The sequence below is a fragment of the Dama dama genome, chromosome 5, assembly GCF_033118175.1.
Source record: "Dama dama isolate Ldn47 chromosome 5, ASM3311817v1, whole genome shotgun sequence".
NCBI classification, from domain to species: Eukaryota; Metazoa; Chordata; class Mammalia; order Artiodactyla; family Cervidae; genus Dama; species Dama dama.
The window spans coordinates 47925000-47997088 of NC_083685.1; the positions used below are offsets into that span (position 1 = coordinate 47925000).

Genomic DNA, 72089 nt, shown 5'->3' on the forward strand with positions numbered 1-72089 from the left:
GTATTTGTGAAGTAAACAAATTTCCTTACAATTTCAGAAGACTGATTCTTTGTTCATTGTCATACTGAAAGAAGAGTGACAAGTGCTAACACATCAAAGAATTTATCTACCTGTTAAGTTTTTCAGTTAATTTAATGTCCTAAGACTTCATACAGGGATGTTGGCAGTGGTTTGACATTAATATGTATTTCAAGTGCCTACGTAAGATGCAGCAACATTACCTTGAATTATAGTGCAAGGAGAACACTGTATTGGTAACATTTTAGTGTCCTACATGAAGAAAATTCATGAGTACTTTTCATAAAATTAGCTTTATTTCTCCATTCTAGAATAAATGATAGAACATTCTAAAGAATATGTCCTAAATCAATAGCAATCTGTCCCTCCTAAATCTCAATAACTGTCTAGGGTAATCTTTGACAGCTTGTGCTATTAGGATTTGTTCTAATGGTGACAATGTGGAATTCGCTAACACAGGGCTTATTGCCACTTATCCAGCAGGGGCATGAAATGAGGTGACATGGTAATGAGTTGATACAGATGACTTTTGTAACTTTCACACTGTTACCAGGCTAAGGCAGGCAATCAGAGGGAAACTATTGTCTGCCTTTTGTGAAGGTTTTAATGTGTCCCATTTGATTTAATACTGCTAGTAGGCAAAATGTGAAAGGAAAGTAGGTCACTGCCTCTTTGCTTTGCTCAGATAACAGGATACTACTTACCTGGTTTATCCTAAGAAATATATTTACTTTCACTGATGAGAAAGAGATATAGTTTGAGCTAGGACTTCAGCCTTTTTGTGTAAAAATAGTATATATTTACACTATATTTGTGTAAATATAGTATCAAATACTATTGAGAGTAATTATGAAGCAATAAAAGAAAAAAATCTCATTTAAAGATTATACATATTTATTAAAGTAAAATTTAGCTACTTCCATACTCATACAGAATCAAGGCTGTCATATGAAGAATCAGCATTTCAATTTAGGAATTTCTTAGGTTATGAGACATAATTTGTGAATATATGTAACAGTCATCCTTTTTACAAGTGCATATTATCACAGAAAAACATCTAAATTAGAAAATTTGGTAAGTTTGAACATAGCATTTGCTAAGTTTTACTGCAAAAACTAAAAAAGGACTTGTTTTTTAAAATAGTTTTCCATTTTCTTTTAATTGTCCTTTTAAAAAAGACTTACTGGTTTAGACAGTAAAGAATCGGCCCACAGTGCAGGAGACCTGGTTTCAATCCCTGGATCAGAAAGATACCCCGGAGGAGGAAATGGCTACCTACTCCAGTAATCTTACCTAGAGAATCCCATGGACTGTGCAGCCTGGCAGGCTACAGTTCATAGGGTTGCAAAGACTTGGACAGGACTGAGCAACTAACACTTTCACTTTCTCTTTAATGAAAACTTAGAAGCGTTAAACAGGCAAATGTATAAAATGCTGACCACATTATTAAAATATGTTACATTTGTTGACCTCATTCTTTCTGTTTGCAGAGCTCTTATTGAATTTTATTATAAATGTCATTTTATATTAAAGTAAGTGAAGAATTAAAAATCAATATAGAGGTTTAGATATTTCTATATGGGCAAATAGTGTATGATGAAAAAGGAATGCTTATACTTTGCAACAATGCCATAGTATTTTCATAAGTTTCATTTATCAAAGAAACTTGATGAATTTCAGGAAAACAGCTAAAAAGCAGCTTCCATAAGTAATTTTGATGTGTACAATCTTAATTTATATATGTGTCATTTAAATGACAACTTTTTTACACTTCCTTCCTACCTAGCACAGAAAGGCAGATCTTTGTGAAATTAGTTAGAAGCTACATGGTCCTTCGTGGAGGAAAAACCACATCTTGCCATAGGCATTAGATGTTGCGGGGAGCGGCAAGCTTGCCTCTGAATTTATGCCCTCCAAGAGAGGCGGCAAGTCAAAGGAAGCACAGCCTGGGACAAATTGGGGGCAGAAGCACTGAGGCTGCCCAGCAACTTCTCTGACCCATTGCTCTCCTGGGGAGGAATTATTTTTTCTTTAAAAAGAGCTTTAGCTATTCACCTTCCATTGGCAGCTTCTCGGTCAGGGACAGCCAGGCTTTATGCAGTCACCATAATGAGAAAGACTTTTGTTTGATATAACAGCCTGGCTGGAGACTGAAGAGACGGGATAGAGGCAGGGGAGTTCAATCCTGTTCACTTTTGTGTGAAGGACAATTGAAGCACCTTTTTTAGGATGAAAAAGGTAATTTCCTATATAGTAAAATTCAGGAAAAGAATTTGTTTCTGAGAGTCTATAGAGCATGTAAGTGAAAAGCAATATATAAAATACTGAAGATGCTAGAATGAATGTTATGCAAACAAAAACTCTAAAGTCAAGCTTCAAAAGTCAAAAGAAAACTCTGTTCTAAAAAATCTCTCAAGAATTTCAAATTAACCTCATGCCTTTTGGGGAGCTTAAGCATTGTTGGAGAGATTGTCCACAAAATTTGAAGGTATAGTAGTGATAATTTGATTTAAAAAACAGGGTACACGGTATACTCAACTTGCATTTGTAGACGGGGAGCTTTGAGTGACATGCTAGATCTCATATAATGCCCTCTAGAGAAAAGTTTCACAAAACGCCACGTGCATCCTGCTAGTGAATGATGAATTTTAATGATTCAGAGCCAACAATTGCAAAAATATTAAAATATAAAAAAGAAAATAATGTTATAGTAGATAAATGAGAACTAGTCTATTAAAAAGAAAAAATGAAAGTGCATCTGAGAGAGCAAAGTTAATTGTACTTACTGAACTTCTGCTTCAGTTGTGTGTGTGAGAGAGATGTTTGTCACAATTAAAATACGTTATTTTCTTTCTGTGGATTTTGGTGAAAACATTTGAAAAATCTTTGCTCTAAAGTAGCAGTAGATGGAAGATAACAAATAAAATGTTTGCTGATGACTAGGGTCTTTATGCATGTGTTATGATGCCAAGGATAGAGAATTTAAGCCAAATCCTGGCTTAGATTTGTACCCCAAAGTGAGTCACAGGTTTCTGAATAGGCAGGCTTGACCCTGCGTTCCAGTTGCTACTTCAACAATAGATCCACTCAGTGAGCTGAGAAGTATGTAACTGTAGGGAGCCACTCATCTTACCAGGGATAATAATTCCCCTGGGCAATACACAGGAAACTAGCAAGGATGAAGTACAGTTTTACTTTTTTTCCTTAATACAATGTATATTTATAAAACACTGCTCTAGGCTCGGGGCTTCAGTTGGAGGCAGTGATAGAATAAATATTATGTATTAATCATTTTTCAGTACCTTAAGAATGTATAATATGTAAGGGTAGATATGTATTGAACACTAGAATTTTAAAGCCATATATTAAGATAGGCTTACAGTTTCAAAGAGGTCATGATGTGTAGATAAATATAAATCAACTATTAAATAAATCATGATGCAATTTTTTAAGTATAAATATAGCATGTCTAAAAGAAAGTACAAAGAATAAATCAAAGAAGATTTATAAAGCATCATTTGAAATAAATATTATAGAATTATTAGAATATGAATGATAAAATAAAAGAAAATTGTAATAACTGGAAGTGGTAAAGGCACTGAAGTATAACTGTATCAGGGGAGCTTTGTAAGTTACCTAGTTCAAACAATAAATACACATGTGAATATATGAACATTATTTATACTAAGTCATGTCCAATTCCGCGACCCCATGGACTGTAACCCACCAGGCTCCTCGGTACATGGGGTTTCCCAGGCAAGAATACTGGAGTAGGTTGCCATTTCCTTCTGCAGGAGATCTTCCTAGACCAGGGATCAAACCCAGGTCTCCTGCATCCCCTGCATTGACAGGTGGATTCTTTACCACTGAGCCACCAGGGAAGCCCATATTCATTGTACTATGTATTATTAGTATTATAAATTATGGACTCTAAAATACTACAGTTAAATACCAATAAAGCATGTCCAAAATTATGATTTTCAATTAATTTACTGAGCAGTTTCTTATCATGTGCCAAGTATTTGCAGATATTAATCCTCCACAGTATCATCCCCATTTCATCTGATAAAACTGGGACCAGAGAATGGATCTAACCTGCACAAAGCCACAGAGTTAATAAACGGGAAGTCTAGCTGGAGTATGTAATCGGAGTCAATCTACTATTTTGTCCTTGTTCATGATCTGGTACATTTATCTTTATCATATATTTTTTATCCTTTAATTTTGTGCCTAAATACACTTGCAATTTACTGTATACATTTAGGCAGTAGTAACACACACTTCCATTGACTTAAAAAATAGGTATGTATCCAAATGTATCCAAGGAGCCATCCAAATCCATGAAATTCCAAATAAGTCTACTATTACAAAACTTTCACAGTGAAAGGTTGGATGGAGACTAAATTTGATTTTGCATCAGGCTAGCAGATACAACATTTCAGATGATGAAACAATTTAATAACCGATACATATACTGAACTCTCTAAAAGGTAGTTTATTTTTTTATTCATAGCTATCAACTACCAAAGTCCACAAACAAAATAATAAATTCAAAAGAATGTTAAAAATTAGACCTTAATAGAGGACTAGACAAATATTTGCAAGACTAATAATGTTATTAAATTCCTGTAGAATGTACATTATAAAAACAATTGTCCTAAATATAACAGCATTTTTAAAACTTATGAACAATTCTTTGGGCATACTGATACAAGTAACCCAGCTCATGATTATTTACCTAATGTTTCTGATTTCTTATTGTTGTTGTCATTTTTCAATATTTGAACTTTCCTGATTCCCTCTTTTTACCCTATTCTACCCTAAGTACTTTCTTTTTCTCCTCTTGATCTTTTCTATGAATCTATCACTACTTTTCTCCCCCCATGTAAAAATGGAGTTTAATCATATTCGTACACTCTGTAAATGTGTATTGTGCTATTCATAATGTGCTACAACTCTTAGTTTTTCTAAGTTTCTACCTTTTTAGACACACAGTAAATATAAAGCATCTTCGCTTACGCTTATGTTTTTCCATTTAGATGCAGATACCAACTCTACTATGGTAGAAATCACATATGCTTTTTTTTTTTCACATATGCTTTTAATTGAGCAACTAAAACCCAAGTAAGATCAGTTCCTAAGGTGATAAGACTTTTTAAACAATCTCTGTAGAAACTTTTCAGCTCTTTTCTGAAATTGACAGCAGATTCTAAAAATATCCAGAATATTCCCAGAAAGTACCATAAATTTTGGAAGATTGTGTCACAACGTGAAACTTTAATTTATAAGATTTAAGCACAGAGTCTTGAACTTTCTATAATAAGTTCTGTTACTTTGCCAATAAAGGGGCCAGAATAGATGGGATACAGTTAAAGGTTAATGTTTGCAGGTCTCTCAAGTCACAAATAAATGTTTTATTTCTTTGGGAATCCTAACTTTCATTGCTATAAATAATTAATTGCAAGCACTAGATGATAGTTGTTAAAGGTCATAATGGAGACAGGATTTTAATGTTCCTGTTAGTACAGAATTGTGCAGAGGACTCAGAAATAGAGGTACTACTCAAGCATTGGTTCTATACCAACAATTAAACTGAAGAGTGGCTAGGATAGAAAAGTCTTTTTTGAATTCTTTGCTGGCATAAGTGTAATTCAGAAAACACTACATTAGGAGTTTCTTTGTAAATGTTTGGCTTCATATGTGTAATTTTTTAAAATTGATATTGCATTTTTACTGTATTTTACTGTATTTTTTCCCTGTGTTGCCTAGTTCAGTTTTCTTTACACCTTCTACTTTTTTAAATTTATTTTTTATCGAAGTATAGCTAATTTACAGCATTATGTTAGTTTCTGGTATACAACAATGTAATTCAGTTATATACATACAGATATATACATACATTTTCATATTCTTTTCCATTATGGTTTGTCACAGGGTATTGAATATAGTGCCCTGTGCTATACAATAGGACCTTGTTGTTTATCCATTTTATATATAATTGTTTGGGGTTACCAAACTTCCCTTCCATCCCTGCCCCATTCCCCTTTTGGCAACCACATGTCTGTCCTCTATGTCAGTGAGTCTGCTTCATAGATAAGTTCATTTGTGTCATGTAGATTCCACATATAAGTGATATCATATGGTATTTGTCTTTCTCTTTCTGACTTACTTCACTTGGTATGATGATCTCTAGGTCCAACCATGTTGCTGCAGATGGAATTATTTCATTCTTTTTTTACGGCTGAGTAATATTCCATCATATATATGTATATTTATCCATTCATCTGTCAGTGGTCATTTAGGTTGTCTGCATATCTTGGCTATATTGTAAATAATGCTACTATAAACAGAGGGTGCATATATCTTTTTGAATTATAGTTTTGTGTGGATATATGTCCAGAAGTAAGATTGCTGGATTGTGCTGTAACTCTATTTTTTGTTTTGTAAGGTGCTCCATACCGTTTTTTTAGTGACTACACCAGTTTACATTCCCATCAAAACCCCTGTTGACTCTTTATTTTAAAACTTATTTGATTAAGACATTTATTTAGTTATTTATTTTTAGCTGGAGGATAATCGCTTTACCATGCTGTGTAAAAACTTATTTTTATTGCTGCATAGTTGACTTTCAACTTGTGTTACTTTCTTCTGTACAGCAAAGTGATTCAGTTATATATATATTTACATGATTCTTTATATTATTTTCCATTATGGCTTACCACAGGATATTGAATACAGTTCCCTGTACTATATAATAGGACCTTGTTTTTTTACAACTTACTTTTGAAGTAGTCTTCCCACACCCATGGATCCTCTGTCTGCCTCCTGGGATGTAACACTGAAACCTCACAGGCCGCAAGAACTTCATTGCTCCTGTGTTTACCTAAACTCTACCCTGCCTCCAGAAGTTAATTTAATACTAAAATATTCACAGTAAGAGAGGATTATAAGGAAAAAAATGTGTTTTTTATTGTTTGCTCTTTGCAAATCAACTGTGGCTACTATGCAAATTATAATTGCTTTATGGAATACAATTCCATATTCTGTTTTACAAATCCAGAGGAGTGATAGGAATGTATAATTTTAGGCTAGTTATGAAAGGCTTAACTGTTTAGGTGACCAACATACTTGCTAAATCCCTTGGTTGATGGGCATAATTAAGGTCCTATTTCTTGGGGAGAAAAAACCTTTCATTTTTCCAGGCTTGTGTAGGGAGGTAGTTGTAGTATTACTTCATAGAGAAAATAGTGCTGACAAGAGCAGTCATTTTCAGAGAAATTTAATACCAGTTTAAGAACTTTCACAACAGCTAATTATTACTATTTTAAAGAGATCTGGACATTTTCAATGAGTAGACTTTAGGATATATTTTTATTTTGGGAGATGATGACTATGGTCAAGATTTTTAATGGAATTAAGGCAATAATTTTCTCCTAAGTTTAAAATCAAGAACTTCCAACAGGCACACAGTGTTTCTTTGCTTGATTTTTAATATTTATTTAACATGTACCTAAGTCTTAATTAATGTTTATTTTCGATATAAATAATAATGTTGTGCTAAATGTTTACATGGAGAAGGAGATGACAACCCACTCCAATATTCTTGCCTAGAGAATTCAATGGACAGAGGAGCTTGGCAGGCTACAGGCCATGGGGTCGCAAAGAGTCGGACACGACTGAAGCGACTTAGCACAAATGTTTACATATATAAAGCCTAGATGTATCTCTGATAGTTTACTTAAGTTAGACTATGAGCCATAACTCATAGAATTCTATATCTATAGAATCATAGATGTGATGGGAACTAAACAATTTTAAGATTCTTAAATACTCTGACAAAATTAACATCCAGAAATATTGTTAAATTATAAGTAAACCTGAATATTTTAGGATTGTAACATTTTTTTACAGTTGATTGACTGGGAGAAGGTAATATTGAAATACTCTTTGTAGTTTTAAATTGAGGAATAATAGAAAAAATTATATACTCTAGACTCCACAAAGTTTTGCATTTATCTAAAATCGTCTACTACTTGTGTGTGACCTTACAAAAAATGACTCAATTTTCTAAGCCCCACTTTATACATCAAAAAAATCAGATAATATTTTATCTTATTCAGTTTGGTGACTGTTAACTTTCAGAGTTTTTATATAAGCAATCACATCATCTGCAAATAATTACACTTACATCTTTTTTCTAGCATTAATATCATTTGATATTTTTTCTGATTATGACATTGATTCATCCAACCATTGGCAATCTTGCTCTTTCTCTCTGTTCAAAATCCATTTGCCATTTTACTGTCTCTCACCTGCATGTCAGCTACCATCTGCCAACCTACTGCCCCATCTTTCCTGGGGTATCATTGGTTCAGTTCAGTTCAGTAACTCAGTCATTTCAGACACTTTGTGACCCATGGGCAGCAGCATGCCAGGCTTTCCAGTCCATCACCAACTCCTGAAACTTGCTCAAACTCATGGCCATCAAGTCAGTGATGCCATCCAACCATCTCATTCTCTTGTTGTCCCCTTCTCCTCCTGCTTTCAATTTTCCCCAGAATCAGGGTCTTTTCCAATGGAGTCAGTTCTTCACATCAGGTGACCAAGTATTAGAGGTTAAGCTTCAGCATCGGTCCTTCCAATGAATATCCAGGACCTATATCCTTGAGGATTGACTGGTTTGATCTCCTTGCTGTCCAAGGGACTCTCAAGAGTGTTCTATAACACCACAGTTCAAAAGCATCAATTCTTCTGCGTTTAGCTTTCTTTATGGCCCAACTCTCACATCTATACATGACTACTGGGAAAACAGTGTATGCTTGCTAATATGCTGCCTAGGTTTGTCATAACTTTTCTGCCAAGGAGTAAGTATCTTTTAATTTCATGGCTGCAGTCACCACCTACGGTGATTTTCTAGCCCAAGAAATAAAGTCTTATCACTGTTTTCATTGTTTTACCATCTATTTTCCATGAAGTGATAGAACCTAGATATCATAGTGATCATTTACAGGTCACTACTACAGTTACTGCACTCCTAGAGTCTATTTTTCCCACAAAGACCAGAGTTCTCATTTTTATATTAGTTTTCTCAAATTTATGCAATAAATTTAAAATTTGTTAAATAATACAATGCCAACTGTTTGCACTAAACATTTTAAAGTATTCTCATTGCATCTAGAATAAGTTTCAGTGTATGTATTAATTGGGATATAGGTCATCCACTGTCAAGGAATTATCTTGACCAGACATTTTTCTATCTACCCTTCCTCTTTCTCACTCTGCTCCACTCACACTGATATCCTTCTTTGTTCTTAAATATTCTTTCTTCCCTTTGCCTATAGTGTTTTATTCCAGATATTAAAGTGACTCGCTTCCTGCTTTTTTCCTTGCCTCTTCTGAAATGTCACACCTCAGAGATGATTCCTTTCAGCACTCTATCTAAAATGATATCACCCTGTCACATACTGTCTCTCTCTACTTACCTTTTCTTTTTCCTTCTAACACTCACAGCTCCTTTTCTATCGCTGCTTCTGACATATATCTTCAATGGGGGAAGGAAAATTTCTTCAGTATTCACTGATGTACCTCCTGCAGTGCCTCAAACTGCACCCAGCATTGGTAGCTAGGCAATACATATTTGTTGAAGGAATAAACTAATGCATGAATGAATTGGGGAAAAAACTTACTGAACAAAATTGCGTGATGCCAATGATAGCTTTGTTTTTCAGTTATGCATTGCTGCGTAACAAAACCGATTGTCTCAAAATAACATCACACATTTAGAATTTGGGCAGGACCGAGCAAGGTTATCACTGCTTTTTACCTGGTGTTGGCTGAGAGAGCTTGAAGCCTGAAATAATTCACTCACTCTCACATGTCTGGAGGTTGATGCTGATTGTCAGCTTGGACATCATCTAGGATCTGGGGCACAGCACCTACATCTCACCATTCCATGTGACTGCTTGGCTTCCTTATGCTGTGGTAGATAGGTTCCCAGTAAAATAATCACAATGAAGAGAAGAGAAAGACAGGTTAAATGTATATTGCCTTTTATCATTTTGTCTGGGAAGACAAGCAATGGAACTTCTGCCCCATTCTGTTCATCAAAAAGCATGACTAGAGCTGGCCCATATTCAAGGTAAAAGATATTAGATTCTAGTTTCTAATGGAAGAAGTGTCAAATATTTTGCTGACATATTTTAAAGTTATTGTAGACCGTGTTGTTATTTTAGTTCCCATTTTAATGGAATTGCCTCTAGGGTTTTCCTATTATATATATATTTCCTGCTGAACAATAGCAAAGGCAAGATTGATAGGCCAGCTTATTACAAATGAATAAATGAGTACAATTTTGTAATATATTTTCCTGCTTCTTCAAAGAAAAGTTGCATCTAAATGGCTATCAATAAATATTAAATTGGTTAAAAAAAACTAGCAAGATATTTTTAATATTTTGAAACACAAGAGGTTTATTTAGCAAAATATACTAAGTATAATCTGTCCTTACTGGCTTTTTGCATGTATACATTCCCATCCCAATGACACTGGCTTCTCTTCATCTGCCATTTTTACTGTCAGCTTGACAGAATCCATGAATTTAGTGAACATTATTTAGTGAATTTAGTGAACTCAGAATGGTTTCAGTGTGATGGCAAAATTCATACCTGAAAACTTTTTTTCAGGGTATTCTTTGGTGCTTCTTTTCAAGAAGCCAACCTTCTCTCAGCAAAGTAAATCTGAATAAAGTTAAAGGTATTCACATTTCAGAAGTAAAAATGAATAATATTTTCTATCACTGAATATTGGGCTACTCACATTGACTATTTAGTTACAATGTTAATTTTTATGCACAATCTCTTCTTTCCTCTTCCAGTAGTGACTTCCATCTGGAAAAGAGCTACTGTCTCTTTTCACTTAGTTCAACAGTGCTGACATATATAGGTTTTTATATAGAAAGGCTGCCTATGTGATTGTACCTATATGTACTTTGTAAATGAAAAGAAAGCCCGAAATTATTTCTCCTCTTTAGGAATAAGCAGTTTCATTAAATAAGAAATATTATTATATCCAGTAGTATATCTTTTCATTAAAAAATATTCCCTGAAAAATAAAATGTAATTACAAAGTTAGACTAGTGAACAATTAAAATACAATTAAAGAGTCTTACCACAAGTCTGAGACAAATCCCAAAGTGTGGAGAAAATGCTGCCATCAATGTTTTGATAATTTTGAATATACATTTATTTTTTATAGTATACGTAATAGATGTTCTCAAAGAATACTGTAATATCTTTTCATGATATTTCCTTATTACATTCTCAAAAACAGGATAAAAGTTGGCATATTGGAAAGAAGGATTTGATTCTCTCAAACTGAAGAACACTTGTCTTTCTTTTGAGTGCATGTGTGTTCAGCTGGTCAATTGTGTCTAACTCTTTGTGACCCCATGGATGGTAGCCCACCAGGTTCTTCTGTCCATGGGATTTTTCAGGCAAGAATACTGAAGTGGGTTGCCATTTCCTCCTCCAAGGGATCTTCCTGACCCAGAAATTGAACCTGTAACTCCTGCATTGGGAGGTGGTTCTTTAACACTGAGCCACCAGGGAAGCCCTTCTTTTAAGTAGTTAAATGTAAACATAGATTATAAAAGAGAGATTTTTATCATTAAATTTTTAGCATACAAAGGATGTGTACAGCTCCAAAAAGCCAACATGATTTTAGCTTCAAATTCTTTTTCCTCCTCAAATATTAAAGGTATTTGCAGATCCTTAGGCCTGTTTGTCTACTTAGCCAAGTTAAATTAAAATGCAAGATGATAATCTATTGTTAGATTATTTTTCCAATATTGACAATCAGTTCCCTTTCATAATGAACTTTTCTCTATGCTATCTACTTCAAATCTTTTTATCCTGTACCCATAGGATTGAACATGATTATGAAAGATAAACCTTAGTAATAAAAGATGAAAAGAGGTTATGACATTCTTATTAAACAGAAAAGGCAACTTCTTTTGATTCTAATCTTATAGTTACCAGCATTATTAGAACATTATTAGAAGTAAAGGAAACAGGCATATTTATTCATAAGTCCTGCTCTCATAAATTATACTTTGTAAAGAATAGAACTTTTATAAAACTAGTGTATCATGACTCTCCTTTTTGTCTTATAAAATGTGTAATGTAAATTTTATTTTTCTATAGAGAAAATGTTAAAAATATGAATATATATTCATAAACAGACTAAAATATTATTGTAATTCACAAATATCTTCAAGAGGGTAATTAACAGAAAAGAAGAAAATTAATCATTCCAGATGATTTACTTTTATGTTTTCCTTTTATTATTTTGTCTTCCTGAGAATTTAAAGAAGGGGTCAAGTAACTTATTTGTAGGCAACAGATTCCAAGCTAGTTAATTTAAGTAGAAATGGATTTATTACATTGCAGAGAAAGTTCACCTAATTGTTGGGAGGGATAAAGAGACTCTAGGCTTAGCTTTTGTGATTACAGAATTGGGCCACCATAAAAGCCATTGTTAGGAATCTGAAACTCAGGAAGCTATTCATGGTGCAAATTCCATAATTAATGCCCTTCTGTGACAAACCCAAAACACCAAACTGGAAAGTCTTCTGAAAAGGTAAGATGTTATCACTATAATCACAGTCTAAAACTATACTGCTCTGATTGAATTACTCAATTCCTAAGTCCAGGGCTTCCCTGGTAGCTCAGCTGGTAAAGAATCCAGTTGCAATGCAGGAAACCCCGGTTCAATTCCTGGTTTGGGAAGTCCTGGAGAAGGGATAGGCTACCCACCCCACTATTCTTGGGCTTCCCTGTGGCTCAGTTGCTAAAGAATCTGCCTGCAATGCAGGAGACCTGGGTTTGATCCCTGGGTTGGGAAGATACCCTGGAGGAGGGCATGGCAACCCACTCCAGTATTCTTGCCTGGAGAATCCCCATGGACAGAGGAGACTGGCAGGCTACAGTCCAATGGGGTTGCAAAGGGTCAGACATGACTAAGCACACACACACACAGTAAGTCCATCATGAATCTAATTACAGGAAACAAAATTACACCTTGTGCCTAGCTTCAAGATAATGCAGCGAATGTAAGTAGAGTCCAGACTCTGTATGCTTAAAGGGCATTAGAGTGAGTATTGTGAAATGTGTCAACTGTTCCCATGGAGGCCACCCTTCCACTTGGTTGAAGAGCACCAGTAAAGATCCTGTTCCAGTTATGATGATAGAAAAACGATGTATCTCACAGCTTAGCTTCATATACCGTCTTATTTTTCTCACAGTTCTCTTTTGGGTCTCTCTAACATGCCAGCAAATTTGGAAAACTCTGCAGTGGCCACAGGACTGGAAAAGATCTGTTTTTATTCCAATCCCTAAGAAAGGCAATCCCAAAGAAAGCTCAAACTACTGCACAGTTGCACTCATCTCACACACGCTAATAGGTTAATGTTCAAAATTCTCCAAGCCAGGCTTCAGCAATATGTGAACCGAGAACTTCCAGATGTTCAAGCTGGTTTTAGAAAAGGCAGAGGAACCAGAGATCAAATTGCCAATATCTGCTGGATCATCGAAAAAGCAAGAGAGTTCCAGAAAAACATTTATTTTTGCTTTATTGACTATGCCAAAGCCTTCGATTGTGTGGATCACAATAAACTGCAGAAAATTCTGAAGGAGATGGGGATACCAGACTATCTGACCTGCCTCTTGAGAAACCTGTATGCAGGTCAGGAAGCAACAGTAAGAACTGGACATGGAACAACAGACTGGTTCCCAATAGGAAAAGGAGTACATCAAGGCTGTATATTGTCACCCTGCTTATTTAACTTATATGCAGAGTACATCATGAGAAATGCTGGGCTGGAAGAAGCACAAGCTGGAATCAAGATTGCCGGGAGAAATATCAATAACCTCAGATATGGAGATGACACCACCCTTACGGCAGAAAGTGAAGAGGAACTAAAAAGCCTCTTGATGAAAGTGAAAGAGGAGAGTGAAAAAGTTGGCATAAAGCTCAACATTCAGAAAACTAAGATCATGGCATCTGGTCCCGTCACCTCATGGGAAATAGATGGGGAGACAGTGGAAACAGTGTCAGATTTTATTTTTTTGGGCTCCAAAATCACTGCAGATTGTGACTGCAGCCATGAAATTAAAAGACGCTTGCTTCTTGAAAGGGGAGTTATGACCAACCTAGATAGCATATTAAAAAGCAGAGACATTACTTTGCCAACAAAAGTCCGTCTGGTCATGCTTTTTCCAGTGGTCATGTTCGGATGTGACAGTTGGACTGTAAAGAAGACTGAGCGCTGAAGAATTGATGCTTTTGAACTGTGGTGTTGGAGAAGAGTCTTGAGAGTCCCTTGGACTGCAAGGAGACCCAACCAGTCCATCCTAGAGGAGATTAGTCCTGGGTGTTCATTGGACGGACTCATGCTGAAACTCCAGTACTTTGGCCACCTCATGTGAAGAGTTGACTTGTTGGAAAAGACCCTGATGCTGGGAGAGATTGGGGGCAGGAGGAGAAGGGGACGACAGAGGATGAGATGGCTGGATGGCATCACCGACTCGATGGGCATGAGTTTGAGTAAACTCTGGGAGTTTGTGATGGACAGGGAGGCCTGGCGTGCTGCGATTCATGGGGTCGCAAAGAGTAGGACACGACTGAGTGACTGAACTGAATTGAACTGAGTCAGATATTGGTTAGGGCTGCAGTCATCCAAATACTTTGCTGGGCTAAAAATCCATGATGGCCCCATTGCATGGCAGGGCAATTAGGACCTCTGCTGTAGAATAAAAACCATAAGGTGGCCTGGGCTTGCCCACAGTATGGGAATTCAGCACCCAAAGCATAAAAGATCTATTGTATAGCACCCAAAGCATAGATAGATGCTCCATAACTTTTATGACAGTATGAAAAATCACACATCATTACTTCTGATTTTTTCTATTTGTCTCAATTGTCTATACAGACATGCATATTTATTATACATACATATAGACATATATAGAGTATATACTTAAATCTTTATGGGCTTCTCTAGTAGTGTAGAGGGTAAAACATCTGCCTGCAACACAGGAGACCTGGCTTCGACCCCTGGGTTGGGAAGATCACCTGGAGAAGGAAATGGCAACCCACTCCAGTATTCTTGCCTGGAGAATTTCATGGACAGAGGAGCCTGACAGGCTACAGTCCACAGGGATGCAAAGAGTCAGATATGACTGAGTGACTAATGCACACAAAGGAAGAGAGAAAATACATATATAATTACAAAAATTCTCATTCTTTTAAGACTTCTCAAGACTTGGTTGGCATTCTTAACATTCATTTTTATTTACCCAGTCCATGTTCCTTTTATCCTTTCTGAGCCACTCACCTTGTCAGTATTCTCTATTTAAAGATGGAGAGGCAATTACTAAAATGTTTGTTCTTGATAATTCAGGTTTCTTGCTTGTATGCCAGTTTGAATATTTCTAAATCTACCAAATAGCAGTACTAAGATGTCTTTAAGATGATTCACTGAGTTTGAGAAATACTATTACCTCTCTTGATTTTGTTGTGGCAAACATATAAACTTTGATTTTAAAAACCAAGCACCAAAGCACCAGAATAATGCCATCTTCTTAGTTATAGTTCTGATGGCATGAGATTTCCAAAATTGCATGATGCAAGTTTTAGTTTTCAGTTTAGTAATCTCATTATTCAGTCCCTGTGGAAGCATGACACCCTTGGGTTCAAATTATTAAAATATGATATAAAAGTTGAAGAGATAGGAAGTAAACTTTTCTATTTAATCATGTATTATTTTATATGGTTTTAAAATAACATAATTACACATGTGCTGTGCTAAGTCACCTCAGTTGTGTCTGAAACCCCATGTGTCTTTGAGACCCCATGGACTATAGTCCACCAGGCTCCTCTGTCCATGGGGATTCTCCATCAAGAATACTGGAGTGGGTTGCCATTCCCTTCTCCAGGGGATCTTCCCAACCCAGGGATCAAACCTATATCTCTTGTGTCTCCTGCATTGGCAGATGCCTTCTTTACCCCTAGTACCACCTGAGAATGTAATTATAAAAATTATATAATTTTGAAAGCTGCCACCATTAATTATATCCCTTAGTACCTAAACATAAAGACTCTGACCATAGAGATTATCACTCTGTAATACAAAGCCCCAGGAATTTCCCCCCTACTTATTTGAGACTAGTTAGTTCTTCAGTAGTTCTCCTGTTCTCAAAGAGCAGTGAATCTTGTACAACAGTAGATGCCTTATTTGTTTTGTGGTAAAAATGAATTCCTTGATAAGAATAGGTATTGGATATGAAAACCTGTTGGTAAATAAAGTATTTGTTAGATCAGTTAAAGATGTGTACAACACAGGGTGGTGGACAGAAAAGACATAATTCTTTTTAAACAAACATGTATTACAGTCAAGAAAAATGAACTTTCTCCCTGAAAAAAAGATATCCAATTAATAATGAGTTACTAGATGGCTGGCTGACTCCTCCAGGATATAGCATCATGTTAACATTTCTAGGCAATTTGCAGATCAGGGACTTGGCACTGAGAGTATTAAGTATGTTTTATTGTAAGGAAATTCAAGCTATTGAGCCTATTCATAACCTCTATCCCTGACACTGTGACCACATTTTATATTCATTGAACAAGAGCTGGGACAGATATGGAAAGAAAATCATTGACGGCTTTTGGATAGGATATCTTGTTAATCCAGTTGTTGACAACCTTCTCTATGGAATAATCAAGTCATCCACAAATATTCTCTCTTTCTAGGCCCATTTAGTGAAGTCTGTCCACATGCCTCCTCCATATGCTGCTTTGTAATTAATCCTCCAATTTTGTTCTTTCCAAATTCCTCATCCAAATTGAACAAATCATTAGATACCACCCAAGAATGACTACCTATTTGTATTTATAGTAATTTCTCATAAGTTCTAATTCCAGGCCAAAAGGAAAACAATATATAACTGTTGAAGCTTTGCTTACTGCCAAAATTGTCTTTTTCCATTCTCCCCCCAGCTGTCTTATCTAACTGTAGCTTCCTCCTTTTGGGTCAAAATTGTTCTCCTCAATTAACTGCCATAGGGAAAGCCTAATGAGACTGTAAATGTGGGTTCTGAAAGAAATGGCAGGAGTAAGCACACAGGGAAATTACAACCCCCTCAACCTGTCTTGAATACAACATGTTCCATTTTAAGAAAGTGATTCTGAGTGTTACTGGCTTTTTTGTTTTGGGTCGCAAGCAACACCAAGTTTACAGTGGGAGATTCAGCACTCACAGTCACTTGCTCCATCATCAGGTGTTCAGTATCCACCATGGCACAATAACAAACTAGAAATTATTGCTGGTCATTTCAAAGAGAGCCTGGATTTGCTCCAAAATCTAAGCACTCTCCATTCTGATTTTGCCATCCAAGCCTATGGTAGGCTTGGTAGGCTACCATAGGCTTGGTAGGATTCATGAATGATCCGGACCAGACAGCCATTTTAAGTACCAACTTATTCAGAAGCTGAGGAGGCTCAGGCAAAAGTCTGAGCCAGCTAAGGAGCTTTTCCTTCCTTTCAGTGCAACTCAAAATTGGGCTGCTTAGTAAATGTGTCACAAATATATAGACTATCAGTTCCTCCTAGAATCCAGGGAGGTCCATTAATGCCTGTTACTCAGTGATGGAGAATGTAAATTGCATCAACTTTTCCTTCCTTCTGAAGAAAGTATCCTAACATGTCTAGATCTATAGGTTCCAGAAACTATCAGGTGCCTATACTGTTATTTCATACCCATATTATGGCATCCATCAAATGCTACTTCCTGGTCAGTAGGTATTATCATTAAGTAAGGTGTGGTAAGGTAGTTCATTAAAGTTTCTAAAGGCTAAATTATGACCAAGCAGTGTCGCGTAGCCTTAAGCAAACCAGAGAACATTTACTGTTGCACTTGTTGGAGAAAAGTATAATGTTTCCTCTGTTCTTCTAATTATTAGAATAGAGAAAAAAAAAGGACATAATGTTTAATAAAGCAAAAGCTGCATAATTGGTGTTAGGAGCCATGTTAATTTGTTGCAATAAAAATAATAAAAATTAAAATAAATATAGATGGTATTCACCTAATTAAGTTTGAAATACTCCTTTATGATTTTCTAAGATTCTTTTTTGTTTTTTGCACAAGTCAAGAAGGTAAGATAAATAAAAGTGTGACAGAGGCCAATTCTACTCCTTCCTTGATGCTGTTGTTAATGACCCTGCTTTTTATAAAGTCTTCAGGGATTCATTAGCTTCCAATTAGCTTTTAACCAATAACCTTCACTCTACAGGGAAGTACTGTGGGAATTTTACCAGTGTCTGAGTATTATATTCTAACCACACATTCAAAAACTGAGAAATAAGCACAGTGTGAGTTTATCAACAGAGTAAATTCTATTTATCATCTGACCCTCATAAGCCTTCACTCTGATCAATGAATCACTATGACGTTCTAGAACCAAAAGAACAGAATTGGTTTGGAGCCAGTGTTGAATTACTTCAGAGAAGTATATATATATATATTTGCTTTTCTCCCCAGTGCAAGTTGTTCCAGGAAATCAAAATATATCTTTTAGGAGAGGACTGGGAAATAGATACATGGTATGTATTTAAGATGTCTTTGTAAAGTCCTTTATCCAAATATATGGTTATCTCTTGCTTCAAAGGACTCCATTTTAAGAGAAATTGATATATGGCAATTTGATGAGATAATAAAACTCCATCTGATGATTTAATAAAGAACTTTGTCCTCACCAGACGTAGAAGAGTTTTTTTGGTTAAGAAGATAAAGTACAATCTTAATGGTCTGATGCATTTTCTTTATGAACGTATGATCTAATAACTACTGACAAAATCTCTGTCAGTCATATGATTCTAATTACAGTCCTCCCTCGATATCTGCAGGGGCATAGGTTCCAGGATTCCTGCATATTCCCAAATCCAGGGATGCCTGAGTCCTTTATATGAAATAGTGTTGTACAGTTGTCCTCTGTATCTAAGGACTTTGCATCTACAATGGAAGAGGGGGGCTTACTCTATCTGCTGCCACTCTATCTGCTGCCTGGTTAAATAATCACTGCTTCTATGGTTAATTGGTGCTGAGTGTTGTGTTTTTTCCTTTTGCAATCTTGAGAATTCTATAATTACTCCTGGATAGAACATTAGTGTCAACAAAAGCATCTCCCACTTGTATTCTGTACCCACAGAAGACATCATAGTGTATCTCAAAGGTACTCATCCCCCCTTTACCAGTGACATTCTCTATGGTTTTTTAAAGAAGTTATCATCTTGAATAAGATCTGAGGATTTATTTTATATCATGATGAATGTAGTTGACAGTGCTATACTGTATAATTGAAATTTGATAGAAGAGTATAACTTTAAAATTATCTCACAAACATCCAAAAAAAAAAAAAAAAATCCTCACAATTATGTGAGGTGATAAGTATTAGTGAGAGAATCTTTTCACAATGTATATGTCTAGCCAATAATCATTTAAATATCTTATAAGTTTATTTGTCAATTATACCTCAGTAAAGCTGAGAAAAGAGACGTGGTCCTCAGGGCTTACTTCATAAGCATACTCAGAATAAATATCATGTATATTGCCTTATTATATTCTTAGTAGTAACCATACAGTAGCACATTTAAGCTTGATGAGTTTTTTTAACTGTTTGTGTAGAATTTTAAAAATTAATAAACAATGAAAAATGATATATTTATTTTAAACTTGATTCCAAAACACAACTTTGAAACTTTGTATTTAATATAAATATTCCAACCTACCCAATTTTATGGGTCCAATATTCTAGATTTGAAATTAATCAATAGTCTTTTAATAAGTTATAATACTTACACATCAACTTTGAAATAATGTGATTTAAACTACTTGACAAAATGGCAACCAACTCCGGTATTCTTTCCTGGAGAATACCCATGGACAGAGGAGTCTGGTGGGCTACAGTCAATGGCTTGCACAGAGTTGGACACGGCTGAGCAACTAAGCACAGCCCAGTGCCTACAACAAGGTAATTCTCATGTTTGCCTCTTCCCTCTCCTGGACTCCACTGCCCAAATAGCCTCATAGTAGTCTTAAAGAAATGTGTAGGTGATTTCATCTCTGAGAAACAATTTTTTCTGTGATCTAAAAAGATGACATCACTAAGGTAAAAAAGAATGCTGTTAACTTTATTTTTTAAAAAGTATATACATGAAAAAGTAATACAATTAAAGGAAACACTAAATGCATATCATCACTCTGTATGATTGACTCTGTATGCAAGAATTCCTTTATCAAATAAAGATAGCAAATAAGAGCTTATAGCTGTAGGATGTTATGTTTCCCTCAATTAGATATTATCAGCCCACTATTTACTTCATTGGGAAAACAGTTTAGAAATAACTTTGTTCATAAACATTTCTTGAGGTTTAAGTTTTCCTTATGGATGTTAAGATCCTAATCATCATGAAATTCAGAGGCAGATCACTATTGAAAGACAAATGAAAACATGACTAAAGAAGAAATCAGATTATCTATGATTTATGCATTGAATATGAATTTGTTGACAGCTACAATGTCTATATTTAGAAATCTTGAATAAATGTAGAAGTTTGGTACAATACATTCTACTCCATGAAAACTGTTTTATGATTTCCAATTAATTTAGCCATTCCCTTCCCATCAAGCATAAATATATAATTTAGTCATTTCACTACAGCTTACTTGCAGATCTTTTATTAAGTTTTGCATTCTAAATTTTTTCAGTGTGAGATAAAAAATAGCTTTAGGATCTATTGCCTCTCTAACCTCATACCCTGATATCATGTTGTAGAGATTTTAACCTATTAAAAACTATTACTACTATTCTTGTATTTATTTTAGATTTTGTTTTAAGAACTATATAAACAATAATTTAATTCTATCATAGTGAAAACCTCTATAGCACAAGACTTTCCTTCATCAACTTACTAACCTTTACTCAAGGTTGATTCACTGATAGCTGAATTTCAGAATGAGGATGATATCTGGCCCCTTCTGCAGCAGTCAACTAGTTTTAGAATGGACACTATGTCATATTCTCTATGAGGCTTTATTTGGATAGCAGGGGAAAAGATTCTTAGAGAAATTAAGGAAACAATTCCATTCACCATTGCAACGAAAATAATTAAATACTTAGGAATATATCTACCTAAAGAAACAAAAAACCTATATATAGAAAACTATAAAACACTGATGAAAGAAATCAAAGAAGACACAAATAAATGGAAAATTAGACCATGTTCATGGATTGGAAGAATCAATATTGTGAAAATGAGTATATGATGCAAAGCAATCTATAGATTCAATGCAATCTCTATCAAGCTACAAACAGTATTTTTCACAGAACTAGAACAAATAATTTCACAATTTGTATGGAAATACAAAAAACCTCAAATAGCCAAAGCAATCTTGAGAAAGAAGAATGGAACTGGAGGAAACAACCTGCCTGACTTCAGGTTCTACTACAAAGCTACAATCATCAAGACAGTATGGTACTGGCACAAAGACAGAAATATAGATCAATGGAACAAAATAGAAAGCTCAGAGTTAAATTCACGCACCTACAGACACCTTATTTTCTATAAAGGAGGCAAGAATATACAATGAAGAAAAGACAATCTCTTTAACATGTGGTGCTGGGAAAACTGGTCAACCACTTGTAAAAGAATGAAACTAGAACACTTTCTAACACCATACACAAAAATAAACTCAAAATGGATTAAACATCTAAATGTAAGATCAGAAACTATAAAACTCCTAGAGGAGAACATAGGCAAAACACTCTCCGACATAAATCACAACAGGATCCTCTATGACCCACCTCCCAGAATATTGGAATTAAAAGCAAAAATAAACAAATGGGACCTAATTAAAACTTAAAAGCTTTTGCACAACAAAGAAAACTATAAGCAAGGTGAAAAGACAGCCTTCAGAATGGGTGAAAATAATAGCAAATGAAGAAACAGACAAAGGATTAATCTCAAAAATATATAAGCAACTCCTGAAGCTCAATTCCAGAAAAATAAATAACCCAATCAAAAAATGGGCCAAAGAACTAAACAGACATTACTCCAAAGAAGACATACAGATGACTAACAAACACATGAAAAGATGCTCAACATCACTCATTATCAGAGAAATGCAACAACATCACTCATTATCAGAGAAATGCAAATCAAAACCACAGTGAGGTACCATTTCACACCAGTCAGAATGGCTGCTATCCAAAAGTCTACAAGCAATAAATGCTGGAGAGGGTGTGGAGAAAAGGGAACCCTCTTACACTGTTGGTGGGAATGCAAACTAGTACAGCCACTATGGAGAACAGTGTGGAGATTTCTTAAAAAACTGGAAATAGAACTGCCATATGACCCAGCAATCTCACTGCGAGACATACACACCAAGGAAACCAGAATTGAGACACGTGTGCTCCAATGTTCATCGCAGCACTGTTTATAATAGCCAGGACATGGAAGCAACCTAGATGACCATCAGCAGATGAATGGATAAGGAAGCTGTGGTACATATACACCATGGAATATTACTCAGCCATTAAAAAGAATTCCTTTGAATCAATTCTAATGAGGTGGATGAAACAGGAGCTTATTATACAGAGTGAAGTAAGCCAGAAATAAAAATACCAATCCAGGATACTAACGCATATATATGAAATTTAGAAAGATGGTAACAATAACCCTGTATGTGTGACAGAAAAAGAGACACAGATATATAGAACAGTCTTTTGGACTCTGTGGGAGAGGGCGAGGGTGGGATGATTTGGGAGAATGGCATTGAAACATGTATATTATCATCTGTGAAACAGATCGTCAGTCCAGGTTAGATGCATGAGACAGGGTGCTTGGGGCTGGTGCACTGGGATGATCCAGAGGGATGGGATGGGGAGGTAGGTAGAAGGGGGGTTCAGGATGGGGAATACATGTACACCCATGCCTGATTCATGTAAATGTATGGCAAAACCACTACAATATTATATAGCAATTAGCCTCCAATTAAAATAAATAAATGTATATTAAATAATAAATAAAATAAAACAAACAAAAATAAATAAAAAATTAAAAGTTCTCATTATTGGATTTAAGCAAAGTACCAGAGGAAATGCCCAGATGCTTTGGCTTGAGATAATTATGTGAAGTACTCCATCATTTTTTTTTCTTTTTCATCTTTTTTTAAAACACGAGATGTTATTCTTTTCTTCTATTTGAAATCTACTTAGTATACATCAGAAGGTAGTTACATATACCAAAAAACTTGTCATCAAAGTATGCCTGCTGTTTTTTTACATACCTATGCTGTTTGTCCTCATCCATAATTCATTTTCTAGAGAAAAAAGAAGAGGAAACAAAGCAAAAAATGAATGGTGACATGATGTCAAAGATCCATTGGGAGTCTGACATAAGAGCTCAGTTCATTTTGCATCTTATGATCATCTTGTCATATAAACACATATTCTCAATGCTTCTTTATTCATTTAAAAAATATAAAGAGTTATGCTACTTTTTTTTAGGAGATAGTGAAAACATTATTTTTACTCTTGTCATAGAGAAACATATCCAAAACACTCATAATGTTTAAGCATAACTTATAAAAAGCTAGTTTAAATATTTTTAATTTTGAATAATACATGTTAAATTATTTAAAGGTAATCAGAAAACTTGCATTTTCAAACAAGGAATGCTATCACAGGTGGTAAAGCCATAACAGGAAGTAGAGTTCACAGTTTCTTTGTTCTACAAGTGTTCAACATCCCTAATTTGGAACTGGAAAAGTATCTCTAAATGTGGAAATATGTTAAAAAATATTTTCTGTTAATTTTCAGAAGATACTTTATAAAATTATGACATGTCATAGGAATGATAAGTCAGCTAACATACCAATTCTTTTTCATTCATACAAGACTCCTTGCCAGAAGACTTGACCCTGGGCAGGAAATAGATTGTTTAGATTTTCTTCTATTTCATGGATCTGTTTTCACAAATCCATAAACTTAAGCAAGTAGATGGGTAAAACATTAGTATTCACAGTTTAAACAGAGAGAAAGTCACAGAAAAAAAAAAAAAAAAAAAAGGTATCTTTTCGAAGATAACAAACTTTGTAGCCGCAGAAACTTCATCCACCATCAGGGTGTTTAGGATGAAGACTTGCAGTCTGGGGGAAAACTATCTAGTTTTAATTATACAATTCCAATTTAACGAATGTGTAACCCTGTACAAGTTAAACTGCTCTGTGCCTCAGTTTCCTCTTTTAAAGTGATCAAATGAGCACATCTACCTGCCTGTTAGGGTCATTAAGATTTAAGGAGTATGAAGTATTTGGAGTGCCAGGTGCAAATGAAATATACATACTATGGTTTTTGGTGTGTTAGTTGCTCAGTTATGTCCAACTCTTTGCGACCCAATGGGCTGTAGCCTGCCAGGCTCCATGGCAGGCTCCATGGGCTTCTCCAGGCAAGAATACTGGAGTGGTTGCCATTCTCTTTGCCAGGGATTTCCTGACTGAGGAATTGAACCCAGGTCTCCTGCATTGTAGACGGATCTTTTACCACCTGAATTATCAGGGAAGACCCCATAAATCTTGGCTATTTTTTTTTTTTAACTCTCCTTCTAATGTACTATCTAATCATCCATAAAACCTGATAAATTGAAAGCTGTTGACACTGTACCAAATATTTAACCAAAGACTCCACAAGAAAAATGGAAAAAAGAAAATGAGAAATCTGATAAACTTACATGTTAAATATTTTCTAAGTAGGATAATGAAAAGATACTGGAAGTTTCTAGATGTTTATGTAAAAATATCTCACTTATGATTCAGTCTTTGATGTTGTTTCATTCCTCTCCTTGTGATTTTTTTCCAGGAACCTAGAAACACACACTTTAAATCCTTCCCTTCTCTTGGGACACAAAGGAGAACCTGCCATTATTTCAACGTTGTAGTGCCAAAAGCAAACTATGCAAATGGCAAAAGAGAAAAACAAGCATGTTTCCTCTTGAAAAGGAAAAAGAAATAAGTAAGCTATATCTAATTTAGTAAAATAAAAAACAAAAGTGATTATTTTTCACAGTCAGCTCATGGTGGAGTCACCTTGATGACTGGAACTGAGAGTATGCATGAGCCCAAAAATATATTCTCACTTTCACCAAAACTGAGCTATCTGTGTTCACTTAGTTCAGTTCAGTTCAGTGTCAGTCATATCCAACTCTTTGCGACCCCATGAACCACAGCACACCAGACCTCCCTGTCCATCACCAACTCCCGGAGTCTACCCAAACCCATGTCGGTAGAGTCGGAGATGCCATCCAACCATCTCATCCTCTGTCATCCCCTTCTCCTCCTGCCCTCAATCTTTCCCAGCATCAGGGTCTTTCCAAATGAGTCAGCTCTTTGCATCATGTGGCCAAAGTATTGGAGTTTCAGCTTCAACATCAGTCCTTCCAATGAACATCCAGGACTGTACTCTTTTGGGATGGACTGGTTGGATCTCCCTTCAGTCCAAGGGACTCTCAAGAGTCTTCTCCAACACCACATTTCAAAAGCATCAATTCTTCGACGCTCAGCTTTCTTTATAGTCCAACTCTCACATCCATACATGACTACTGGGAAAATCATAGCCTTGACTAGACAGACCTTTGTTGGCAAAGTAATGTCTCTGCAAATGCTGTCTAGGTTGGTCATAACTTTCCTTCCAAGGAGTAAGCGTCTTTTAATTTCATGCCTGCAATCACCATCTGCAGTGATTTTGGAGCCCAGAAAATAAAGTCTGCCACTGTTTCCACTGTCTCCCCATCTATTTGCCATGAAGTGATGGGACCGGATGCCATGATCTTAGTTTTCTGAATGTTGAGCTTTAAGCCAGCTTGTTCACTCTCCTCTTTCACTTTCATCAAGAGGCCCTTTAGTTCTTCACTTTCTCTCATCTGCAGATCTGTCATCTGCATATCTGAGATTATTGATATTTCTCCTGGCAATCTTGATTCCAGCTTGTGCTTCTTCCAGCCCAGCGTTTCTCATGATGTATTCTGCATATAAGTTAAATAAGCAGGGTGACAATATACAGCCTTGACGTACTCCTTTTCCTATTTGGAACCAGTCTGTTGTCTGTGTTCACTGTAAACTTTCAACCTGTCAAGAGCAGAGACCAAGACTGAGTTCTTAATGTTGTTCCCACCCTCAAGGTGATGCATTAGGCCAGTTGCTAGCAGGTATATAATAGTTGACTACTATCTCCTGTGGATAGTGGTTTATCCTAACAACATTCCGTACTTTTTGGACATATGGAATTACCTTCTCTCCCCACTGTGTCTTTGCCACACAACAGCTCAAGAATGCTTAATCTAATCTTGAAATATCTCACACCCTGTCTCCAGCCAAAAGATTCATTTTACATTTGAGAGGATATGAAAACACAATGATGGAACCCAATTTTCTCCCCATGGACTCTTTGTGGCAAATTTCCAAGTATTTCCCTTTGGGGATTAAGTTTCATTATTCAGAGTTGATAAATAGATAACATGCTCTCTTTTGTCTGACTTCTTTTCTTTGACTCAATTTATTACTCCCATACCAATCTTTGCTTCATTTTTCAAATAGCACATTTATCCTTGAAACTTATCTGAAGATAACTTAGATAGAATCCACTGAACATGGCATGTGGAAACCAAGGAGGAAATTCTGGGCAGAGACTTGGCTCCTAGCAGATAACTTCTCCCAGGAGAAATATTCAAATACACAATTATCACCTGGTCACATCAGGTTCATCCCTCCCACCCACCCCCAGCCACCCCCCCTCCGCCAGTGGAGCAATAAGAAGAAAGGACTATCCTGTTTATCCTGTTGAGGGTATCATCCCTGAAAGGATGTGCAATAGAGAACAGGGGAAATACACCTGGATCTCAGGTTATTTACTAAGAAATCCTTTTTTTTTTTTTTTGGTTCAGCACCCATTGATAATGGCAGATTGAAGCAACCACAACTGACACAAGGACAAATCAATTAAAATCTCATCTCTCTTGGTTCCAAAGGTCCTGGATACTCTACCATGTCAAAAATAAAGAAATGAAAAGAAACTAAACAAACCCTGTCCCCAAACTAAAAAGAAATCATTAGCCACCAGTTCAAATAAAACTTAATCTTGGGTTTAAGAAAATCTAGAATGAGTAGTAGAGGAAGGAAATGATGAACATCATTCACCATCTTCAATAGCGAAGACTATTGTCTGCTATTTCTGAATAAAGTTGGGAAAAAAAGAACAGTTAGGACTGTTAGTTGTTTACTGTAAATGACCTAAGTAATTTTAAGAACTGAATGAGTGGTTAAATTTGAAAATATCTTCTCAAGAAAAAAGAGGCTTTTCTGTTTTCAGAGATATGGAGTCCCTGAAGTGCAATGTGAAATGGAAGACACCTGCAATGTGTGATGTGCATGTTAGTTCCTACCTTATATGCACCCTCTGCAATTCTCACCTCCCATCCTAATACTTTCTTTTTGAGGCTAACTCTTGAGCTACTACAGGTCTCACTTGTTACTTATACATGCATAACTTAGAAATGCAGACAAGTTAATTCATTGTAAGGGAAACTTGGACAAAGGGGAGATTCTCCCTACACAATTTGTCCTAAGATGCAGGACAGCCAGCCTCTAAGAAAGTGGTGAAATCAAACAGAATCACCTGACATCAAATTGAGACAAACTTGTATTGTTTTCCTCATATTGATTTCCTTCCTGCTTGCCTTATGTTTCCATCATTCTTGTTTCCCCAGGATTAAAGAACTTCCCCAGTTCTTTAGCAATGAGTTTAAAACTTTGTAACTTTGCCTCAGACTCTGTTTTCTGGGTAACTTAGGCTGAGACAGAAAGCACCTCATCCATCACTGTCTTTGTAATCCTGTTGTTGCTCTCATTGTTGTTTAGTTGCTAAGTCATGTCTGACTGTGACCCAGTGGACTGTACCCACAAGGCTCCTTTGTCCATGGGATTTCCCAGGCCAGAATACTGTAGTGAGTTGCCATTTCCTTCTCTGGTAATCTTCCTGACCCAGGGATTGAACACACATCTCCTGCATTGGCAGGCAGATTCTTTACCACTGAGCCATCAGGGAAGCCCTTATAATCCTGTAGTAGATGATATGTGATTCAGTAAACTGAAGAAGAGTAATCTATATATTATTAATAAGAATCTTTCTTATTTATTTTCTAAAATGAAATAGTGTGTGTAACATAGAGGCTTAAAATGAGGTAATTTAAATCACTAATAATTTATAATGCTAATTAGTATATGTATTATAAATTATATGTTATATACTATTATTAATGATGTCACTAATAATTAAATATGATTAATTTTTATTTTTTTTAATTTATCTTTTTACTTATTTTTATTTTTTATTTTTAAATTTTTTATTTTTTCCATTCATTTTTATTGGTTGGAGGCTAATTACTTTACAATATTGTAGTGGTTTTTGCCATACATTGACATGAATCAGCCATGGATTTACATGTATTCCCCACCCTGATTCCCCCTCCCACCTCCCTCCCCACCTTGCCCCTCTGGGTCTTCCCAGTGCACCAGCCCTGAGCACTTGTCTCATGCATCCAGCTGGGCCGGTGATCTGTTTCACCCTTGATAATATACAGGTTTCGATGCTGTTCTCTCAAAACATCCCACCCTCACCTGCTCCCACAGAGTCCAAAAGTCTGTTCTGTACATCTGTGTCTCTTTTTCTGTTTTGCATATAGGGTTATCATTACCATCTTTCTAAATTCCATATATATGCATTAGTATACTGTATTGATCTTTATCTTTCTGGCTTACTTCACTCTGTATAATGGGCTCCAGTTTCATCCATCCAAAAGAATCCATAATGAATTCTTTTTAATGGCTGAGTAATATTCCATGGTGTATATGTACCACAGCTTCCTTATCCATTCGTCTGCTGATGGGCATCTAGGTTGCTTCCATGTCCTGGCTATTATAAACAGTGCTGTGATGAACATTGGGGTGCACGTGTCTCTTTTCATTCTGGTTTCCTTGGTGTGTATGTCCCACAGTGGGATTGCTGGGTCATATGGCAGTTCTATTTCCAGTTTTTTAAGAAATCTCCACACTGTTCTCCATAGTGGCTGTACTAGTTTGCATTCCCACCAACAGTGTAAGAGGGTTCCCTTTTCTCCACACCCTCTCCAGCATTTATTGCTTGTAGACTTTTGGATAGCAGCCATCCTGACTGGCATGTAATGGTTGCTCATTGTGGTTTTGATTTGCATTTCTCTGATAATGAGTGATGTTGAGCATCTTTGCATGTGTTTGTTAGCCATTTGTATGTCTTCTTTGGAGAAATGTCTGTTTAGTTCTTTGGCCCATTTTTTGATTGGGTCATTTATTTTTCTGGAATTGAGCTGCAGGAGTTGCTTATATATTTTTGAGATTAATTCTTTGTCAGTTGCTTCATTTGCTATTATTTTCACCCATTCTGAAGGCTGTCTTTTAACCTTGCTTATAGTTTCCTTGATTAATTTTTAAAAATTTAAAAAGTGTCTCACTTTAAGTCAGAAATTCTTTTTTTTAAGTTTAATTATATTATGCTTATTTGTGACAGAAAGATCAGGGAAGTGAGTGATGACTGCCATTTTAAGGAATGAAAAAAAGTGGTAAAAAAAAAAAAAGGAATTGAAGGGAAACATGATTTTGAGAAAAGCTGATCCTCGTCTTGGTAGATTTTTTAATTACTTATATGAATGTGATTTATATATTCACACTTATTGTAAGCTTACTTAAAAGGACCCCTAAATGTATTATATTTCTATTTACACTTATACCTATACCTATGTCTTCTGTATCTCCAGTTTCTTTATTTTATCAAAAATATATATATCAACATGAGAATGTAATGAATTAAAATATATACTGTATTATTTTGATAATTTTATCATTTTGGTGGATGTGTTAAAAATGAGTTAAAATTTATTCACAAATGCCTAAATATTTCATAATATGCACATTATATTATTTAAATTTAGTATTAATAAAACACAACTAAAATATGAAATTAATGAAATTTAGGGCACAAGACCAGACTTCATATGCTACTTACTAGCTAATCTTAAATGTCATTTAAACTATGAGATTCATATTCTTCACTTTCAGAATGATAAGAACAATAGCTTGGTTATAAGGTTATGGTGATATTGAATATCATAACCTACATAAATCACCTGGCACAATGCTTGGTGCATATAGGGTAATCAACATTTGATCTTCTACTGTTTTATCAGCCACCATTTTCTCAAGTGTTACCAACACTTTATCAATTCTTTTTTACTGCCACTACTATTAAAACCTTTATCTACCAAGTCAGTTTTTTGTTTGTTTGTTTTTTTATTTTATTTTATTTTTTTTTATTAGTTGGAGGCCAATCACTTCACAACATTTCAGTGGGTTTTGTCATACATTGATATGAATCAGCCATGGATTTACACGTCTTCCCCATCCCAATCCCCGCTCCCACCTCCCTCTCCACCCGATTCCTCTGGGTCTTCCCAGTGCACCAGGCCGGAGCACTTGTCTCATGCATCCCACCTGGGCTGGTGATCTGTTTCACCATAGATAGTATACATGCTGTTCTTTTGAAACATCCCACCCTCACATTCTCCCACAGAGTTCAAAAGTCTGTTCTGTATTTCTGTGTCTCTTTTTCTGTTTTGCATATAGGGTTATCATTACCATCTTTCTAAATTCCATATATATGTGTTAGTATGCTGTAATGTTCTTTATCTTTCTGGCTTACTTCACTCTGTATAATGGGCTCCAGTTTCATCCATCTCATTAGGACTGATTCAAATGAATTCTTTTTAATGGCTGAGTAATATTCCATGGTGTATATGTACCACAGCTTCCTTATCCATTCATCTGCTGATGGGCATCTAGGTTGCTTCCATGTCCTGGCTATTATAAACAGCCAGGACATTGGGGTGCACGTGTCTCTTTCAGATCTGGTTTCCTCAGTGTGTATGCCCAGAAGTGGGATTGCTGGGTCATATGGCAGTTCTATTTCCAGTTTTTTAAGAAATCTCCACACTGTTTTCCATAGCGGCTGTACTAGTTTGCATTCCCACCAACAGTGTAAGAGGGTTCCCTTTTCTCCACACCCTCTCCAGCATTTATTGCTTGTAGACTTTTGGATAGCAGCCATCCTGACTGGTGTGTAATGGTACCTCATTGTGGTTTTGATTTGCATTTCTCTAATAATGAGTGATGTTGAGCATCTTTTCATGTGTTTGTTAGCCATCTGTATGTCTTCTTTGGAGAAATGTCTGTTTAGTTCTTTGGCCCATTTTTTGATTGGGTCATTTATTTTTCTGGAATTGAGCTGCAGGAGTTGCTTGTATATTTTTGAGATTAATCCTTTGTCTGTTTCCTCATTTGCTATTATTTTCTCCCAATCTGAGGGCTATCTTTTCACCTTACTTATAGTTTCCTTTGTAGTGCAAAAGCTTTTAAGTTTCATTAGGTCCCATTTGTTTAGTTTTGCTTTTATTTCCAATATTCTGGGAGGTGGGTCATAGAGGATCTTGCTGTGATTTATGTCGGAGAGTGTTTTGCCTATGTTCTCCTCTAGGAGTTTTATAGTTTCTGGTCTTACATTTATATCTTTAATCCATTTTGAGTTTATTTTTGTGTATGGTGTTAGAAAGTGTTCTAGTTTCATTCTTTTACAAGTGGTTGACCAGTTTTCCCAGCACCACTTGTTAAAGAGGTTGTCTTTTTTCCATTGTATATCCTCGCCTCCTTTGTCAAAGATAAGGTGTCCATAGGTTCGTGGATTTATCTCTGGGCTTTCTATTCTGTTCCATTGATCTATATTTCTGTCTTTGTGCCAGTACCATACTGTCTTGATGACTGTGGCTTTGTAGTAGAGTCTGAAGTCAGGCAGGTTGATTCCTCCAGTTCCATTCTTCTTTCTCAAGATTACTTTGGCTATTCGAGGTTTTTTTGTATTTCCATACAAATTGTGAAATTCTTTCGGCCAGTCTCCGCAGTGCGCAGGCCCGGAGCTCACTTCTTGTATCGGCACCGCGTGCGGGCTTGTAGCTCCGTGGCAGTAGCGGCGGCGGCGGCGGCGGCTGGTCTCCGGCAGGATGAGCGGCTTCAGCAGCGAGGAGTGCGCGGCGCCCTTCACCCTCGAGTACCGAGTCTTTCTCAAAAATGAAAAAGGACAATATATCTCTCCATTTCATGATATTCCAATTTATGCAGATAAGGAAGTGTTTCACATGGTGGTTGAAGTGCCGTGCTGGTCGAATGCAAAAATGGAGATTGCTACAAAGGACCCTTTAAACCCAATTAAGCAAGATGTGAAGAAAGGAAAACTCCGTTATGCTGCAAATCTGTTCCCTTATAAAGGATGTATCTGGAACTACGGTGCCATCCCTAAGACTTGGGAAGACCCAGGACACAATGACAAACACACTGGCTGTTGTGGTGACAATGACCCAATTGATGTGTGTGAAATTGGAAGCAAGGTGTGTGCACGAGGGGAAATTATCAGAGTGAAAGTTCTGGGCATTCTGGCTATGATTGATGAAGGGGAAATTGCCATTAATGTGGAAGATCCTGATGCAGCCAATTATAATGATATTAATGATGTCAAGCGGCTGAAACCTGGCTACCTGGAAGCTACTGTGGATTGGTTTAGGAGGTGCAAGGTTCCAGATGGAAAACCTGAGAATGAGTTTGCTTTCAATGCAGAATTTAAAGATAAGAACTTTGCAATTGACATTATTGAAAGCACTCATGACTACTGGAGAGCATTAGTGACTAAGAAAACTGATGGAAAAGGAATCAGCTGCATGAACACCACGGTGACTGAGAGCCCCTTCCAGTGTGATCCTGATGCTGCCAAAGCCATTGTGGATGCTTTACCACCACCATGTGACTCTGCCTGCACAATACCAACAGATGTGGGTAAGTGGTTCCATCACCAGAAAAACTAAGGAAGTTTCTCTGGAATACAAGCTGATACTGCTGCATCCTGCTTGTCGGAAAGTGTTAGATGTCAAAGTAGTAGCTCTTCCAAGCTTTAAATTTATAGAAATAATCAGTCAGATTCTGCTGTCACCAATCCAATATATTCATACGTTATCCATCTAAGAGCATTTGTCATGTCAGCTAAAGTAACTTTTAGTTCCTGCTTAAATATCAAGGCGGTTGTAGTTTGGAAGTCATCTGTGACTGAGTATGCAAGATAAGTACATATTGGATGTATATGTTTGCCATGGGTTAGGAAATAAAAATTATTTTGTTTCAAAAATAAATAAAAAAATAAAATGACTTTCTAAAATCATCTTTATATATATCCTGTCACTAAAAAATAATGACACTGTTAAGCTCCATTTTTTTCCATGAGTTTGACATTATCAAAAATGGGTTTATGTCAAAGTGCACTTTGCTAATTGTTCTCACCTTGAATTTTTCTATAATTTCTTTAATGTTTTCACATGTATAGAATGCCAATTATGAGATAGGACCCTGTTGTAAGTCATTTTCAGATTTCACTTTAATGTTAACTACTAATTTGTTTTTTCTTCCTTTATTTCCATGTGTTTCAAAACCTCTGCCATACTTAAAGCACAATCAAATAGTAACAAAATATTTTACAGTATATATACAAATTCACAGTAAGATAGGAAAATCTCCAGGGACCGGAGATGAAAAACAAACTCTGCTGCAGAGTATTTAGCAATTATTAAATTCAAACAGTGCAGATAGGTATTAGAATCATTCCTAAAAACTGAGATTCTTACACCAGTACTATGCCAGCCTTGGGTGAAAATGAGCTCCCTTCTAAAAAACCTTGTGTTCCTTTGGCCGAGGGACTTACAGCTGGAGCAAACAGATCTCCTTGGGCCATGGATAGGAAAAGAATCACTAGGAATAATTTGGAACCACAAGATTGTACCTTTTATAATGAGTGATCTGAATTCACACCATTCAAATTGTGTGGAAACCTGTAGCTGGAAAATTATCAAAAATCTCAGACATCCCTGGAACTCGAGTAAATGTGAAATTTCCCCATAGGGAGACTCCACATAGATGTGCCTTTCAGACTTTCACAGGTTAAAAAAAATCTTTCTGGCCACTTAGCCCCTGGTTAATTTTTAAAATATCTGTGGAAGAAACCTCCCACAGAGACATCCAAAGCATAAAGATGTAAATTTTAAAAGTAAGTTTTAGAAAATTATAAAGATATATTTAACCAAAGAAAAAAACTGGAGTAGTAATATTTTTCAGACAAAATAGATTTTTAAACAGAAAATATTATTAAGCAAAAAAGTTATTACTTAAAATGAAAAATTCCAAAGAAAATATATCAATTCTCAATCTCTATGTACTTAGAAATACATTTTCAATATCCATAAAAAGCCATCAACCAAATTATAAAACCAGGTCCATAAATTTGCAATTGTGGTTCAATTTTTTAATAACACTTTTGAAGAAACTGAAAGATGAAACATGAACATTAATGCAAAGACTATCTGATTCTTTGCATTATTTTACAGTTAAGAAAATGGATATGATGGCAATTTATGAATGCTAGAAATATGTATAGGTGTAAGTCGACTCTCATGTTAGCTTTTATAAGTAGAGAAACCCTTAAAGCATGTATTAGTGAAAGCATAAATAAGATGTTCATTAATAATTGTTTAATATTACAAAACTCTATCCTTAAGTCAAGTAATAGGAAATAAATTACAATGTATTGACACAATAAAAAACATACAGAATTTAAGATGAATTAGTTCTACATTATCTGATTATCAAATCAGAATCTCAAAAACAAGTATTAAGATAAGCATTTAGAAATATATTTAATGACACCTAAAATACAAAAAAGCTCAATTTAAGGTATTATTTATAGCTAGACATATATCATGGAGAAGGCAATGGCACCCCACTCCAGCATTCTTGCCTGGAAAATCCATGGACAGAGGAGCCTGGTAAGCTGCAGTCCGTGAGGTCACTAAGAGTCGGACACGACTGAGCGACTTCACTTTCACTTTTTACTTTCATGCATTGGAGAAGGAAATGGCAACCCACTCCAGTGTTCTTGCCTGGAGAATCCCAGGGATGGGGGAGCCTGGTGGACTGCCGTCTATGGGGTCACACAGAGTTGGACACGACTAAAGTGACTTATCAGCAGCAGCAGCAGACATATATCATAAAGTCATAAAAATATGGATAGGTTAGGAACTCATCAACCTGAACATTGCCTATGGGAAGGAAAAGAGGTGAATGGGTTGTACAAGGACTTAAAATGTATAATATTATCACTATTATTTATAAATCTTATGTAAGGCAGAGTTAAATCTAAATAGTTACTGAGAATTATATTTTCTATACATATCTGTAAATTTTAAATATTTCAAAAGTTTTTAAATGTTTAAAAAAATAAAACTTTAGTGTCCATTTGTAATGTAACCTTTTTTTGTGCTTTGCTGAATGTATCAGATATAGAATCATTAGTTTAAATCATTCATTTACTCATTTAATGAGCATGTCCTCCAGTGCCAGGCACTGTATGAAATGTTATTTTATAGAGCAGTAATTAAAATCAAAGGGGTTCCATTTTGCCATCAATGTATTCACCTAATAGAGAAAGCAGATACATAATTGCAGAAATACAGTGGTATGAGATGACTGTTAAAATGAAGAACTGGGTGCCATGAGAATGCGGGACAGACAGATGTCCCTCCTAGGGGTAGAGGTATGGGGGTTTTAACTTGGTCCTTAAAGAATGGGCCAGATTTAGAAAAAACTTGTTGAGAGCTTGGTTGATTGGTAGGAAACAAGGATATCTTCCAGCCACAAGAAGGATCCTAACACAAATGAATCTAGCACTTTGCTGAGCTAGTCTAGCATGACTAATGCATACATGAGTTTGAACAGCACAATTAGATAAGATCTGCTAAGCACAGTTAGATAAGCAGTTTTAGAGAACTTGGAGGGTCTGAAAAGAGTGGTAAGGATCCAGCTTCTAAAGGAAAAAGTTACATTAGAATTTCTTTTCTGAATGAGTAGAGTAAGGATAAACAATATAGGAGAAGGGTCTATTTGAATTTGGTGGATTGACTGTTATCCAGAAAACAATGTCTATTAGATTCAGCTAGGACAGAGTTGGAAACAATGAGTGAATTTTCCACAAACATACAAATTAGTAATGACGGGACTTGGTAATTGAACACAAATGTGGTTTTGGAGAATGAGATATTAACGATGCCTACATTTATGAACTGAAAAACTGGGTGATTTGTAGTGTCATAACAAAATAGGAAACAGGGCAAATAGACAGTGTTTAAAACTCTTATTCAAGAAGACCATCCACTCCAGTGTCCATGAGGCACTATTTTACAGTAGCCAAGACACGGAAACAATCCAAGTGTCCATCATCAGATGATGGGTTTAAGAAGATATGGAGCACATATGGAGCATATATGCTCCTGCTCACTCAGTTGTGTTAGACTCTTTGCTACCCCCATAGACTGTAGCTCCTCTGTCAATGGGATTTTCCAGGCAAGAACACTGGAGTGGGTTGCCATTTCCTTCTCCAGGGGTCTTCTCAATCCAGGGATTGAACCTGCATCCCCTGTGTCTCCTGCATTGGCAGGTGGATTCTTTACTGCTGAGTCATCCATATTTATATACATAATGGAATACTACTCCAACATAAATGAAATGTTGCCATTTGCAGCATCATAGTTGGACTTAGAAATTATCATACTAAATGAAGTCAGAGAAAGACAAATATTGTATGATATCATTTATTGTGGAATCTAAAAAGTAACACAAATGAATCTATATACAAAAAAAAAAAGAAAAGAAAAAAGGCATAGAAAACAAACTTATGGTTTCCAAAGGGGAAGGAAGGGGGTAAATCAGGAGTATGGAACTAACAGATATTTACACATATAAAATGGCTTCCCTGGTAGCTCAGATGGTAAAGAATCTCCCTGCAATTCAGGAGACCTGGTTTTTATCCTGGGTCAGGAAGATCCCCGGTGTAGGGAATGACTACCCACTCCAGCATTCTTGCCTGGAGACTTCCATGGACAAAGGAGACTGGTGGCCACAGCCCATGGGGTCACAAAGAGTCGGACATGACTGAGCGACTAACACACACACGTGTAAAACAGAACATGTCTCTACCATACAGCACAGAGAACTATATTCAGTATCATATAATGGAAAATAATCTGAAAAATACAATTGAGTCAGTTTGCTGTTTACCTGGGACTAACACAATATTGTAAGTCAACTTCATTACAATAAGAAAAGAGTAGCATTCAGTAAAGGAGATTCTGAGTTTTAGTTGCATATGAAACATTGAGGAGGTCATTAGTCTACTAGGAAATCATAAGGATGAATCTGACATTGATGAGAGAATCTGTGCTGCTGAAATATAAGAGTCTTCACTGGTGCTATCATGTGTGAATGGGATCACCTAGGAAGTTGGTATAGCTGGGTAATAAATAAGAACACAGTAATGAATGCTGAGTATGAATTTTTATGGAATTACTGGTAAGAAAGACTCATTGCATTGGGTTAATGAAAGTTAAGGATACAGGAGAGTAGGCTAAAATTCTTTAAGAAGTTTGTGATAGTCTGAAGAAAATCAGGGTTATAACTAGAATGTGCACCAAAGAAAATAATTTTTAGTGATTTGTATCTCTAAATGCTGATGAAAACAAAAAACACTGATGGACTTTTCTCTCTTCAAATAATTGTGCAAGAACTATGTCTTCTATACAGAATGTTCTTCCACCAAATGTCCCTGTGGCTTAGGCTTTTCCTTTATTGCTATCTTATCTTAAAGATAACCTCTTCAGGGAGGCTTTTTCTAAATTTCAAACAATACTCTGTTCTCTTGCACTGAAGTTCTGATCACATCCCCCTATTTCATTCTAATCAACTGAATTATCACCACCTACTATTCTTGTTCGGTTATTGTTTCTTCTCTTCAAGCGGTGAGAAATTAAATGGTTGACTTTCAAATGACATTTAGTCTTTGCTTTCTTAGAATAGATACAAAATTATCTGATTATAATATATTTATATATACACACTGCTTAATTCAGTGTGTTCACGTTTTGTGGATGATATGAATTCAGAAAGTTAAAGATACAGGAGAGTAGGCTAAAATTCTTTAAGAAGTTTGTGATAGTCTGAAAAAAAACAGACTACTATTTTTCTCAAGAATTTAGAGTCTTGAGAAAAATCCCTCTCCAATTCCATGTATAAAATCTGTTAGGTTTTGATATAAAGGTTTATATGGTGTTTATAAAAAGTTGAAAAATATTTAATATTATATTCTAAGGATTGAGTAGGATTGATCATGTTGACTCCTTAGATGTTTGGAAGCTATCATTGGAAAGCCCATGTGGTTTTTTCCATATGGATCATATATATACTGAATGAATATAATATATATGTAGGACAAGGTAGATTTTTCAGTTTTTTTATGTGTCACTTTGGTAAACTATGTTTATTAAGAAATGTATCTTTTATATAAATTTAAAATTTTATTATCATAAGTTCTTCCTAAACCATTTATTTTTTTTTTTTATGTTTGCCATATAGGGAGTGACATCACCTTTTTTTAATTTCTGATATTTATTACTCTGCCTTTCTCAGTTTTGTGATCTTTCTCAGTTTTTCCAGGAGTATTTCAATTTTATTAGACCTCTCAAATTCCAAATTTGCCTTTCAAAGTCCACCTCTGTTGTACTGTTTTCTCTATCACTTATTAATGCTTTTATCTTTACTATTCTTGAGTATAACCAGACAATACTTTCTAATTTCTATAGTGGTACACTTTATTTTTATTTTATTTTCTATTATATGAAATGAAGTTTCAATATTTCTTTTTGAGAAAAACTTTACAGCCCACAAGTTTAGGGTATGTCATGTTTCTATTATTATTTGGTTCAAAATATTTTCTACAAACTCATGAATTAATAAAATACACAGTATTTTTCTTCTCCATCTTTGGCTGCAAAGAATATAATCAATCTGATTTCGAACATTTGAAGATCTTCATTTTTTTTTTGCATTGAAATCTACCCTAATTCTCCCTGAAGTCAGAGAATATACTCTCAAGGATTTTCATGATTTAATATTTGTTGATTTTTATGCTAACAATTTGTCCTAAATGCAACAAAATATGTTTTCTAACAGAGAGTTGGCTTTTTCTCCCTATGTTACAAAACAGTGGTGTTCGAACCAGGTTAAAATATTTTATGTATGCAATAAAATTACATTATCTCTCCAGGGACTAGTGGCTTAGGCATAATAAGGTAATAGATATGTAGAAAAATACAGCAGAGGACTCTGACTCTCTGTGTAATTGTTTTTTCTCAGTAATTGCTGTGAAGATGACCATTCCAGGCAGCACCAAGTCCCAAGTGTATTCATCTCTTTACCTGTGTTATAATCCAGCCAAGAGCTAATTTTCAACAATGCATAAACATTATTGCTCTTATCGCCAATCTTCTTTCTACTTATCTTCTAAATTTTTTTATTCAGAGAAGAATTTTCAAGGCCTGAATTAGTGAGAAGAATTAAGGTTTAGGGAGAGAAAACGCTTTTACTTCCAATTTTAGCAAATGCACCATCATAGATCTGATCTTGAATTGAGTTGAATTGAATCAATGTTGGGTTTTTTAAAATGAAAATAGGGCTATGTATTTGAAAGCAGAAGTGAGCAAGTAAGTAAAGTCACCAAATAGCCATTCTCCTAAATTTGGTCCCAGTGAAGAATATGCTTAATTTTCTGATAACTTCTCTGTGGTGTATATGGCTGGTGACAGATACAATTAAAGTGATGCCTCTTAGAACGTGTCTGCTGCTGACACTGATCCTTCATTTGGCTTTTTAAAGTGGAAGAACTGAGTCCATTGTGAAAGTTGGACCCTGCAGCAGGCCTTTCTAAGGTACGTGCAATTATTACTTGTACCTTCCTCCAAGTTTTAAGATCTCCTGAGTGGCCTCTGAATCACTGACATATGATCTCAAATTTTATTAATAAGTGGAAACAATGTTTCCTATTGCCTTTTTTGCCTTAAGTTTTGAGTACTTCACCTTGTTCAATGAAAACCAAGGTTTTTTTTTTGTTTTTTTTTTTTTAGCTGTGCCATGCGGCTTATGGGATTTTAGCTCCCAGATTAGGGATTGAACCCTAGCCCTCAGTTGTGAAAGTACAAAGTTCTAACCACTCGACCACCAAGGAATTCCCACCAGGAAACCAAGTTTAAATCATTGGGAATAAATTAACTCTTGCAATCAAGTGTTACTGTCTAGTAAAGAGAAAAAACTTCTATTTTCTTATTCAATGACTTTCTATTGATTACCAGAGCTTTTTTTCATTTTGCAAGCATGACAATCACAAAATATCATTCAAAACCCTTATGTAGGGCAAGTACAAGTAAATTATTGCCTATAGGAAGCTACTTTTAAGAACAAAATGGAGTAATTAACTAATTTCAAACATACAATATTTGAAATACTTATTGATCTATAAATTTGTTGACTTGTATTCATTGGCCTAAACTTTCTATGAATAAACTATTTTCAAACTTAGAAGTTATCTCATATATATAAATATATTGCATATTAAATAGAAGCAAATTTTAAAACCTAGTTTATGGCAGTTTTCTGAATATTAATACAAAACATAAACAAAATTATTATCTTTGCATAAATCTTATAGTTAAATTAGTCTCATCTATATTTGTCCATATTACTTTATCATTGCCATTTTCAGAAGGCCACATTTTTATAAATAGTCTCTTCATTTAAAAAAATTTACCTGCTATATTTTTCAAAGTTACATTTTGTGGTTAGTTTGAAATTATAGAATCTTCAGTTGACTCTTCCTTGTCTAACATAATACTTTTAATTGAGGAAAAATTTCATCAGAGTTATTGAGATAAGGTCAGAGCAAATTCTGCTATATTTTGTTATGTTGATGTTATCAATTTTATTTTTTTCAGTATTGAAATAAACAAAATTTTAGCCCTATTATTTACACAGATGTTGTCTTTTACTTTCATTCAGCAAAATTTCTAAAACAAATGTTTACAATGAAAAATTTATTAAAACTCCTGTCTATATTTAAGATATTTTGAGTATTTCCTGTTGGTCCTTTAATGGACCGGAACCTGGTGGTCCGGAGAGTAAGAGAGAGAGAGAGGCTGATAGCGCTTGTTGGTCCTTTAATGGACCGGACCTGGTGTTCCGGAGAGTAAGAGAGAGAAAGAGGCTGATATCCCCCGGTTTACGCGGAAAGCCGATAGAGCCCTGTTCTTAGGGCTCGCGCTGCTGCACGTAGGCACCGGGCGCCCTCTCGAGTGGGTGAAGGCGCAGTGTGCCTTCTCGAGAGGGTCTTAGAAGCCCGGGCAAGAAAGTGAGCTCAGCGGGCCTCCGTGCTCCAAGGAGGTAGCCAGAAATAGAGAGATAGAGAGAAAGAAGGAGAGAATAGAGAAAAAGAAAGAAAGACATGGGGACCAAAGCTCTGATGGAGCAAAGGTGTTTTAATCAACATGGCGTGGGCATGTATACTGTAGTTATTTTCAGCAAAGATAAAGATTAAAATTCCAGACTTAACAAAACATAAGATGATCCCTATCAAAGAGAGAGTTGCAAACAATCACCTTTTACCATATGGCTTATAAAAAGGAAAAGGGTACTTAGCACCGTAATGAGAAATGCCTGGATTCCTCAGCGCCCCCCCCTCCCCGGGAAAGGCGTGCCTCTCCTCTTAATTCCTGAATATTCAGGGCCAGAGGGTTCCTGACAGATCCAAAACAACACACAGGAAGCCTCTTGTTAAATGCTTCCTGACAATTTCCCAAACTTAAATGCTTTAAAATCATGAGTTTTCTCAAATTTATTTCTATTCTGGTACAGACTATAAATATACCCAGTGAAATGGGGCTGCATCCAAATATTCTTCTCAAAAGCTAAGATATTATTAAAATATATATATACATAGTTTAAATAGGAAAGCTTATATATGATTACCGATTTTATCATTTTGCTTTTCTGTAAATAGCTGTTAATCTCTACTTGTTTGAAGGCTTTGTTTCCAACAATCCCAGTTCTCTACGGGACCCCCTGGTGGCTCAGACAGTAAATAATCTGCCCACAGTGCAGGATACCCAGGTTTGATCCCTGGGTTAGAAGATCTCCTTGAGAAGGGAGGTCTACACTCCAGTATTCTTGCCTGGAGAATTCCATGGACATAGGAGACTGGTCAATTCTAACAGTAATTTTTTTTTGGGGGGTGCTGTATCCATTGACTGTTTTGTTATAATTTTCCAACTCATTTTGAGTAAAATTTCTATATTTTCAAGACATTAAAAAATCAGTACCTGATGACACCACCCTTGTTATGCCCGATGTCCGAATCCCCGAGCGGGAAGAGAGAGAAGGCTTCCAAGACAATGCAACTCGCAAAAAGGGAAGTTTATTACTGTCTCGAGCCAGGGCCTTCTGCCACAAACATCACAATGGTGCAGGGTCAGAAAGCGCCGAGCTCAAGCTTGTTACACAAATTTATGAGATATGCAAAAGCGGTTAGTAACTGGCTTAAGCGGATTGGTTACATGTTTGCAAAGCAATTCTATCGGTACAGACTTTCGCGGGCTTTTCAGCTCTCCCTTTGTTCTTACTGGGCGCATATTGATTGGCTGGCTCCAGGTTACTTGATGGGGGTAGGGAATCTTACCATTTCGGGGGAAGCTAAAACTTAGGTCCAGGCCGCCCGTCATGGTATTAACCCTGGCAGCCTCACATTCCCCCCTGTCTTCTTGTTCCTGTAGAGGAATCTTTCTCTTCATCCTGGGCTACCATCTGATATTGCTGCCTCAATACCATAATCTGAATGGTATTTAGACGTTCTCTAATAAATGACATTAGCCGGTTTAAAATACAAGGGCCAAATGTAAGTGTTAATAATAGCACTATAAGCGGGCCCAGGAGGGTGGAAACTAAGGTGGTCAGCCAGGGGGAGCGTTGAAACCAAGACTCAAACCATCCCTGTTGGGCCTCCCGTTCTCTCTTTCGTTGCGCCAGCCCTTTTCTTACTTTTGCCATAGATTCTCTTACCACTCCTGTATGGTCTGCATAGAAACAACATTCTTCTCCCAGAGCCGCGCAGACCCCACCCTGAGGCCCCTGGTGTCTACGGTCCTTGAAGGTGAAGCTAACTAGATCTCTGTTTCCGACATCCCACCTCTGGGGTCCATCACAAGAGGTCACACAACTCTAGCTCCATAGAGACCATCCTGCTTTGCGAAGAGGCTTGAGAGGTCGAAGTTCAGGTCTGGCCACCAGGTGTTTGGAGGGTGGATTCCTGAGGTCTCATTGAGCAGCTCATGAGTTTGCCCGTCGTTGAGTTTCCATGTGATCTTAGCAGGTTGATGGGGGTTATGACTGGTCGCTCCTGGGTCGATGAGAGCTGCCATCAGCAGGAGAATTAGGAGGCCTCCCAGCGGACGAGTTTCAGTTTCAAAGGATTTGACGGGTGAGGACTCGCCTTCCATTCTGCTCGCGCTTTTTCCTGTTCTTCCGATGTAGCTTGCCGCACGTGATTGCAGTGAACCCAGGGTCCAATCCCGTCGACCTTGACAGCGGTAGGAGTGGTAAGGAGAACAACATAAGGGCCTTTCCATCTAGGTTCTAATACTTTAGATTGGTGTCGTTTTACCCAAACCCAATCACCTGGGCCAATATTATGTGAGGGGAGGGCCCTCTTGTTTTGGCCCTCATGCATCTCTCGAATCAATTTCCAAACATGGTTATGCACCTTACTTAATGCTATCAGAGTTTGCTGGAATTGTCCCAAAGTAGGGGGTGGCAGACATTTTCCTTCGAAAATAGGATACACAGGAGGGGGTCTTTCATACAGAATCTCAAAAGGAGTAAGATTCAGCTTATAAGGGGTGTTACGTGCCCGAAAGAGTGCAAAGGGGAGGAGGGTCACCCAGTCCCTGCCAGTCTCTATTGCCAACTTTGTCAAAGTTTCTTTTAGGGTCCGATTCATTCTCTCAACCTGTCCTGAGCTCTGGGGATTATATTCGCAATGTAACTTCCATTTCGTCCCCAGAGCTTGGGCCAGCCCTTGTACAATCTGGCTCACAAAGGCAGGTCCATTATCAGAGCCCATAGTCACTGGCAGCCCATACCTAGGCACTATCTCCTCTAAGATCTTTTTAGCAACCACTATTGCTGTCTCTCCCTTAGTGGGGAAAGCTTCTACCCACCCCGAGAAAATATCTACCAGTACCAACAGATAGCGGTACCCATACTTGCCTGGCCTTACTTCGGTGAAATCTATCTCCCAATGTTGCCCTGGCTTTTCCCCTCAGTACCTCGTTCCCGAGTGCTGCTTCTTCTCTGCCCTCATCAGCTGGCACGCTTCGCAGGCTTGAATTATCTCTCGTACAGTTGCATTTTGTCGAGGGAACCTCAGGCAGGCCATCTGGAGAAGTGTTAGGGTCTTTTTTTCTCCCAAGTGTGTAGTTGTGTGCAGGTGTTCACACAGGTGATGACCCAGGGTGGCAGGCAAGATCAGGTTGTTGTTTTGGTCTCGGTACCATCCATCTTGGTCATCTTTCTGGAGGGTGGTATCCTTGTTGATCCAGGCGAGATCAGGGAGGGAATATTCGGGAACTGGTGGCAAGGTCCCCATACCAGGGGGTGGAAGTCCCACGGCTAATATGGGGGCGGCATAGTCCCGGCTAGCAGCTTCTCGAGCGGCCGCATCAGCAGCACGATTGCCTCGCGCCTTAGGGTCTTCTCCCTTCTGGTGACCAGGGACATGTACTATAGCTACTGCCCGGGGTAGTTGGACAGCTTCCAAGAGCCTGCGAATCTCAGGCAGATTTTTGACCTCTTTTCCCTCAGCTGTCCGAAATCCCCTTTCTTGGTATATGGGACCTTGAATATGGGCAGTGCTGAAAGCATATCGGCTGTCAGTAAAAATGGTGACTCTCTTCCCTTTGGCTTGCTCCAGAGCCTGTATTAGGGCAATCAATTCTGCTTTTTGTGCAGAAATGTTTGGGGGTAGTGTCTCAGCCCATATCGTCCGCCCTGAATCATCAACTATGGCGGCTCCCGCCTTCCTTTGCCCATCTTTTACATAACTGCTCCCATCGGTGAACCATACTAGCTCACTGTTGCTTAGGGGTACATCAGTTAAGTCTTTTCGTGCCGCCAGGGCCTCAGCCAGTATCTCACTGCAATCATGGAGAGGGCTGTCCTTCTCTGGGTTGGGTAGGAGCGTGGCCGGATTCAGGAAGCAAGGGGTCTGAAAACGCACCCGTGGGGCATCGAGCAGCAAGGCCTGGTAGTGTGTCAAGCGGGCATTGGAGATCCACTTACCCGGCGGCTGCTTTAAAACCCCTTCCACTGCGTGGGGGGTGTAAACCGAGAGTTGCTGTCCATACGTCAACTTGTCAGCGTCGCGGACGAGGAAGGCTGTAGCTGCAATGATGCGAAGGCAAGGGGGCCACCCAGCGGCCACCGGGTCTAATCGCTTCGAAAGGTATGCTACCGGCCGCTTCCATGGTCCCCATTGTTGAGTCAAGACCCCCTTTCCTATTCCTTGCTTTTCATCTACAAACAGCTGGAATGACTTATTTGGGTTAGGCAGGGCAAGGGCTGGGGCTTCTAGTAGGGCCCGTCTGAGTGTCTGGAAAGCCTGTTTCATTGGCTCAGTCCAAGTCCACTTTGGGGTCTCTTTACTTCCCTCATATAAGGGCCGGGCCTTCTCAGCAAACCCCATAATCCACAGTCTGCAATATCCATCAGTCCCCAGAAACTCTCTCACCTGGCGAGGGTTTTTGGGCTCTGGCATCTGCAATATTGTTTCTTTCATGGCCTGGGTTAGCCACCTTTGCCCTTGCCTGATCTTATATCCCAAATAGGTGACCTCTTGCCGGGCTATTTGTGCCTTCTTTGCGCTAGCGCGATACCCCAAGATGCCTAGGGTCTGTAATAGGTCCCCAGTGGTACGGCTGCAAGCTTTCTCTGTGGTTCCAACCAACATAAGGTCATCTACATATTGTAGCAGAATGACCTCTGGGTGGCAAGCCCGATATTCGTAGAGGTCCTCACTCAGAGCCTCATTAAACAAGGTAGGGGAGTTCTTGAACCCCTGTGGGAGGCGGGTCCAAGTTAATTGTACTACCGGTTGGCCTTCCCCCTCAGTCCACTCAAAGGCAAATATCTCCTGGCTCTGGACTGCCAGGGGTAGGCTGAAAAAGGCATCCTTCAAGTCCAGCACAGTGTACCAAGTGTACTCAGGCAGTAAACTGCTCAGGAGAGTATACGGGTTAGGGACAGTTGGGTGTATGTCACTCACCCGTTTGTTGACTTCTCGCAGGTCTTGGACAGGTCTGTAATCCGTCCCCCCTGGCTTCTTCACCGGCAGTAAGGGGGTGTTCCAAGGGGATTGGCATCGCCTGAGAATTCCGGCCTCCATGAGCCGTCGAATGTGGGGAGTGATCCCCCGCCGAGCTTCCTGGCTCATGGGGTACTGTCTCACCCTCACAGGAGTTGCCTCGGCCTTTAGCTCGATGACAACCGGATGTCTCTGTTTGGCTAGTCCCATTCCTGCTGTTTCTGCCCAGGCCAATGGGTATTTATGGACCCACGTTTGTACATCTAGTGCTATGGTCTCTGAGGGCTTAGGCGCAAAAAGTCTGTATTCATCCCTTAAGGCTAGGGACAAGACATGTATCGGTTGTCCAAGTCCATCCGTGACTGACATTTCCCCGGGGTCAAAATGGATCTGAGCATTAACTTTAGTCAACAAGTCTCTTCCAAGTAGAGGGGCTGGGCATTCTGGTATCACCAAAAACGAATGGGACACCTGGTGGGTCCCCAGATTTACTTTCCGTTCTGTGGTCCAACAATATCTTTTTGTCCCCGTGGCTCCTTGCACTAAGCTGGCTTTCTTAGACATTGGTCCCAGTTTTTTATTTAAAACAGAGTGTTGGGCGCCAGTATCTACCATGAAGCCAACGGGTTTCCCCTCCACATGTATGGTTACCCAGGACTCGGGGAGGGGTGCCGAGTCTCGACTCCCCTAGTCACTGTCTTCCCCCGCATATAGAACTCGAATTCCAGGGGGGATTTTTTCTCTCTGGGTCATTCCTCTCTTTGAGTCCCTCTTAGGGCACTCGTTTTTCCAGTGCCCCTGTTCTTTGCAGTAGGCGCACTGATCCTTCTTTAGGGCCTGCCTTTTTGGTTTTTCTTTTTCTCCTGTCCGGGGGTTTCGAGGTTCCCTCAATTCTGTTCCAGCCTTTATCCCCGCAAAAAGAATCTGGGCTAGCTCCTTCTGGTTCTTCCGGTTTTCTCTAGCCCTATGTTCCCTGTCTTCTTTCCTGATCTTCTCCGCTAATTCCCTTTCCTCCCGCCGAATTCGCTCTTCCCTTTCTTCTGGGGTCTCCCTATTATTAAATACCTTTTCAGCTACTTTCAGTAAATCCTGTATTGTCTGTTCTCCCAATCCCTCTACTTTTTGTAATTTCTTCCTAATAGCTGGGGCTGCCTGATTTACAAACGCTAACAGAACTGCAGCGTGTGACTCCTCAGCCTGGTGGTCCATAGGTGTATATTGCCTGAAAGCTTCCATCAGCCTCTCTAGGAAGGCTGCCGGGCTCTCAGTGGGCTCTTGCCTTACTAAATTTACCTTTGCCAGATTTGTCGGCTTTCTTGCTGCAGCCCGCAGGCCAGCCATTAGAGTCTGGCGGTACACTTGGAGACGCTCCCTACCTTCCACCCGCTCAAAATCCCAGTTAGGCCGCAACAGAGGAAACCCCTCGTCCACAAGATGAGGCTGGGCGATTGGCCTCCCGTCGACCCCTGGTACCCGTTTCCTCGCCTCTGCCAGAATTCGCTCCCGTTCTTCCGTGGTGAAGAGCACCTGCAACAGCTGCTGACAATCATCCCAGGTGGGATTATGAGTGAACAAAATGGAATCTAAGAGGTCAATGAGGCCTTGGGGCTTTTCTGAGAAAGGAGGGTTTTGGGTCTTCCAATTGTACAGGTCACTCGTGGAAAAGGGCCAGTACTGATAGGTTCGCTCTCCGTCCGGGTTAGTTGGTCCCACTCGGAAAGGGAGCGCCTGAACAGTGGATGAAGGTAACTCTGGGTCCCCAGGGTCTTGCTTACCCCTATCTCCCTTAGTTTTCCCCCGGGTTCCCAATGCCGGTCCCCCCTCACGGTCGGTTTCCATTGGCCCTCTTAATCCTCTCGGTTCACCTGTGGGAGCTTCTCTCCTCGGAGGGGATTGCAAGGAGGGCACATATGGCGGAGGCCTTATCTCCATTTCTAGATCTATCAGGTTTGGATAAGATGATTCCTGAAGGACTGGTTTTGGGTCCTCTTTCTTTTTGGTTTCCTCCGGGGGGGTCTCCATCACCAGGACCTGTGAACTGGAGGAACTAGGAAGTTTGTAAACAAAAGGTTTTAACCATTTAGGCGGATTTTCCACTAGATCTTGCCAGACCATGACATAGGGGACCTGACTCGGATGGCCCCAGGGATCAGGAGCCATAATCTTTTCCTTCACAGCCTGTATGATGGACGGTTGAAAGGTGCCTTCCGGAGGCCATCCAACCTGAAAGGCGGGCCACTCTGCAGAACAAAAAGTTATTAATTTACTTTTCTTGACCAGCAAAGACAAGTCATGGGCCCTGGCCCTGACATCCGAAAAATGGTCAGTCATGAGAGAAAGTGGGGTAGATTCTCCTTGCCCCATGGTCAAAGAATTAACGGTAAGGAAGAGAGAGAAAGTCACTGAGAACGACCACCAAAAATCCTACCGGGAGTGGTGGCGGCCAAGAGGTTGGGCTTATGGTATGCTTTTGGAACTGTTTATGTGCCTGCGTCGTTGCACGGAAGTTTTCTTGCTGGGGGCGGGCCCCCTAGGGGTTTCTAGCCCGTTCCATGACCCCCTTATCCTCTCACGGGAGTCTTCAAGTGGCAGGCGCCCTAATGGCCTTTATGTGCCTGACCCGTGCCCACAAGAAGAATTTTAGGCCACGTCCTCAGTTAGGGATGTTAAAGGAGAGTTTCACCCAGTCGGGCTCTAGTTACTGAGGCTTACTTATTGTAGGGCCTTCAGAGTCCGCCAGAGCGTAGCCCTGGCCAGGACTCATCAATTGCCCCCACAACCGTTTGCCTGTTCACTGAAACTCCCGAAAAGAAAAGGAGTTGGGGGCAGATCAGAGAAGTAAGAGAAAGAGAATAAGTCAGAAGTGAGAGAGAACAATGCACCAGAAGAGAACGAGACTAGAGACAATGCCGGCACACATAAAAACACGGAGAGCCAAAGACAAACACACGGACAAACAAACGTCGGCCGACGACACAGCGCTGGGTTTTCGGGCCCCCTGAATTTTTTTTGCCTCCCGGTAGCAGATTCACCTTACCGAATGACGTCCACTGTTCATCAGACTCGGGGTCGGGAGAGGAACTTTCCTTCCCGTGGAGTTGGCTGCCTCCCAGCGCGTCCGCTGGCCTTGGCCTTACGCCGGCTGGCTCCCCCTTTATAAAAAGCCTTCCCGCGGAGTTGGCTGCCTCCCAGCGCGTCCGCTGGCCTAGGCCTTACGCCGCTGGCTCCCCCTTTATAAAAAACCTTCTTTCTGTGCCAGATACCTCCCTGCTTCCTGAGCACCGGTGTTATTATTTATCCTTCCCCTTTGTTCTGTAAGCGTTCTCTTCTCCCGGTCAAGGGATCCCGGACGAGCCCCCAAATGTTATGCCCGATGTCCGAATCCCCGAGCGGGAAGAGAGAGAAGGCTTCCAAGACAATGCAACTCGCAAAAAGGGAAGTTTATTACTGTCTCGAGCCAGGGCCTTCTGCCACAAACATCACAATGGTGCAGGGTCAGAAAGCGCCGAGCTCAAGCTTGTTACACAAATTTATGAGATATGCAAAAGCGGTTAGTAACTGGCTTAAGCGGATTGGTTACATGTTTGCAAAGCAATTCTATCGGTACAGACTTTCGCGGGCTTTTCAGCTCTCCCTTTGTTCTTACTGGGCGCATATTGATTGGCTGGCTCCAGGTTACTTGATGGGGGTAGGGAATCTTACCATTTCAGGGGAAGCTAAAACTTAGGTCCAGGCCGCCCGTCATGGTATTAACCCTGGCAGCCTCACACCCTTATGGCAGAAAGTGAAGAAGAACTAAAGAGCCTCTTGAAAGTGAAAGAGGAGAGTGAAAAAGTGGGCTTAAATCTCAACATTCAGAAAACTAAGATCATGGCATCTGGTCCCAACACTTCATGGGAAATAGATGGGGAAACAGCAGAAACAGTGGCTGACTTTATTTTGGGGGGCTCCAAAATCACTGCAGATGGTGACTGCAGCCATGAAATTAAAAGGCACTTACTCCTTGGAAGAAAAGTTATGACCAACCTACATGGCATATTAAAAAGCAGAGACGTTCCTTTGTCAACAAAGGCCGATCTAGTCAAGGCTATGGTTTTTCCAGTGGTCATGTATGGATGTGAGCGTTGGACTATAAAGAAAACTGAGCACTGAAGAACTGATGCTTTTGAAATGTGTTGGAGAAGACTCTTGAGAGTCCCTTGGACTTCAAGGAGATCCAACCAGTCCGTCCTAAAGGAGATCAGTCCTGGGTGTTCATTGGAACGACTGATGTTGAAGCTGAAACTCCAATACTTTAGCCACCTGATGCAAAGAGCTGACTCATTTGAAAATACCCTGACGTTAGGAAAGATTGAAGGCAGGAGGAGAAGGGGACGACAGAGGATGAGATGGTTAGGTGGCATCACCGACTCAATGGACATAAGTTTGAGTAAACTCCGGAGTTGGTGATGGACAGGTAGACCTGGCATGCTGCACTTCATGGGGTCACAAAGTCGGACACGACTGAGCGACTGAACTGAGCTGAACTGAATATGTATATAAGTTTACTAAACAAACAGTTATTCAAATGATTAAACATTTCTAAAGTCCAACTAATGTTGGCAGCAAAGAAAATATAATTTATATTAAGCTTCAGCTTCATCCAAAATTTTGTAGTATAGTTATCCTGTCTACTTATAAATTATATGTATATTTTGACTACTGTAGCTTTTAATTGATTGTTAGAATGTTGTATTTTATAGAGATGCACATTTGTTTATGACAACTCCAAGTATATATCTGTTCCATAAGTTTCTTAATTTAGTAACAACAGGTTTGTTTTTTTTAATCATGATGCTGTGCTATACTAATATTTGTTCCCTAATTATCATCTCAAAGACAAGTAATTTTGTCTTCAATCTTAAACCTTTTAACTGAAATTACAATACTATTTACAATAATAACAAAAGCTTCACCTTTGAAAAATGAACTTCCAAACGCTATACGAGCATTCTATAATAATATAAACCATTATTGAAATTAAGTTAACTGATTTTGTATTTGAAGCATCTGTCATATAATATTATAAAACTGGCAACATTTAGTGTTTCTGCTAATGATGCCAAGATGTTAAGAGTTATTGTTTCACATTTCATATGTGCATACGAAAAACTGGAATAAAAAAAGAGCAATATTAATTGTAGCAGTAATGGAGATGTGCCATTTTGATATGCCTTCAAAAATAAAAATTGCATTTCTTTCTGAGAGGAATGTATCCATATTTAGATAACAGCCACCAGCTGCACCATTTGGGACCTCCTGCAGCATTTGGGCTAAGGCCCTGCTCCTTTTCAGGGAGGCCACAGACAATGATTGAACACAGTGGCAATAATATGGCCTGACAACTTCTGCACAGCTAGAGACTCCTTGGGCAATCTTTATTCTGGGCAATTGGTTTTACTGAGACTTCATCAGATTTTACATTACAATCTGTCTTGCTTTCTGCCAGTTCTCCTTCTTCCCTGTTATGGAATTAATAATGTGTTCCTCAAATCCATATATCAATGCCCAAACTCCCATGCATCAGAGTGTGTCTGTAATTTAGAGATAGAACCTTTAAAGAAATGATTAAGTTAAATGAGGCCATTACAGTGGGGTTTTAATTCAGTATGTTGTTGTTGTTTAGTCGCTAAGTTGTGTCCAGCTCTTTTGCAGCCCCATGGATTGAAGCCCACCAGGCTCTTCTGTCCATGGGATTCTCCAGGCAAGAATACTGGAGTGGGTTGCCATGCCCTCCTCCAGGGAATCTTTTCAACACAGGAATCAAACCCAGGTCTCTTGGGTCTCCTGCACTGGCAGGTGAGTTCTTTACCATTAGCACCACCTGGGAAGCCCACAGCAAGAGAGTAAACATCTGCAAGCCAGGGAGAGGGACCTCAGAGGAAGCCAACCCAACCAGCACTTTGATCTTGGATTTATAACCTCCAGAACTGTGTGGGGAAAAAAAAATTGTTTTTCGTGTAAGTCACAAAATCTGAGGTATTTGGCTATGATAGCCTGAGTAAACTAACACTACTTTTTTTTCCCACAGGTGTCATATCTGCCTTAAAATCTGAAGCCTTTCTCTACCAGATCCTACTTTCTCCCTGTTATCTTTCACAGACTCCGTTAGCATCCTATTACTTCTGTAACAAATCACCAAACTTAGTGGCTTAAGATAACATCAACTGATTATCTTACAGTTCTGGAAGTTAGAAATAGAAAATGGTTTTGACTAGCCTAAAAATCAGTGTTGACAGAACTGCATTCTTTCTGGAGCCTTGTCAGGAGAATCCATTTCCTTGTCTCCTCCATTTGCTACAGACTGTCTGCATCTGTTTGCTTGTGTCCTCTTCCTTGTACATATACACCATGGAATATTACTCAGCCATTAAAAAGAATTCATTTGAACCAGTCCTAATGAGATGGATGAAGCTGGAGCCCATTATACAGAGTGAAGTAAGCCAGAAAGATAAAGAACATTACAGCATACTGACACATGTATATGGAATTTAGAAAGGTGATAACGATAACCCTATATGCAGAACAGAAAAAGAGACACAGAAATACAGAACAGACTTTTGAACTTTGTGGGAGAATGTGAGGGTGGGATATTTCAAAAGAACAGCATGTATACTATCTATGGTAAAACAGATCACCAGCCCAGGTGGGATGCACGAGACAAGTGCTCGGGCCTGGTGCACTGGGAAGACCCAGAGGAATCGGGTGGAGAGGGAGGTGGGAGGGGGGATCGGGATTGGGAATACATGTAAATCCATGGCTGATTCATATCAATGTATGACAAAACCCACTGGGAAAAAAAAATAATAATAATAAAAATTAAAAAAGAAAAAAAAAAAAAAAAAAAAACCAGAAGCACAGCATTTTAAAGTCTCTCTAACTCTGACCACTGCCTCTCTTTCTACATATAGTGATCTAAGATGTGTAGTCATATCTGCAAGGTTTCGTTTGCCCAATAAAGTAGTATATTTCAGAATATTCAAAATTTCCAAGGATTAGCATTAGCACGTGGCTTTTTTGTTTATTAGTATTGGGCTTCCCTTGTGGCTCAGCTGGTAAAGAGTCCGCCTGCAATGACAGAGGCCTGGGTTTCATCCGTGTGTTGGGAAGATCCCCTGAAGAAGGGAAAGTATGCTTACCGCTCAGTCATTACATCTCCACTCCCCAAATAAACCATTTCTACCCCGGATTCTTTTTCTGTGTAAGGACAAAACAGACATATTAAAAACTGTATTTTATTTAAATAAAAAATTATGCTTTATAGAATCATATGCTAATGCAACTTCAGCAGCTATATACTTTACAGTGATCTCTAGACAATCATTAAAATAGTAAGAACTTTTGAAGTAGATACTGATGCATCTTCAAACATTTCTAGAATCAATATTATTGGAATCTCTGTGGTAGTTTACAAGTCCAATAAAATTATGTGCGAAATTATATGTTAAAATTAACTCTATTAAGAAACAGAATTTTAGTAAATAAACATGCACTTCCCTATATTTTAATTTATTGCTGCTCAAAGGGTTTGTTGCAAAATAAGAGTGCTACCCAACAATAAAACAAATAAAAGAATCTCAGTTGATCCATAGAACAAGATATTACGAACAACAGAAAATACTGTTACATGAGATCTAGACTTTCTTAAGTTTCTCTACTGGTTTCCTGCTCTAATTTCACATTCACCCTAAACAATTATTTCTAACATTCTCACTGGTTCCTCCTGTAGATTACCAGATAATCTAGAGGCTTTGCACGTGTCACAAACTGCAGTGCAGGCCACAGAAATATTGGCCGCTACAACAAGAGCTGGCAGGGGCCACAGCACTGACTACTCCTACCACCAGCTGTCTCTAGTATATCATGTTTATTTTATCAGTGAATACCCTGAACAGAATGCTACTAGTTATACTATAACCAAAAAGCAAAGAATTATCACTTATAATTTTTTCAAATTAACTCCATGTTAAAGTGAGAAATCGGTTCACTACAAATGCTTCACAGATATAACCTTGCAAGGATTGAAAGTCTACTAAATTCATGCTAACTTACTGTAATGTAATCACTAATAAAAATATCCAATTGAAAATTTTAAAAAATCTGGGACAAATTTAAGCTGAGTAGGCTTTACTGAATTTCCTTTGAGCTGGATCTCTAGGTGAAAAGACTAGGAACAAATGCAGGAATCCATTTCAACTTCCATGTGATCTATGTCACAGGAAGGAGATAACACTTTTAGAGTGCTACATTAAAGCTGCATGGAGGTATAATGGGATGATAATCTCTAAATGATGTTAAGGAATAACAGTGATAAAAAAGCAGTATTGTAAACCTTCCTTATCTTTGACAGGGAATTGATATCACTGGCTTAAAGAAGCAGAAATTAATAGCCTATTTGATAGTTAAGAAGCTTCCTTTTCTTTGTGATTCTTAGGACATCCAGAGGCAAAGGATAAAAACAACAACAATGAAACCACTAATTTAGTGTAAATCATGGCATAATCTCCTAACTCTTTGGGAAATTAAGTGACAGTTTCTGAGAAATAAGGTCAGGATTTTAAAAGACAAAACCCACATGAAGTTAATCTTGAAATATCTCGCTTTTCAGAAATCTTTTATCAAGTAATGACAGAGAGCATGCCAAGATTTATCAAACCTGTCAACCCCTACCCCCTTTTGACTGGTGCAGGAACAAGTGATCTTGCTAAAATAAACCTGCAGTCTTATCTAGTAAATTGAATTAATTTTCAGGGTGACACAGATGGTGTTTTTATCTCATTTTCCCATTGACTAGTATGACTTTGAAAGTGAAAAGAGTCTGTGAAAAATGAAGCATTGGCTTGGTGGATCATGCTGAAGAAATGAATTTGGTTTGGGAGACTTGGCAGAGATTGGGCATTTCTCACACAACCCAGGAAGAATGGGTCTGGCATGAGTTTGGTGAGCTGATTAAAAGCAATTTCATTAAAATGTACAGAGAAAGGAGAATGTATGAAACTAATATGAAGGTGTTCTTGGTTAAGAATCACAACTGTGTTCAAATGGCCTGTGAATTAGTCAAAAAATTATTCAGAGAAGATTATGAAATGATAACTGTGATTTCAGATGCTTATAAACAATGCAGAGTATTAAGAGTGACAAATAATACAAAAAGCTTTCTTAGTTAAGGCTAATTTATTAGTCATTACTGTGTTTGGGGTCAGGCCCCTGGATCTATTACTTCAAGATTTGCAATCCTCTCCAGTCTAGTCCATTTTAAATTCATCCATCAACCGTATGCAAGAACAATGATGCTCCCAGACTTTGTTTCATTTTAATTTGTTGGTTGGTTTGATTTTAAACAACTAAGCATACATTTAGACTTCTGGTGATATCACCAATTGTGTTGGGAGAACCACTCATCTTCCCTCACTAAGTCCAGGTAGTTTGATTGGGCCATACTGCAGGAATGAGGTTCTCATTTAAGCTTAGGAAAATCTACATATTTCATCCCACATCTCACATTGATTCATTCAGGAATATGCATGTGCCCCAAATAGATCTAAATAGAGATAATTCAAAAATAATCATGAAATAAATCATTCTTTCTTCTTCAATTTAAGGTATATAAATCTGTGTTTTCTAGTACCTTGCTGGATTTTCTAGTACCTCTAGTACCTTAAGGAGCAAGATTGCCTGAGGATGAAGCAGCACAGAGAAAAGTTGAACTCAGAGGTGGGTGGTCTCTACTGAGGATCTAGTTACCTCACTGAGCTAACTAGTTACCTGTACTGAGGGCTTAGTTACCCAAGCCAATGTGTATGCCTGTGGATTCTGTAGACACAGTCTCTCATTACTCATTCCTCTATATGTCTTTCTGTTATATCTCTGACATCAGATGTCCTCCAAATTCCTCACTTCCTACCCGCTCACAGGCACACACACACATACAACCTTCAATAGCTTCCCCCTCTTCTGTTTCTTTTTCATGCTGTGCCTATCTTTTTATTATGACAGTGTGTACTAATTGGCAGATGTTTCTGATTCCCACATATGCAACACTACTTAAAGGGTCAGGATACTACAATATTCATCTCATAATTTTACTTGACTTTACTGCCTGGCGCAAGATAGGTATCCATTAAAGTCTTTTGAACTAATTTCTATAAATCATGTATCCATTGTAGGAAAATTCTAGGAACCTGTATCTCAAGTGCATTTTTACACATTGATAGAACCATGTTTTAGTAAGGTTTCATTCTTTGACTTAATGTCACAAAATTAGGGGAAAAGAAGACATATTTACTTCATTATGATATAGTTCACATAAAGGAAAGCAACAGCTAATATTTGTTGAATATTTATGATGCAATAAGCCCTATGCTATATGCTTTTTCATTTAGTTCTTTAAACAAATTTATGATTTAGAAACAGTATTTCACAGTTATACAGATAAAAAGACAAATTTTTGTGTGCATATGTACTCAGTCATGCCTGACCCTTTATTGCCCCTATGGGCTGTAGCTGGCCAGGCTCCTCTGTCCGTGGGATTTTCCAGGCAAGAATACTGGAGTGGGGTGCAATTTCCTCTTTCAGGAGATCTTCGGTAAATTAAGTGGAAATCACACAGTAAATTAGAAGCAAAGGCAATGGTGGAACTTAACCACTTGGACTGGAACACATATTTTTTAACAATCACACTATGCTGAATACAAATACTACTGTTTTGTTCTCTTGAGACAAATTTTTCTATTTGTGAATAAATTTAACAAGGTTAGCAGAGTTTTAATTGAACTCAATCTCACCAGAATTTCCAGTTGACTGCACTATATTTCAAATCAGCTATCACATTTCTTGATGCCTACAAGGTAGGTAAGCAGTGGTAGTTCCCATTGACTCATGATACCAACACAGAACTTTGATTCTCTGTTCAGCTCTTTTCTAGAAAAGCTGTCTAATTTATTTCTCCATGTGTCAGTTACTTCATCTGTTACAATGGGATCTCACCACAAACTTCTTTAACAAGTCAACTAAATTGGATTATGTATAAATAAGTCAAATTAGAGGCATTTAGTAAAGTTTATTTAAAAGAAAAATACTGAAAGTAACACAGATAATGGAATGCATTTTGGAAAAATATTATGCACCATCTTGAAGGCATGAGAAATTTGATAGTGTTCAAAATAATAATCATTGCCTCTGGGATTTCAGATTTGTGTCTTTGCTTAAAGGTAACATATGGCCCCCTTCTCTGGTCAAGTGTCCTAAGAATGAATCTTGTGAATCTAAACTTAACTATGAAGCCTAGAGGAGCCAAAAAATTACAACAATTTTTGGCCAGGTTCCTAACCATTAGTTTCTCTTTCTCTTGCACACTAAGTCACTTCAGTCATGTCCAACTCTTTGCGACTCTATGGACTGTGGCCCACTGGACTCCTCTGTCCAGGAAATTCTCCAGGCAAGAGTACTGGAGTGGGTTGCCATTTCCTTCTCCACTCTTTCTCTTAGCTCAAGTATAAAAAATAAGTCTATCTGAAACATCAACAATAGTAAAAACAGAAAACAGCTTATGAGGGGAGAGGGCTGATGGAGAGAGAAAATAACACTGTTATGAGATTGAGAGAAATATAACATTTATAACTTACAAAATTGAAATATAAGTTGGTATAGATTTAAAAACAAGCAGAAAAAAAAATAAATTGAATATGAGATAAATAAGAAATTGTTAAAATGAAAAAAAAAACCACCAAAAATCTTTAAGAGAAGTAGAGATTTGGGTATGATGTTTTAAGAATCCTTTCAATGGAATTAAGGGCCCTTTTGGATAAACCTCAAAAACACTGATCTTTTTTATTCACCTTCCTCTTCCCAGTGTTTTCTCAGCTTCTTGCACAGTCAGCCTTCATGTTTAACAAATGAAAGAGTGAGCCCTGTGCTTATATAGAAACCAAAAAAATTCTGTGGTATTAAACTTAACTAGTTTCTCTAATAAAAAGTTATTCACATGTCTTTATTCAAATAATCATATTTTATAGTAAGTTGATGATTTTAGAGTTTCTTTTAAAATTGCACTTGCCAGATGCAAAATTTGGCAAATGATTAAGACTCACTATCTGTGCTGAGCACAGAAAGAAAACTACAATAATTAAAAGTTGCAACTAAAAAATGGAAATATTCATTCTGCTTCCTCATCGCTATTTTCAGTATCTGAAATTGAAAAGTTATTCTCTTTATTCTTTGAACATATTGAAACACACTCATTTATTCATGTGCTTTTATTTATTCAGGACTTTTTTTCTAATACTTGTACAATACTTGACTGCTAGAGTGATTATAAATATAAACAGACATTATAGTGTTGTTTCTTTGGTAATTCAGGAAACTGAACAGTTTACTTAATTAATTATTCATTTCAATAAAAGTCAACATGTATGTGAAGCTAAAAAGAAATGTTAATAAAAACACATTGTTATCTAACTCATGAACAAAAGGTTCAGGTCCTACCAAATCATATACTGTACAGTAAATTAACTCTCAGTCAGCGAAACCTCCTCAGATGGAAAAGTTAGTGATGAATGGTTTTAAGCATGTCCATAAGTGCACAGGCTTCCGATAAAACATTGTGACCCAATAATGTTCAAAAAACCCTCCGACTGCCAAATTTAAAACTCACTCACAAGGTGACTGAGTTTTTATTTCTCTTATAGATTCATGATAGAAAAACTATTAGCTCTCACATGTATTAGAAGAAATACTTATTCTGTACAGTACAAAGCATCTAAAAACATCAGAAACACTTAGAGATATTTCATTAAAGATCATATTTAACTTAGGTGGAGACTTGCTTCCTAAACCTATATGAGACTATAATAAATTGGAAGTAGTAAACTATTTTTCTGGATTTATAAAATGGAAAAATAGTACAGTGTAAAATTTGGACAGCTATATATAAGTAAGAATGAATTACATTTTATTATTAGAATTGTTTTAGTTCTATTAAATAAAACTGAATAGTCCAATAATATTCAATAAACAGCTCAATAGTAAAAAAAATCTTGAATAAATGAAATCAATTATTCCAGTTTTCATAAAGTCCAAATAACTTCAAGCAAACATTAATATCTGAGGTGACTAGTCTTTTACAAGCCACTTAGTACTAACCAGGAATACTGCAGCACTTACAGTTTTTCAAGTAACTGAAACAAGACTCAGGTGAAGCTACACGAATGAGCATTTACTAAATAAATTTCTTAATATTTGTTTTTATAGCTCAATAGTATATTATCTAAAGTCTTGTTTTCCATACAAGTTTATGATGCTTGCAGGCCTAAGTAGACTCAGAGCAATTAGGATTAGTTGACCAAATTGATGATTAGGCAGCTGTCCAAGTTAGCTCATTTCAGTATTTGAAACAGCTCTCAAAAGCTTACCATCAAAGTAATCTCAAGTTGAGACACAAACATGACAGGCTCTTCTGCCTCCTTTGAATTCTTAAGCGAGTTCCTTTTTTGTTTGTTTGTTGAAGAGAAAGAAAATATGTACACCTGTATATTTTGGTTCCTGTGAAGACAGCGCCAGTCTTCACAGGCTGCTGGCTTCTTCCCTCAAAATCAATACTGAAGAGAATGTAGAGGCAAGAGGGAAAATAAATGAGAATTCCAGGAACACCAGCAGCATCTAAAAACTTGAAAACTCTCTGGGGATATTAAAGGCTGTTTTGAATTAATATATTTGTGGGGATGGAGTTGTTATAATACAGATAAGAGAAATTTCAGAGGTCCATGTAGCAGAATAGTTTGGAAGAAAACATTAATACGGTTTTCTTGCCTCTCCCCATGTTCCCCTTGACAAGCTTTCTGGTTTCCTCCAGGTAATATCAATGTAACACAAAATCTGTGCTTGGATGACAGGTTGAAGACAGTATTTAATGACCAGCTGCCCTCAGGCATTCACTGTCACTGCTCCTGAAATAAGACGGCAGGATTATTGGAAGATACACTGTGGAGGCAGCCTCCTCTCATTGGGCAGCTTCTCCCTAAGTGCTTAGAAGTTAAACCAGCCCTAGGATGCTGCCCTCATCCACATGGATTATGATGCTTCCATCCTTAAACCTGTTCCAAACAGCAAAATAGGAGAGAGGGAGGAAGAAGGCTCGTTTCCTCACTTGAAAAGGAATTACAGATTTTATGCCTAACAGAGGTTATGTCACATCCCACTGGAAAGAATTCAGTCACATCATGAACATAGCCACACACAGCTGCAAGAGAAGCTGGGAAAGGTAATATTATTATTACCTTATTAATATATAAGGTAATATATTTTTTTTCTGTGAACATATGCCTTATAAAACATTTGAGGACTTACTTACCAAATAAAATGGAATGTGTTTATTGGGTTACAGCTAGAAGCTTTTCTCATAGTCCAATCCATTCGCTTCCCCAGCATTTCTGCATACCCATTTCACCTTTCTATAAAGGCTCTCACTCCTGATGTATGCATGACTCCCACCTTCCCAATATTCATGATGGAACTCAAGGTAGTATCCTCAGAAAGGCCTTCCCTACCTGCCTGAACAAAATCAGCCTTTCAGTCACTTTCTAGTTCATTATTGCCTCTTATTTTCTCCATGTATTTACTAGAACTACAATTATATAGTTGTATAATTATCACACACATTTATTTGTCACATATAATTCTTATTATACATGTACATGAACAAGTGTATCTATAAAAATAAAAATATATACTTTTATTTACACATATTTATACTTCTGGGCTTCCACAATGGCTCAGTGGTAAAAAATCTGCCTGCAGTGCAGGAGACACAGTGGACGCAGATTTGATCCCTGAGTCGGGAACATCCCCTGGAGGAGAAAACGGCAAACTTCTCCAGTATTCTTGCCTAGAAAATCCCATGGACAGAGGAGCCTGATAGATTACAGTCCACAGAATCATGAGGAGTATGACATGGCTTAGCAACTGGCACACATATACACATATTATCTTTTATATATATGAACAAATATGTTGACGCAAACATTTTATATTACCATCCAAATACAATCCCCTCTGTCCATGGAGTTCCACTTAAGTTTAAACAGATTCATCTTGATTATTTGGTTCATTGTTGTATCTTCCTGTCCAAGACATAAAAGGCATGAGTAGGTGCTCGGTTTAGAAGATCCACAATTTTATTCTGAGTTAATACACATTCAACTGATATATATGGTGTGTGTGTGTGTGTGTGTGTGTGTGTGTGTGTGTGTGTACGGGTATATATATATATATATATATATATATACATTAGCCTTCCTCAAATTCCCTTAGATGTTATGACTAAGCTCTTGCCAATAATAAATTATAGTGTTTAAATTAAAGTATAAATTAAAGTGTTTGTGCAACATCCAGGCCAGTTGCCCAACGAGAGTTGATTCAAATGAGTAAGATCAGGGCTTTGTGTTGTTGCTTGTTGCTCTTTTTTTCTTTGCTTCATTTCACAGAGTAGAATGTATGTGTAATTAAACATCGCAGTCATCTTGAACATAGCTGACTTTGACAAGAGGAACCATATGCTAGGTTGGTAAAGGAAAAGGACCAATGATTATCAAATTCAGTTTATCACACGGAGCTACTCACTCCAGAATTTTTTTCTTTCTAAGACAGGAATAAATCCTTACCTTAAGACACGGCTATTTTGTTATTCTTTGCTGGATAAAATTTTTAACTAGTATACTAAATTAGTATTATTATAACAATAAAAATCTAAGATAGAAGATAGAAAGCAGAGTTCCAATACATTTTTAAAATTAACAGATTTTATTTTTTTAGAGCAATTTTGGATGTTAAAAAAGTCAGGGTGAGTTCCCAAATGTTCCCTCTCCTCTTCCTCCCTCCACAGTTTCTCTAATATTAATATTTTACCTTAGTATAGTATATTTGTTAAAGTTGATGAACCAATATTGATACATTATTTACTAAAGTCCACAGTTTACATTAGGGTTCACACTTTGTGTTGTACATTTTGTGGGTTTTGAGAAGTGTGTAATGGCATGGTAAAAACATTTTACATTATCGAGTTGAACAAAAATAGTAAAAGTATGAGATTGATTGATTTTTATATTTATTTGGTTATGTGTTTGAAGGATGTTTCTCCCTGCTAGAATATAAGCCCCTCAGGCATACATTTTTGTATGTTTTGTTCATTATGATATTTGTAATTTCCAAAGCAGATTCTTGCCTGGAGTAGATGCTCAGTAAATATTTGTTGACTATACAAATGCAAATATGTATATACATGTTTAATATGCTTGAAACAGAGCTGATATTTTCTAATGAAAAACTAGAACAAAAAAACTGCAAACCATATTTGAAAATCTCAGGAATTTTGAAATGGTTTGGAGGAAAAGGAGGAGATAAAATAATTTGAGGGGAATTAAAGAATTTACAAAAGGTGTGGAACAGAGTTATAAAAGCAAAACAAAGGTTAACTCAGTAACAAAGTATTATAACAACATGGTGTTATTTCCAGGTCTAATACACAGTCACAACTAAAGAAAAGAGATCTGACATGATATGAGTTAGAGAACCAATACCTCTAATTGTCTTTTCATTCTGTGGATCTCCTATCAGTATTTCTTTTTGTTGAAACTAAATCATACAGTGAGAAGTAAGGGAATCTACTGATGTGGCCAGTAAGAGACAACTTCTAGTTACAGAGCAGGGTGCAGAGAGTAGTGAATGACTCCGGAGGAGCAAACAGAAGATACCTTTTTCCGGCCTGGTTTTCCGTCTGACAGAACACATTTTTGGGGAGAAAGCTTCTGTATTCCTGACACAGAAGATACAAAAATTCTCCTTAGCTACCATATCTTGTGGGGTGTTGGTAACTGAGTTGCATTCTCAACCTGAAACCACAAATATTCAACCATGTAAAGCAGTAAATAAAAAGAGAAGAAATGAGTAAAGAAACAGAACAAAACTTCTATGGCTGATTATATACATAAACTGATATGTGTGGCTTCATTTTTAATTTTTAAAAAATTTTAATTAATGTATTATTCATTTATTTCTTAGGCTGTGCTGGGTCTTTATTGTTGTGCACAGACTTTCTCGAGTTGCAGCACGCAGACTCTAGAGTGCGCCCTTCAGTAGTTGGGGTGCATGGGCTTAGTTACTCTGCGGGCATGTGGAACCTTCCTGGACAGGGATGGAATCCATGTGTCCTGCATTGGCAGGTGGATTCCTAACCACTGAACCACCAGAGAAACCCTCATAGCTTCTTCTTCTAACACACATTCTGCTTTCTTTACCCTCAACCAGCACCTAGACAGACCTGGATCTTTTTTCTTTCTTTCATATTAATTGTATTAGTAATTATTAAATAAAACCAGTTTATGAAAATAGTTCCCTTCTCAAGATATAGGAACTACAGTCTTTGAAAAGACCTGTTTCTTTATCTGGTTAAATGACTCAAACTCCTAATATCTGAGTCCTTTTCACTAGCATGGTTTTTACATAGTCTCAGTACTTTTCCACTGAAAAAGACTGCTGGGCAAGAGACTATAATGGGTGCCCTAGTGAATCCCCTGGGTTCCATTTATGGTCATCTTGGTACTAGTAGAGAGCAGAGTCACTAATTTTCTGCTTAGGAATTAGTTGCCACCCAGTTTAACAATCCTCTTCTTTATGTATTTGTTCAGTGGTATGAGAAGGCTTTAATGGCCAAAATGTTGACTCAGCTTCCAGCTGACTGAGGTCACTGCTATATTCCATGGTGGAAGTGATTTTTCCTTATACAATAGAACCTCAAAACCCATGGAGTCTGGAGGGTTATCTGATAGTAATAACAAGGGTCATTTCCATCCTACATCCCTTGGTTTGTGAATCTACGTTTCCGGCTATGAAAGAGACAGCCACTGGTTATGTTATAAACTGCATTATTTAGGAAAGCCCTTCAGTCTTGTAGGCAGTTGTCTGCCAGCTGGCATTAAAACTAAGCATTCTGCAGGTTATAAACATAATTCTGTCAAACCAGCTGTTTCTGGACTACCTAGCACACAGTAAAAATATTCTGTGAGTGTGACTCCTTGTCCAGACTCTCTTTGTCAAATAGTATATCCCTTCACCAGACATGATATTTAATGAGAAATCATGGCAATGGATAAGATCTTTTAGCAAATGCCTTGTGAGCAGGGGGGTTCTTTACAAATCTTTTTCCCAAGGAGGTGGAGAAATCATTGCATTCTTCATGGGAGAAAGTGCCCTATGTGATAATGATAGTGTATGGTCAGGCCATTCAAGGTAACTATTCTCTTCCACTTTATACACCCGATCCTCTACCGGTCCCTGCTTCAAGCACATGACTGTCTGGTCTGTTAATTATAGGGCTTAATAGTAAGTGCCTGGGTGCTTGCTCCCTGCCCCAGCTGCTGGTTTCCCTGGTAACTGACGAGCTGGCCTGACATCACTTCCCCTATAAACAGTAGCCTTCCTCTTCCCCAAGTAGTGAAGACTGTTACTATGTCCTTCTTATTGGGTGCCTCACACGGTAGGAGAATACTCCAGGACCCGTTTTTTTTCTGGACATGTAAGTTCCCCTACACAGTGAACCATCAGTGTCTCTGTAGCTGTCTCTAGGCTCTTTCTTCAGTCTCCAGGCTGGGCAAATTACAAGGCTCGCAGGTCTGCAGGGTGCAGCCCAGCAGCCCGGTATCTCTTTCCCCTATTGAAGAGACACCAGGCAAATAGCCACAAGTTAGTCTAGAAAAGTATAATATATGCAGTTATGGTTATATCCTAGACCTCTATTTCAGAGACATGGAATAAGAGTTGCTCAGTGGATTGCTTCTATGTTCAGTTCAGTTCAGTCGCTCAGTCGTGTCTGACTCTTTGCGACCCCATGAATCGCAGGACGCCAGGCCTCCCTGTCCATCACCAATTCCCAGAGTTTACTCAAACCCATGTCCATCAAGTCAGTGATGCCATCCAGCTATCTCATCCTCTGTCGTCCCCTTCTCCTCCTACCCCCAATCCCTCCCAGCATCAGGTCTTTTCCAATGAGTCAACACTTTGCATGAGATGGCCAAAGTATTGGAGTTTCAGCTACAGCATCAGTCCTTCCAATGAACACCCAGGACTGATCTCCTTTAGGATGGACTGGTTGGATCTCCTTGCAGTCCAAGGGACTCTCAAGAGTCTTCTCCAACACCACAATTCAAAAGCATCCATTTTTCGGCACTCAGCTTTCTTCACAGTCCAACTCTCACATCCATACATGACCACTGGAAAAACCATAGCCTTGACTAGAAGGACCTTTGTTGGCAAAGTAATGTCTCTGCTTTTTAATATGCTATCTAGTTTGGTCATAACTTTCCTTCCAGGGAGTAAGCATATTTTAATTTCATGGCTGCAATCGCCATCTGCAGTGATTTTGGAGCCCCAAAAAATAAAGTCTGACACTGTATCTGCTGTTTCCCCATCTATTTCCCATGAAGTGATGGGACCAGATGCCATGATCTTAGTTTTCTGAATGTTGAGCTTTAAGCTAACTTTTTCACTCTCCTCTTTCACTTTCAAGAGGCTTTTTAGTTCATCTTCACTTTCTGCCATAAGGGTGGTGTCATCTTTATATCTGAGGTTATTGATATTTCTCCAGGCAATCTTGATTCCAGCAAGTACTTTTTCCAGCCCAGCGTTTCTCATGATGTACTCTGCATATAAGTTAAATAAGCTTTTTTGTTATGGACTACTTATGCCTGCATTTGTTACTGTGCTAATAAACAATAGTAAAACAACCACCTAAAAAGAAAGCTCTGTTTGAGTATATAATTTTCAGTAAATTGGTTTAGGAATGGGAAGCAGCTTTGAGGTGTTAGGTTTCTGCAAAACAAATGTGGATATTTTCCCCATGTAAGTTTAGCACCGCTTTACAAGGATATCCATCTGTTATTCTTTCAGGGACATCATGTCAATTAGTCATCAACATTGATAAAACCCAGGGCCAAAGATCAAAGAGCACAACTGTATTCAATGACAGGTTTTTTTTTCCCCCTTGCTGTAGTAATGAAAACAAACAAACAAACAAACAAAAAAATTGAAGGAATCATGAGCTGTTTCTGTAAGGAAAGGGAATTCTAGAATTCCCTCTAAGGAGCTAATGGAGGGTGGGGAGTACAAACAATTATTTTAATAGAAGACCAGGGCCAGGCCTAGTCTGGGTGTTTCCCAGGAAGGCAAACAACGTGAAATTGACTCCTACAGGGTGGGCTATATGGCTTCAGGTGTGTGAGGTTAGTAAATGCAGGTCCTGATGGAGGGACAGAGGAGGATGGGTTAGAATGCCTTTGAGTGTCAGGAGAAGTACAGAGATTAGCAAAATCCAATGACTCCTCTCCCTGTGGGAACCACATCAGCAATTGCTCAAGAGTTCTGTGGGGGTGGACAGGGAGGTCCTAGGATGAGAACCACCAGGCTACCCAGGTTCTGGAGGCACCTCAACTCTGACTTGCCCTCAGGAATCTAATTCAGGCCACCTTTCAAGCGAACCCCAGTCCGCTTCGACCTCCTCTCCTAAGTTGGAATCCCAGGGCCATGGTGACTCCCGCAAGGGGCCCAGCGCGAGGCCACCTTATATATATGTTAGATGCTACATTAGATATGAGCAATGCTATGTGTTTATACCCAGTAGTAGTGTTTAGGAGTATGTGTATATGTGTGAGAGAGAGAGAGGGAGTGCATTTATCTCCAGTGGAAGGAATGCAAGTAGAATAAAATTATTTGGTATTTTGTTTTAGGTTTTTTTTTTAATTGTAGGGAGAACATTTATGATTTATTCTTTTAGCAACTTTCATGTATATAATACAGTGTTGTTGATTATCACCATGCTGCGCATTAGAGTCCTCAGAACTTATGTATCATACTATTGTTAGTTTGTGCCTTTGAACAACATCTCTCCATTTCACCCATCCCCTCACCCTGGCAACCAGCATTCTCCTGTTTCTATGAGTTTGACTTTTTTTATATTCCACAAATAAGTGATATCAGAGTGTTTGTCTTTCTCTGACTTGTTTCACTTAACATAAGATTCTCAAGTTCCATGAAAGGCCTTGAAAATAGAAGTATTTCCTTTTCCCTCATGACTAAATAATGTTCTATATTGTATATACATCATATCTTCTTTATACATTCATCCATAGTTTGGACAATATTATTTCCATCTCTTGGCTACTGTGAAAAATGCTGCAATGAATGTACGAATGCCAACATCTATATGGGATTCTGCTTTCATTTCCCTTGGATATATACCCAGAAGTAGAATTGCTGGATCATTTGATAGTTCTAATTTTAATTTTTGAGTAACCACCATACTGTTTTCCATAGTAGCTGCACTAATTTACACTCATGCTAACAGTGAAGAGGAATTTCCTTTTATCCACAGCCTAGCCAACATTTATTTCTTGTCTTTTTGATGACAGTCATTCTAACAGGTGTGAGGTGATGTCTCATTGTAGTTTTTTTTTTTTTAATTTTTATTTGAGTATAGTCTCTTTTTTACAATGTTGTTAGTTTCTACTGTACAGCAAAGTGAGTCAGATATACATATATCTCCTGGATTTTTTGGATTTCCTTCCCATTTAGGGTTCCCTGAGCTATGCCTTAGCTTCTCATTAGTTATCTATTTTATACATAGTATCAATAGTGTATATATGTTGACCCCAATCTACCAATTCATTCCACCCCTCATCCTTCCCCACTTGGTATCCATACATTTGTTCTCTACACCTATGCCTCTATTTCTATTGTGCAAATAGTATCATCTATACTATTTTCTAGATTCCACTTATCAGAATTCATATGTAATGTATGTTTTTCTCTTTCTGACTGACTTCACTCTGTATGACATTCTCTAGGTCCATCCACATCAACAAATGACCCAATTTTGTTTTCCTTTTTATGACTAACGTTCCTTTGTATATATTTACCACCTCATCTTTATGCATTCCTCTGTTGATTCACATTGAAATTGATTCCATATCCTGGCTGTTGTAAATAGTGCTGCAGTGAACACTGGGGTGCATATGTTTTTCCAAAAACATAGAAAACTATGAAAAACATGGAAAACTATGATTTTCTCTGGATATATGCCCAGTAATGGGGTTGCTGGGTCATATGGTAATTCTGGTGATTCTATTCTTAGTTTTTTAAGGAACCTCCATACTGTTCTCCGTAGTAGTTGTATACTGTTCTCCCTACTGTATATTCCAACCAAGAGTGCATTAGGATTCCATTTTCTCCACACCCTCTCCAGCATTCTGTACCCTTGTATATGGCTATTATCAAACATACTTGCAATGACTTTAGAATGGTCTTGTTTCAGTCTTGAAATGTCCTCATCTAATGTTGATATTGTATGAAATTTTTCATGTCCCTAAAAGCTATCACTTACAAGTTTATACCCTTTGACCAATGTCTCCCCATTTCCCCATTTCCCCCACCCCGCAAATCCAAACAATGACTAATCTGCTCTCTGCTTCTATGGTTCACCTTTTGGATTCCATATGTATCATAAGCATTTCTCTTGCTCACTCTTGCTTACTTTCCTTGGCATAGTACCCTCAAGGTTCATTCATGTTGTTGCAAATGGTAGGATTTCCTTCATTTTTATGGATAAATATTCCATTCGCGTGTGTGTGTTTGTATATGTGTATGGGTGAGATTTCTGTGTCCATTGATCTATCAACAGATATTTAGGTTGTTTCCATATTTTTTGTGGATAATTCTATAATGAACATGGAGGTGCAGGTATCTTTAAAAGATAGTGACTTTATTTCTGTCAGATAAATGTCAGGAAGGAGGATTGCTGAATTATATTGTAGTTTTATTTTTAATTTTGGAGGAACCGCTATAGTGTTTTCCACAGTGGAAATGCATCAACAGTGTATAAGTGTTCCCCTTTTCCACATCCTCACCAACATTTATTATCTCTCATCTTTTTGATAAAGCCATGATAATATCTCATTGTGGTTTTGATTTCCATTTCCCTGATTAGTGATGTTGAGTGACTCTTCATGTAACTGTGTCCTTGGGACACAAAGTCCCAAGTCCTTGGGAACACAAAGTCAGTTCACTTTTTGCCCACTTTTAAATAAGATTATTTTATTTGCTAATAAACTGTATGAGCTTCTTACATATTTTGGATATTAACCCCTTATCAGAATATGATTTGTAAATATTTTCTCACATTCTGTAGATTGCCTTTTCATTTCGTTGAAAGTTTATTTTGCTATGCAGAAAGTTTTTAATTTGAAGTTTCACTTTATTTTTTGCCTTTGTTGCTTATGCTTTTGATGTCATGTCTAAAAAAATCATTCCCAAGACCAATGTCAAGAAGCATTTTCCCTTGTTTTTTCTTAGATGTTTTATAGTTTCAGGTCTTAGCATTAAGCCCCTAATCCATTTCAAGTTAACTTTTGTAAGGTAAGTTCAAATTTTGCTATTTTGCCTGTGAATATCCAATTTTCTGAACATCTTTTACTGACTAGACTATCCCAGTTGAGTATTCCTAGATCCTTTGTCAAATATTACTTGATCATATATGCATATGTTAATTTCTGAGCACTCAACTCTGTTCCATTAGTCTGTATGTCTGCTTTCTGCCATTATCATACCATTTTATTTACTATCTGTTTGTAATATAATCTGAAATTAGGAAGTGTGATGCCTCCAGTTTTTTTGCTCTGTCTCAACTGTTTTGGTTATTCATGGTCTTTTGTGGTTCCATTCTAATGTTAAGACTTTATTTTTCCTATTTCTGTGCAAAAACACTCTTGGAATTTTGATAGGAATGGTGTTGAATTTATAGATGGTTTTGGTTAGTATGGACATTTTAACAATATTAACTATTCTGATCCACAAACATGACTATCTTTCCATTTGTGTCATTTCTTTGTCAATGTTTCATTGGTTTGAGTGTATATATCTTTCACTTTCTTGGTTAAATTTACTCCTAAGTACTTTATATAGTTTTTGATGGCATTGTAAATTTTTTCCTTTACTACGTTTTCAGATTGTTAATGTATAGAAGCTCAGTGTATGTTGATTATATGTATGTTGTATGTTGATTATGTATCCTGAAACTTACTGAACTTAGATCTGTTTTGGTTTTTTGGGGGGGAGTCTTTTTGGTATTTTCTAGAAATAAGATGATGTAATTTGCAAACAGAGACAGTTAAACTTCTTCCTTTTCTGGTTTGGATGCCTTTTACTTCTTTTCCTAATTGCTCTAGCTAGGACTTCAGTACTGTGTTAAGAATGGTGAAAGTGGCACCCTTTTCTTGTTCCTTATTTTAAAGGAAAAGCTTTCAGCTTTCACCATTGAGTATGATGATATCTGTGGACTTGTTACATATGGGCTTTCTTATTTAGAGGTATGTTTCTTCTATCCCACTTTGAGAGGTTTTTAAAATCATAAACTGATGTTGAATTTTGTTTTTTTTTTTTCTGTATCTATTGAAAGGATCATATGATTTTTATCATTCATCCTGTTAATGTGGTACATCATATTTTAAAATTCATATCTATTTATTTTTAACTGAAAGATAACTGCTTTACAATGTTGTTGGTTTCTGCCATACAACAATTTGAATCAGCCATAAGTATACATATATCCCCTCCCTCATGAGCCTTCCTCCAACCCCTCCATCCCACTCCTCTAGGTCATCACAGAGCACCAGGTTCAGCTCCCTGTGTTATACTGTGACCTCCCTCTAGCTATCTATTTTACACATAGTAATGTATATATTTCCGTACTACAATCACATTTATTGAGCTTTCTTGGTGGCTCAGACCTGTAGGAGATCCAGGTTTGATCCCTGGGCATTTATTTGCATATGTTGAGCCTTCCTTGCATCTCAGGGATACATCCCAGCTGATTGAGGTATAATGTCAAATTACAATTATGTGCTGTTGAATTTGGTATATAATACAGATAATATGCTGTTAAATTTGGTTTGTTAGTATTTTGAGAATTAGCATTATATTCATCAGGGATATTGGCCTGTAGTTTTCTTGTAGTATCTTTGCATGACGTTGGTATCAGGGTAATGATGACCTTGTAAAATGAATATGGAAGTGTGCCTTCTCCTTAAGCATTTTGGAAGCATTTGAGAAGGATTGATATTAATATCTTTAAATGTCTGATAGAAATCACTTGTGAAGCCATTTGGCTCTGGGCTTTTCTTCACTGAAAGGTTTTTGATTACTGCTTTTACTCTCTCTACTCATCATTGGTGTGTTCAGATTTTACTCTCTCTACTCATCATTGGTGTGTTCAGATTTTCTGTTTCTTCATGACTCAGTCTTGGTAGATTGTTTCTAGGAATTTACCTTGAGGTGTAAAGTTATGTTTATGTAAAATTTTCATTTTTTTAAGATAGGTATTTATCACTATAAATATTTCTTTTAGAATTGCTTTTGTTGCACCCTCCA

The 72089-nt window shown here is 37.6% G+C and overlaps 1 protein-coding gene across 1 annotated transcript; it reads left to right on the forward strand.

Annotated features, from left to right (window-relative positions):
• The first annotated feature begins 32192 nt into the window (after positions 1 to 32192).
• On the forward strand, positions 32193 to 33342 carry LOC133055789 (inorganic pyrophosphatase-like). The gene has a single exon (XM_061140893.1). It carries the CDS (start codon positions 32266 to 32268, stop codon positions 33118 to 33120), a length of 855 nt encoding a protein of 284 aa, XP_060996876.1. The 5' UTR covers positions 32193 to 32265; the 3' UTR covers positions 33121 to 33342.
• The last annotated feature ends 38747 nt before the right edge of the window (positions 33343 to 72089 follow it).

Excerpts from the sequence above, each read along its gene's own strand:
- LOC133055789 (XM_061140893.1), top strand. The coding sequence starts at position 32,266 with ATGAGCGGCTTCAGCAGCGAGGAGTGCGCGGCGCCCTTCACCCTCGAG.